General features: G+C 33.6%; 1 protein-coding gene across 8 annotated transcripts; it reads right to left on the bottom strand.

Moving 5' to 3' along the window:
• Positions 1-38,818: 38,818 nt before the first annotated feature.
• On the bottom strand, positions 38,819-67,063 carry LOC135156106 (uncharacterized). 8 transcript variants are annotated; one of them, XR_010295215.1, is made up of 12 exons: positions 66,962-66,985; positions 63,833-63,886; positions 61,862-61,915; positions 60,194-60,228; positions 55,560-55,670; positions 54,925-55,029; positions 50,229-50,313; positions 45,786-45,848; positions 44,080-44,237; positions 42,156-42,220; positions 41,761-41,848; positions 38,819-41,239 (listed from the first exon to the last, which is right to left on the bottom strand). XR_010295215.1 is itself a non-coding variant. In XM_064107319.1 (10 exons), exons 4-10 carry the CDS (start codon positions 55,645-55,647, stop codon positions 41,822-41,824), a joined length of 591 nt encoding a protein of 196 aa, XP_063963389.1. In that variant the 5' UTR covers positions 55,648-55,670; positions 61,862-61,915; positions 63,833-63,886; positions 66,962-67,057; the 3' UTR covers positions 41,173-41,821. The 8 variants fall into 8 exon arrangements, 1 of the variants encoding a protein (XP_063963389.1); XR_010295214.1 differs by lacking the exons at positions 60,194-60,228; positions 66,962-66,985 and adding an exon at positions 67,006-67,063; XR_010295213.1 differs by lacking the exon at positions 60,194-60,228 and having other exon boundaries at positions 66,962-67,057.
• Between the last annotated feature and the right edge of the window lie 5,026 nt (positions 67,064-72,089).

Below are 72,089 nucleotides of genomic sequence, written 5' to 3'. Positions count from 1 at the left end.
ATGTCTCATTTGACCCTCAATTATATTATGACGTCATCAAAATGGCGTCGGAAGTCAAAAAATCCATTTTGCCTATTATGACGTCATTATAATTATGCAAATCTTGCTCTAACTCCGTGAATATCGGTCTATTTTCACCCAATTTTTGATATGTTGTAGCTTAGTTCTTACTCTTTCTGAGTTATTGCCTTTATTTTTCATTTTGATAAACAGATCATCCTCAAAAATTGCAAATAATAATGGCATGTCATTTTTACTCATTTTGCGTGTAATCTCTATGGGACATGACTTTTTCTCAAAACTAGATTCTACATTCTTCTATTTCGTAAGCCATATCTCCAATTTTTGTTGCTAGTTATCCCTGAGCTTTTAGTATGTTGTAGCTGAGATTCTAAGCTTTCGGTTGCGTCTCCTTCATTTTCCGATCAGATGTCGGGATCATGCCCGTAATTCACTTGCAAGATTGGATTTGAGATTCTGGTGTTTTGCTTACGTGTTAAGTCTATGGGAAATATTCTAGCTCAATCGGTTAGGCGTCAGACTTACTTCTCATTCCATCATGCAGGCAGGGGTTCGAGTCCGCGGGTGAACATGATTTTTTTTTTTTTTTTTTTTTTTTTAGCTATCTTGTACGAAAGACCATTAGTGCCACGGAGAAAAAAAAACACTATTTCTACTAATCTGTTATAACATATTACGGTATTTCAACTAATCTGTTTAAACAGATTATAATCTGTTATAACAGATTACAGTATTTCTACTAATCTGTTATAACAGATTACGGTATTTCTACTAATCTGTTATAACAGATTACGGTATTTCTACTAATCTGTTTAAACAGATTATAATCTGTTATAACAGATTACGGTATTTCTACTAATCTGTTATAACAGATTACGGTATTTCTACTAATTTGTTTAAACAGATTATAATCTGTTATAACATATTACGGTATTTCTACTAATCTGTTATAACAGATTACGGTATTTCTACTAATCTGTTTAAACAGATTATAATCTGTTTAAACAGATTAGTAGAAATACCGTAATCTGTTATAACAGATTAGTAGAAATACCGTAATCTGTTATAACAGATTATAATCTGTTTAAACAGATTAGTAGAAATACCGTAATCTGTTATAACAGATTAGTAGAAATACCGTAATCTGTTATAACAGATTAGTAGAAATACCGTAATCTGTTATAACAGATTAGAAGAAATACCATAATCTGTTATAACAGATTATAATCTGTTTAAACAGATTAGTAGAAATACCGTAATCTGTTATAACAGATTAGTAGAAATACCGTAATCTGTTATAACAGATTAGTAGAAATACCGTAATCTGTTATAACAGATTATAATCTGTTTAAACAGATTAGTAGAAATACCGTAATCTGTTATAACAGATTAGTAGAAATACCGTAATCTGTTATAACAGATTAGTAGAAATACCGTAATCTGTTATAACAGATTATAATCTGTTTAAACAGATTAGTAGAAATACCGTAATCTGTTATAACAGATTAGTAGAAATAGTGGTTTTTTTCTCCGTGGCACTAATGGTCTTTCGTAAACTTGCCCACGATCAATTATAAGAATCCTAACAAATAATAGCTAAAATATTGCAAAATAAAACAGATTATAATTACTTTATTATATCATATCTATTTATCTGTCTGTCTATCTACCTACATGACATATCTATCTCTCTGTCTAATATATATCTTTCTGTTTGAATACGTCCCTCTCTCTCTATCTATCCATATGTCTGTCTATCTACCTACATTGTATATCTATCTGTCTGTTTATCTCTCTCTCTCTCTCTCTGTCTAATATATATGTATATATCTGTTTAGATATGTCTATCTATCTATCCATCCATCTGCCTGTCTCTATCTATCTATCTATCTATCTATATATCTATCTATCTATCTGTCTGTCTGTCTCTCTATCTATCTATCTATCTATCTGTCTATCTATCTATCTTTATGTCTGTCTCTCTATTCATCTATATGTCTGTCTCTCTATCTATCTCTGTCTCGATCTCTATCAATCTATATGTCTGTCTCTGTATCTATCTATATGTCTATCTATCTATCTATCTATCTATCTATCTATCTATCTATATATCTATCTATATGTCTGTCTCTCTATCTATCTATATTTCTGTCTCTCTGTCTATCTATATGTTTGTCTATCTATATGTCTGTCTATCTATCCATGAAGCTATCACGAGAAGGAGAACCATCTTCCAATTTCTCTCTTAATCCTTTGTTATCGCTTCCTTCGGGCGAAGGAACGATATCTAACATCAATTGGCGAGCCGCCAGGCGAAAGTTAGAGCCCGCTTACATAACGCGATAGGACCACGCAGCATGAAGCTATTACGAGATAGCTCGTAATAGCTTCATGATATGTCTGTCTCTCTATCTATATATATGTCTGTCTATCTATCTGTCTATCTATCTATCTGTCTGTCTCTCTTTCTATCTATATGTTTATATATGTTTTATTAATATAACCACCAATCATCTCTCTATCTATCTATATATCTATACATCTATCAATCTATCTCTCTATCTATAAGTCTGTCTCTCTATCTATCTATATGTCTGTCTCTCTATCTATATGTCTGTCTCTCTATATCTATCTTTATATGTCTATGTTTTATTAATATAACCACCTATAATTTATCTCTCCATCCATCACTCCATCCATCTAATATAATTATCTTTCTTGTATGTATCTGTTTGATTATGTAAATCTGTTTGTCTATCTATTTTTCAATCTAATATCTGTTTAAATATTTTTTTCCTGTTTATCTATCTATACGACAGACCACCTAATTCGTCCGCATGACGAATTAAAATCTAGTTTTTATTTATTTTTATTTCTTATTTTTATTTCCTCCATTTCTTGTGGACAGCAAATCTCAGAAAGTTCATATTCAATAATCATCAAAATATCACCACATATCAACATCAATAAGACCTCAATTCTGCAAGAATCTTAATGTCATGACGTCATCATGACGTCATCTAGACGCCATTTTGTAAAATCACATTATCAATCATATCTCCATTATCAATTATCAAAAATAAATCAAATTCACATGACATAAACTTCAGATCAAGGGTCATCAGGTCATGTCATCAAAGGTCACCTGAAGGTCACGACGCGCGCGTACGCGCGCGTCAAAATTTTAAAATGCTAAAAATCACTTTTTGACCAAAACAGAGTACGTTTTAGGTCATTTTAAGCATTTCAAAAAATTGCGCGCGCAAACGTATGCGCGCGCGTTTCCGCGCGTAACGCCTTGAATGCAACTCAGAAACACCGTTTTTTTTATTTCATTGCATTGATCATATAATTTTGAGCAATTTGATACCTTGATCAACCTTCTACGACCATTAATAAGGAAATTAACACCCGTTAAAGTTTGCAGCACGTGTGCGCGCGAGCTCTCACTATAGGCCATATATGGGCAAAAACATGCCTATAGAAAATCCGCTGTAGCTCTTCAGAACGCATGGGGACCCCCAATTTTTTTTTCATATTTTGATAGAGTATGAACTAGAGATATAATTTCATGTCTCATTTGACCCTCAATTATATTATGACGTCATCAAAATGGCGTCGGAATTCAAAAAATCCATTTTGCCTATTATGACGTCATTATAATTATGCAAATCTTGCTCTAACTCCGTGAATATTGGTCAATTTTCACCCAATTTTTGATATGTTGTAGCTTAGTTCTTACTCTTTCTGAGTTATTGCCTTTATTTTTCATTTTGATAGACAAATCATCCTCAAAAATTGCAAATAATAATGGCATGTCATTTTTACTCATTTTGCGTGTAATCTCTATGGGACATGACTTTTTCTGAAAACTAGATTCTACATTCTTCTATTTCGTAAGCCATATCTCCAATTTTTGTTGCTAGTTATCCCTGAGCTTTTAGTATGTTGTAGCTGAGATTCTAAGCTTTCGGTTGCGTTTCCTTCATTTTCCGATCAGATGTCGGGATCATGCCCGTAATTCACTTGCAAGATTGGATTTGAGATTCTGGTGTTTTGCTTACGTGTTAAGTCTATGGGAAATATTCTAGCTCAATCGGTTAGGCGTCAGACTTACTTCTCATTCCATCATGCAGGCAGGGGTTCGAGTCCGCGGGTGAACATGATTTTTTTTTTTTTTTTTTTTTTTTTTAGCTATCTTGCCCACGATCAATTATAAGAATTCTAACAAATAATAGCTAAAATATTGCAAAATAAAACAGATTATAATTACTTTTTTATATCATATCTATTTATCTGTCTGTCTATCTACCTACATGACATATCTATCTCTCTGTCTAATATATATCTTTCTGTTTGAATACGTCCCTCTCTCTCTATCTATCCATATGTCTGTCTGTCTATCTACCTACATTGTATATCTATCTGTCTGTTTATCTCTCTCTCTCTCTGTCTGTCTAATATATATGTATCTATCTGTTTAGATATGTCTATCTATCTATCCATCCATCTGCCTGTCTCTATCTATCTATCTATCTATATATCTATCTATCTGTCTGTCTGTCTCTCTATCTATCTATCTATCTGTCTATCTATCTATCTATCTATCTATCTATATGTCTGTCTCTCTATTCATCTATATGTCTGTCTCTCTATCTATCTCTGTCTCGATCTCTATCAATCTATATGTCTGTCTCTGTATCTATCTATATGTCTATCTATCTATCTATCTATCTATCTATATATCTATCTATATGTCTGTCTCTCTATCTATCTATATTTCTGTCTCTCTGTCTATCTATATGTTTGTCTATCTATATGTCTGTCTATCTATCCATGAAGCTATCACGAGAAGGAGAACCATCTTCCAATTTCTCTCTTAATCCTTTGTTATCGCTTCCTTCGGGCGAAGGAACGATATCTAACATCAATTGGCGAGCCGCCAGGCGAAAGTTAGAGCCCGCTTACATAACGCGATAGGACCACGCAGCATGAAGCTATTACGAGATAGCTCGTAATAGCTTCATGATATGTCTGTCTCTCTATCTATATATATGTCTGTCTATCTATCTGTCTATCTATCTATCTGTCTGTCTCTCTTTCTATCTATATGTTTATATATGTTTTATTAATATAACCACCAATCATCTCTCTATCTATCTATATATCTATATATCTATCAACCTATCTCTCTATCTATAAGTCTGTCTCTCTATCTATCTATATGTCTGTCTCTCTATCTATATGTCTGTCTCTCTATATCTATCTTTATATGTCTATGTTTTATTAATATAACCACCTATAATTTATCTCTCCATCCATCACTCCATCCATCTAATATAATTATCTTTCTTGTATGTATCTGTTTGATTATGTAAATCTGTTTGTCTATCTATTTTTCAATCTAATATCTGTTTAAATATTTTTTTCCTGTTTATCTATCTATACGACAGACCACCTAATTCGTCCGCATGACGAATTAAAATCTAGTTTCTTATTTTTATTTCCTCCATTTCTTGTGGACAGCAAATCTCAGAAAGTTCATATTCAATAATCATCAAAATATCACCACATATCAACATCAATAAGACCTCAATTCTGCAAGAATCTTAATGTCATGACGTCATCATGACGTCATCTAGACGCCATTTTGTAAAATCACATTATCAATCATATCTCCATTATCAATTATCAAAAATCAATCAAATTCACATGACATAAACTTCAGATCAAGGGTCATCAGGTCATGTCATCAAAGGTCACCTGAAGGTCACGACGCGCGCGTACGCGCGCGTCAAAATTTTAAAATGCTAAAAATCACTTTTTGACCAAAACAGAGTACGTTTTAGGTCATTTTAAGCATTTCAAAAAATTGCGCGCGCAAACGTATGCGCGCGCGTTTCCGCGCGTAACGCCTTGAATGCAACTCAGAAACACCGTTTTTTTTATTTCATTGCATTGATCATATAATTTTGAGCAATTTGATACCTTGATCAACCTTCTACGACCATTAATAAGGAAATTAACACCCGTTAAAGTTTGCAGCACGTGTGCGCGCGAGCTCTCACTATAGGCCATATATGGGCAAAAACATGCCTATAGAAAATCCGCTGTAGCTCTTCAGAACGCGTGGGGACCCCCAATTTTTTTTTCATATTTTGATAGAGTATGAACTAGAGATATAATTTCATGTCTCATTTGACCCTCAATTATATTATGACGTCATCAAAATGGCGTCGGAAGTAAAAAAATCCATTTTGCCTATTATGACGTCATTATAATTATGCAAATCTTGCTCTAACTCCGTGAATATCGGTCTATTTTCACCCAATTTTTGATATGTTGTAGCTTAGTTCTTACTCTTTCTGAGTTATTGCCTTTATTTTTCATTTTGATAAACAGATCATCCTCAAAAATTGCAAATAATAATGGCATGTCATTTTTACTCATTTTGCGTGTAATCTCTATGGGACATGACTTTTTCTGAAAACTAGATTCTACATTCTTCTATTTCGTAAGCCATATCTCCAATTTTTGTTGCTAGTTATCCCTGAGCTTTTAGTATGTTGTAGCTGAGATTCTAAGCTTTCGGTTGCGTTTCCTTCATTTTCCGATCAGATGTCGGGATCATGCCCGTAATTCACTTGCAAGATTGGATTTGAGATTCTGGTGTTTTGCTTACGTGTTAAGTCTATGGGAAATATTCTAGCTCAATCGGTTAGGCGTCAGACTTACTTCTCATTCCATCATGCAGGCAGGGGTTCGAGTCCGCGGGTGAACATGATTTTTTTTTTTTTTTTTTTTTTTTTAGCTATCTTGCCCACGATCAATTATAAGAATTCTAACAAATAATAGCTAAAATATTGCAAAATAAAACAGATTATAATTACTTTTTTATATCATATCTATTTATCTGTCTGTCTATCTACCTACATGACATATCTATCTCTCTGTCTAATATATATCTTTCTGTTTGAATACGTCCCTCTCTCTCTATCTATCCATATGTCTGTCTGTCTATCTACCTACATTGTATATCTATCTGTCTGTTTATCTCTCTCTCTCTCTCTCTGTCTAATATATATGTATCTATCTGTTTAGATATGTCTATCTATCTATCCATCCATCTGCCTGTCTCTATCTATCTATCTATCTATCTATATATCTATCTATCTATCTGTCTGTCTGTCTCTCTATCTATCTATCTATCTATCTATATATCTATCTGTCTATCTATCTATCTATCTATCTATATGTCTGTCTCTCTATTCATCTATATGTCTGTCTCTCTATCTATCTCTGTCTCGATCTCTATCAATCTATATGTCTGTCTCTGTATCTATCTATATGTCTATCTATCTATCTATCTATCTATCTATATATCTATCTATATGTCTGTCTCTCTATCTATCTATATTTCTGTCTCTCTGTCTATCTATATGTTTGTCTATCTATATGTCTGTCTATCTATCCATGAAGCTATCACGAGAAGGAGAACCATCTTCCAATTTCTCTCTTAATCCTTTGTTATCGCTTCCTTCGGGCGAAGGAACGATATCTAACATCAATTGGCGAGCCGCCAGGCGAAAGTTAGAGCCCGCTTACATAACGCGATAGGACCACGCAGCATGAAGCTATTACGAGATAGCTCGTAATAGCTTCATGATATGTCTGTCTCTCTATCTATATATATGTCTGTCTATCTATCTGTCTATCTATCTATCTGTCTGTCTCTCTTTCTATCTATATGTTTATATATGTTTTATTAATATAACCACCAATCATCTCTCTATCTATCTATATATCTATATATCTATCAATCTATCTCTCTATCTATAAGTCTGTCTCTCTATCTATCTATATGTCTGTCTCTCTATCTATATGTCTGTCTCTCTATATCTATCTATATATGTCTATGTTTTATTAATATAACCACCTATAATTTATCTCTCCATCCATCACTCCATCCATCTAATATAATTATCTTTCTTGTATGTATCTGTTTGATTATGTAAATCTGTTTGTCTATCTATTTTTCAATCTAATATCTGTTTAAATATTTTTTTCCTGTTTATCTATTTATACGACAGACCACCTAATTCGTCCGCATGACGAATTAAAATCTAGTTTATTTTTATTTCTTATTTTTATTTCCTCCATTTCTTGTGGACAGCAAATCTCAGAAAGTTCATATTCAATAATCATCAAAATATCACCACATATCAACATCAATAAGACCTCAATTCTGCAAGAATCTTAATGTCATGACGTCATCATGACGTCATCTAGACGCCATTTTGTAAAATCACATTATCAATCATATCTCCATTATCAATTATCAAAAATAAATCAAATTCACATGACATAAACTTCAGATCAAGGGTCATCAGGTCATGTCATCAAAGGTCACCTGAAGGTCACGACGCGCGCGTACGCGCGCGTCAAAATTTTAAAATGCTAAAAATCACTTTTTGACCAAAACAGAGTACGTTTTAGGTCATTTTAAGCATTTCAAAAAATTGCGCGCGCAAACGTATGCGCGCGCGTTTCCGCGCGTAACGCCTTGAATGCAACTCAGAAACACCGTTTTTTTTATTTTATTGCATTGATCATATAATTTTGAGCAATTTGATACCTTGATCAACCTTCTACGACCATTAATAAGGAAATTAACACCCGTTAAAGTTTGCAGCACGTGTGCGCGCGAGCTCTCACTATAGGCCATATATGGGCAAAAACATGCCTATAGAAAATCCGCTGTAGCTCTTCAGAACGCGTGGGGACCCCCAATTTTTTTTTCATATTTTGATAGAGTATGAACTAGAGATATAATTTCATGTCTCATTTGACCCTCAATTATATTATGACGTCATCAAAATGGCGTCGGAAGTCAAAAAATCCATTTTGCCTATTATGACGTCATTATAATTATGCAAATCTTGCTCTAACTCCGTGAATATCGGTCTATTTTCACCCAATTTTTGATATGTTGTAGCTTAGTTCTTACTCTTTCTAAGTTATTGCCTTTATTTTTCATTTTGATAAACAGATCATCCTCAAAAATTGCAAATAATAATGGCATGTCATTTTTACTCATTTTGCGTGTAATCTCTATGGGACATGACTTTTTCTCAAAACTAGATTCTACATTCTTCTATTTCGTAAGCCATATCTCCAATTTTTGTTGCTAGTTATCCCTGAGCTTTTAGTATGTTGTAGCTGAGATTCTAAGCTTTCGGTTGCGTATCCTTCATTTTCCGATCAGATGTCGGGATCATGCCCGTAATTCACTTGCAAGATTGGATTTGAGATTCTGGTGTTTTGCTTACGTGTTAAGTCTATGGGAAATATTCTAGCTCAATCGGTTAGGCGTCAGACTTACTTCTCATTCCATCATGCAGGCAGGGGTTCGAGTCCGCGGGTGAACATGATTTTTTTTTTTTTTTTTTTTTTTAGCTATCTTGTACGAAAGACCATTAGTGCCACAGAGAAAAAAAAATACTATTTCTACTAATCTGTTATAACAGATTACGGTATTTCTACTAATCTGTTATAACAGATTACGGTATTTCTACTAATCTGTTTAAACAGATTATAATCTGTAATAACAGATTACGGTATTTCTACTAATCTGTTATAACAGATTACGATATTTCTACTAATCTGTTTAAACAGATTATAATCTGTTATAACAGATTACGGTATTTCTACTAATCTGTTATAACAGATTACGGTATTTCTACTAATCTGTTATAACAGATTACGGTATTTCTACTAATCTGTTATAACAGATTACGGTATTTCTACTAATCTGTTATAACAGATTACGATATTTCTACTAATCTGTTTAAACAGATTATAATCTGTTATAACAGATTACGGTATTTCTACTAATCTGTTATAACAGATTACGGTATTTCTACTAATCTGTTATAACAGATTACGGTATTTCTACTAATCTGTTATAACAGATTATAATCTGTTTAAACAGATTAGTAGAAATATCGTAATCTGTTATAACAGATTAGTAGAAATACCGTAATCTGTTATAACAGATTAGTAGAAATACCGTAATCTGTTATAACAGATTAGTAGAAATACCGTAATCTGTTATAACAGATTAGTAGAAATACCGTAATCTGTTATAACAGATTATAATCTGTTTAAACAGATTAGTAGAAATACCGTAATCTGTTATAACAGATTAGTAGAAATAGTGTTTTTTTTTCTCCGTGGCACTAATGGTCTTTCGTAATCTTGCCCACGATCAATTATAAGAATTCTAACAAATAATAGCTAAAATATTGCAAAATAAAACAGATTATAATTACTTTTTTATATCATATCTATTTATCTGTCTGTCTATCTACCTACATGACATATCTATCTCTCTGTCTAATATATATCTTTCTGTTTGAATACGTCCCTCTCTCTCTATCTATCCATATGTCTGTCTGTCTATCTACCTACATTGTATATCTATCTGTCTGTTTATCTCTCTCTCTCTCTCTCTGTCTAATATATATGTATCTATCTGTTTAGATATGTCTATCTATCTATCCATCCATCTGCCTGTCTCTATCTATCTATCTATCTATATATCTATCTATCTATCTGTCTGTCTGTCTCTCTATCTATCTATCTATCTGTCTATCTATCTATCTATCTATATGTCTGTCTCTCTATTCATCTATATGTCTGTCTCTCTATCTATCTCTGTCTCGATCTCTATCAATCTATATGTCTGTCTCTGTATCTATCTATATGTCTATCTATCTATCTATCTATCTATCTATCTATATATCTATCTATATGTCTGTCTCTCTATCTATCTATATTTCTGTCTCTCTGTCTATCTATATGTTTGTCTATCTATATGTCTGTCTATCTATCCATGAAGCTATCACGAGAAGGAGAACCATCTTCCAATTTCTCTCTTAATCCTTTGTTATCGCTTCCTTCGGGCGAAGGAACGATATCTAACATCAATTGGCGAGCCGCCAGGCGAAAGTTAGAGCCCGCTTACATAACGCGATAGGACCACGCAGCATGAAGCTATTACGAGATAGCTCGTAATAGCTTCATGATATGTCTGTCTCTCTATCTATATATATGTCTGTCTATCTATCTGTCTATCTATCTATCTGTCTGTCTCTCTTTCTATCTATATGTTTATATATGTTTTATTAATATAACCACCAATCATCTCTCTATCTATCTATATATCTATATATCTATCAATCTATCTCTCTATCTATAAGTCTGTCTCTCTATCTATCTATATGTCTGTCTCTCTATCTATATGTCTGTCTCTCTATATCTATCTATATATGTCTATGTTTTATTAATATAACCACCTATAATTGATCTCTCCATCCATCACTCCATCCATCTAATATAATTATCTTTCTTGTATGTATCTGTTTGATTATGTAAATCTGTTTGTCTATTTTTCAATCTAATATCTGTTTAAATATTTTTTTCCTGTTTATCTATCTATACGACAGACCACCTAATTCGTCCGCATGACGAATTAAAATCTAGTTTTTATTTATTTCTTATTTTTATTTCCTCCATTTCTTGTGGACAGCAAATCTCAGAAAGTTCATATTCAATAATCATCAAAATATCACCACATATCAATATCATTAAGACCTCAATTCTGCAAGAATCTTAATGTCATGACGTCATCATGACGTCATCTAGACGCCATTTTGTAAAATCACATTATCAATCATATCTCCATTATCAATAATCAAAAATCGATCAAATTCACATGACATAAACTTCAGATCAAGGGTCATCAGGTCATGTCATCAAAGGTCACCTGTAGGTCACGACGCGCGCGTACGCGCGCGTCAAAATTTTAAAATGCTAAAAATCACTTTTTGACCAAAACAGAGTACGTTTTAGGTCATTTTAAGCATTTCAAAAAATTGCGCGCGCAAACGTATGCGCGCGCGTTTCCGCGCGTAACGCCTCAATGCAACTCAGAAACACCGTTTTTTTTTATATCATTGCATTGATCATATAATTTTGAGCAATTTGATACCTTGATCAACCTTCTACGACCATTAATAAGGAAATTAACACCCGTTAAAGTTTGCAGCACGTGTGCGCGCGAGCTCTCACTATAGGCCATATATGGGCAAAAACATGCCTATAGAAAATCCGCTGTAGCTCTTCAGAACGCATGGGGACCCCCAATTTTTTTTTCATATTTTGATAGAGTATGAACTAGAGATATAATTTCATGTCTCATTTGACCCTCAAGTATATTATGACGTCATCAAAATGGCGTCGGAATTCAAAAAATCCATTTTGCCTATTATGACGTCATTATAATTATGCAAATCTTGCTCTAACTCCGTAAATATTGGTCAATTTTCACCCAATTTTTGATATGTTGTAGCTTAGTTCTTACTCTTTCTGAGTTATTGCCTTTATTTTTCATTTTGATAGACAAATCATCCTCAAAAATTGCAAATAATAATGGCATGTCATTTTTACTCATTTTGCGTGTAATCTCTATGGGACATGACTTTTTCTCAAAACTAGATTGTACATTCTTCTATTTCGTAAGCCATATCTCCAATTTTTGTTGCTAGTTATCCCTGAGCTTTTAGTATGTTGTAGCTGAGATTCTAAGCTTTCGGTTGCGTTTCCTTCATTTTCCGATCAGATGTCGGGATCATGCCCGTAATTCACTTGCAAGATTGGATTTGAGATTCTGGTGTTTTGCTTACGTGTTAAGTCTATGGGAAATATTCTAGCTCAATCGGTTAGGCGTCAGACTTACTTCTCATTCCATCATGCAGGCAGGGGTTCGAGTCCGCGGGTGAACATGATTTTTTTTTTTTTTTTTTTTTTTTTAGCTATCTTGCCCACGATCAATTATAAGAATTCTAACAAATAATAGCTAAAATATTGCAAAATAAAACAGATTATAATTACTTTTTTATATCATATCTATTTATCTGTCTGTCTATCTACCTACATGACATATCTATCTCTCTGTCTAATATATATCTTTCTGTTTGAATACGTCCCTCTCTCTCTATCTATCCATATGTCTGTCTGTCTATCTACCTACATTGTATATCTATCTGTCTGTTTATCTCTCTCTCTCTCTCTCTCTGTCTAATATATATGTATCTATCTGTTTAGATATGTCTATCTATCTATCCATCCATCTGCTTGTCTCTGTCTATCTATCTATCTATATATCTATCTATCTATCTGTCTGTCTGTCTCTCTATCTATCTATCTATCTATCTGTCTATCTATCTATCTATCTATCTATATGTCTGTCTCTCTATTCATCTATATGTCTGTCTCTCTATCTATCTCTGTCTCGATCTCTATCAATCTATATGTCTGTCTCTGTATCTATCTATATGTCTATCTATCTATCTATCTATCTATCTATCTATCTATATATCTATCTATATGTCTGTCTCTCTATCTATCTATATTTCTGTCTCTCTGTCTATCTATATGTTTGTCTATCTATATGTCTGTCTATCTATCCATGAAGCTATCACGAGAAGGAGAACCATCTTCCAATTTCTCTCTTAATCCTTTGTTATCGCTTCCTTCGGGCGAAGGAACGATATCTAACATCAATTGGCGAGCCGCCAGGCGAAAGTTAGAGCCCGCTTACATAACGCGATAGGACCACGCAGCATGAAGCTATTACGAGATAGCTCGTAATAGCTTCATGATATGTCTGTCTCTCTATCTATATATATGTCTGTCTATCTATCTGTCTATCTATCTATCTGTCTGTCTCTCTTTCTATCTATATGTTTATATATGTTTTATCAATATAACCACCAATCATCTCTCTATCTATCTATATATCTATATATCTATCAATCTATCTCTCTATCTATAAGTCTGTCTCTCTATCTATCTATATGTCTGTCTCTCTATCTATATGTCTGTCTCTCTATATCTATCTATATATGTCTATGTTTTATTAATATAACCACCTATAATTTATCTCTCCATCCATCACTCCATCCATCTAATATAATTATCTTTCTTGTATGTATCTGTTTGATTATGTAAATCTGTTTGTCTATCTATTTTTCAATCTAATATCTGTTTAAATATTTTTTTCCTGTTTATCTATCTATACGACAGACCACCTAATTCGTCCGCATGACGAATTAAAATCTAGTTTATTTTTATTTCTTATTTTTATTTCCTCCATTTCTTGTGGACAGCAAATCTCAGAAAGTTCATATTCAATAATCATGAAAATATCAGCACATATCAACATCAATAAGACCTCAATTCTGCAAGAATCTTAATGTCATGACGTCATCATGACGTCATCTAGACGCCATTTTGTAAAATCACATTATCAATCATATCTCCATTATCAATTATCAAAAATAAATCAAATTCACATGACATAAACTTCAGATCAAGGGTCATCAGGTCATGTCATCAAAGGTCACCTGAAGGTCACGACGCGCGCGTACGCGCGCGTCAAAATTTTAAAATGCTAAAAATCACTTTTTGACCAAAACAGAGTACGTTTTAGGTCATTTTAAGCATTTCAAAAAATTGCGCGCGCAAACGTATGCGCGCGCGTTTCCGCGCGTAACGCCTCAATGCAACTCAGAAACACCGTTTTTTTTATTTCATTGCATTGATCATATAATTTTGAGCAATTTGATACCTTGATCAACCTTCTACGACCATTAATAAGGAAATTAACACCCGTTAAAGTTTGCAGCACGTGTGCGCGCGAGCTCTCACTATAGGCCATATATGGGCAAAAACATGCCTATAGAAAATCCGCTGTAGCTCTTCAGAACGCATGGGGACCCCCAATTTTTTTTTCATATTTTGATAGAGTATGAACTAGAGATATAATTTCATGTCTCATTTGACCCTCAAGTATATTATGACGTCATCAAAATGGCGTCGGAATTCAAAAAATCCATTTTGCCTATTATGACGTCATTATAATTATGCAAATCTTGCTCTAACTCCGTGAATATTGGTCAATTTTCACCCAATTTTTGATATGTTGTAGCTTAGTTCTTACTCTTTCTGAGTTATTGCCTTTATTTTTCATTTTGATAGACAAATCATCCTCAAAAATTGCAAATAATAATGGCATGTCATTTTTACTCATTTTGCGTGTAATCTCTATGGGACATGACTTTTTCTCAAAACTAGATTCTACATTCTTCTATTTCGTAAGCCATATCTCCAATTTTTGTTGCTAGTTATCCCTGAGCTTTTAGTATGTTGTAGCTGAGATTCTAAGCTTTCGGTTGCGTTTCCTTCATTTTCCGATCAGATGTCGGGATCATGCCCGTAATTCACTTGCAAGATTGGATTTGAGATTCTGGTGTTTTGCTTACGTGTTAAGTCTATGGGAAATATTCTAGCTCAATCGGTTAGGCGTCAGACTTACTTCTCATTCCATCATGCAGGCAGGGGTTCGAGTCCGCGGGTGAACATGATTTTTTTTTTTTATTTTTTTTTTTTAGCTATCTTGCCCACGATCAATTATAAGAATTCTAACAAATAATAGCTAAAATATTGCAAAATAAAACAGATTATAATTACTTTTTTATATCATATCTATTTATCTGTCTGTCTATCTACCTACATGACATATCTATCTCTCTGTCTAATATATATCTTTCTGTTTGAATACGTCCCTCTCTCTCTATCTATCCATATGTCTGTCTGTCTATCTACCTACATTGTATATCTATCTGTCTGTTTATCTCTCTCTCTCTCTCTCTGTCTAATATATATGTATCTATCTGTTTAGATATGTCTATCTATCTATCCATCCATCTGCCTGTCTCTATCTATCTATCTATCTATATATCTATCTATCTATATGTCTGTCTGTCTCTCTATCTATCTATCTATCTGTCTATCTATCTATCTATCTATATGTCTGTCTCTCTATTCATCTATATGTCTGTCTCTCTATCTATCTCTGTCTCGATCTCTATCAATCTATATGTCTGTCTCTGTATCTATCTATATGTCTATCTATCTATCTATCTATCTATCTATCTATCTATATATCTATCTATATGTCTGTCTCTCTATCTATCTATATTTCTGTCTCTCTGTCTATCTATATGTTTGTCTATCTATATGTCTGTCTATCTATCCATGAAGCTATCACGAGAAGGAGAACCATCTTCCAATTTCTCTCTTAATCCTTTGTTATCGCTTCCTTCGGGCGAAGGAACGATATCTAACATCAATTGGCGAGCCGCCAGGCGAAAGTTAGAGCCCGCTTACATAACGCGATAGGACCACGCAGCATGAAGCTATTACGAGATAGCTCGTAATAGCTTCATGATATGTCTGTCTCTCTATCTATATATATGTCTGTCTATCTATCTGTCTATCTATCTATCTGTCTGTCTCTCTTTCTATCTATATGTTTATATATGTTTTATTAATATAACCACCAATCATCTCTCTATCTATCTATATATCTATATATCTATCAATCTATCTCTCTATCTATAAGTCTGTCTCTCTATCTATCTATATGTCTGTCTCTCTATCTATATGTCTGTCTCTCTATATCTATCTTTATATGTCTATGTTTTATTAATATAACCACCTATAATTTATCTCTCCTTCCATCACTCCATCCATCTAATATAATTATCTTTCTTGTATGTATCTGTTTGATTATGTAAATCTGTTTTTCTATCTATTTTTCAATCTAATATCTGTTTAAATATTTTTTTTCCTGTTTATCTATCTATACGACAGACCACCTAATTCGTCCGCATGACGAATTAAAATCTAGTTTTTATTTATTTCTTATTTTTATTTCCTCCATTTCTTGTGGACAGCAAATCTCAGAAAGTTCATATTCAATAATCATCAAAATATCAGCACATATCAACATCAATAAGACCTCAATTCTGCAAGAATCTTAATGTCATGACGTCATCATGACGTCATCTAGACGCCATTTTGTAAAATCACATTATCAATCATATCTCCATTATCAATTATCAAAAATAAATCAAATTCACATGACATAAACTTCAGATCAAGGGTCATCAGGTCATGTCATCAAAGGTCACCTGAAGGTCACGACGCGCGCGTACGCGCGCGTCAAAATTTTAAAATGCTAAAAATCACTTTTTGACCAAAACAGAGTACGTTTTAGGTCATTTTAAGCATTTCAAAAAATTGCGCGCGCAAACGTATGCGCGCGCGTTTCCGCGCGTAACGCCTTGAATGCAACTCAGAAACACCGTTTTTTTTTTTTCATTGCATTGATCATATAATTTTGAGCAATTTGATACCTTGATCAACCTTCTACGACCATTAATAAGGAAATTAACACCCGTTAAAGTTTGCAGCACGTGTGCGCGCGAGCTCTCACTATAGGCCATATATGGGCAAAAACATGCCTATAGAAAATCCGCTGTAGCTCTTCAGAACGCGTGGGGACCCCCAATTTTTTTTTCATATTTTGATAGAGTATGAACTAGAGATATAATTTCATGTCTCATTTGACCCTCAATTATATTATGACGTCATCAAAATGGCGTCGGAAGTCAAAAAATCCATTTTGCCTATTATGACGTCATTATAATTATGCAAATCTTGCTCTAACTCCGTGAATATCGGTCAATTTTCACCAAATTTTCGATATGTTGTAGCTTAGTTCTTACTCTTTCTGAGTTATTGCCTTTATTTTTCATTTTGATAAACAGATCATCCTCAAAAATTGCAAATAATAATGGCATGTCATTTTTACTCATTTTGCGTGTAATCTCTATGGGACATGACTTTTTCTCAAAACTAGATTCTACATTTTTCTATTTCGTAAGCCATATCTCCAATTTTTGTTGCTAGTTATCCCTGAGCTTTTAGTATGTTGTAGCTGAGATTCTAAGCTTTCGGTTGCGTTTCCTTCATTTTCCGATCAGATGTCGGGATCATGCCCGTAATTCACTTGCAAGATTGGATTTGAGATTCTGGTGTTTTGCTTACGTGTTAAGTCTATGGGAAATATTCTAGCTCAATCGGTTAGGCGTCAGACTTACTTCTCATTCCATCATGCAGGCAGGGGTTCGAGTCCGCGGGTGAACATGATTTTTTTTTTTTTTTTTTTTTTTTAGCTATCTTGCCCACGATCAATTATAAGAATTCTAACAAATAATAGCTAAAATATTGCAAAATAAAACAGATTATAATTACTTTTTTATATCATATCTATTTATCTGTCTGTCTATCTACCTACATGACATATCTATCTCTCTGTCTAATATATATCTTTCTGTTTGAATACGTCCCTCTCTCTCTATCTATCCATATGTCTGTCTGTCTATCTACCTACATTGTATATCTATCTGTCTGTTTATCTCTCTCTCTCTCTCTCTCTGTCTAATATATATGTATCTATCTGTTTAGATATGTCTATCTATCTATCCATCCATCTGCCTGTCTCTATCTATCTATCTATCTATCTATATATCTATCTATCTATCTGTCTGTCTGTCTCTCTATCTATCTATCTATCTATCTGTCTATCTATCTATCTATCTATCTATATGTCTGTCTCTCTATTCATCTATATGTCTGTCTCTCTATCTATCTCTGTCTCGATCTCTATCAATCTATATGTCTGTCTCTGTATCTATCTATATGTCTATCTATCTATCTATCTATCTATCTATCTATCTATATATCTATCTATATGTCTGTCTCTCTATCTATCTATATTTCTGTCTCTCTGTCTATCTATATGTTTGTCTATCTATATGTCTGTCTATCTATCCATGAAGCTATCACGAGAAGGAGAACCATCTTCCAATTTCTCTCTTAATCCTTTGTTATCGCTTCCTTCGGGCGAAGGAACGATATCTAACATCAATTGGCGAGCCGCCAGGCGAAAGTTAGAGCCCGCTTACATAACGCGATAGGACCACGCAGCATGAAGCTATTACGAGATAGCTCGTAATAGCTTCATGATATGTCTGTCTCTCTATCTATATATATGTCTGTCTATCTATCTGTCTATCTATCTATCTGTCTGTCTCTCTTTCTATCTATATGTTTATATATGTTTTATTAATATAACCACCAATCATCTCTCTATCTATCTATATATCTATATATCTATCAATCTATCTCTCTATCTATAAGTCTGTCTCTCTATCTATCTATATGTCTGTCTCTCTATCTATATGTCTGTCTCTCTATATCTATCTTTATATGTCTATGTTTTATTAATATAACCACCTATAATTTATCTCTCCATCCATCACTCCATCCATCTAATATAATTATCTTTCTTGTATGTATCTGTTTGATTATGTAAATCTGTTTGTCTATCTATTTTTCAATCTAATATCTGTTTAAATATTTTTTTCCTGTTTATCTATCTATACGACAGACCACCTAATTCGTCCGCATGACGAATTAAAATCTAGTTATCTTTCTTGTATGTATCTGTTTGATTATGTAAATCTGTTTGTCTATCTATTTTTCAATCTAATATCTGTTTAAATATTTTTTTCCTGTTTATCTATCTATACGACAGACCACCTAATTCGTCCGCATGACGAATTAAAATCTAGTTAGGTGGTCTGTCTATGACAGATCACCTATTATGTTTGTCCGAATTTTCTTTCTTTATTATTTATTATTTATTATTTCTTATTTCTTATTTTTATTTCCTCCATTTCTTGTGGACAGCAAATCTCAGAAAGTTCATATTCAATAATCATCAAAATATCAGCACATATCAACATCAATAAGACCTCAATTCTGCAAGAATCTTAATGTCATGACGTCATCATGACGTCATCTAGACGCCATTTTGTAAAATCACATTATCAATCATATCTCCATTATCAAATATCAAAAATAAATCAAATTCACATGACATAAACTTCAGATCAAGGGTCATCAGGTCATGTCATCAAAGGTCACCTGAAGGTCACGACGCGCGCGTACGCGCGCGTCAAAATTTTAAAATGCTAAAAATCACTTTTTGACCAAAACAGAGTACGTTTTAGGTCATTTTAAGCATTTCAAAAAATTGCGCGCGCAAACGTATGCGCGCGCGTTTCCGCGCGTAACGCCTTGAATGCAACTCAGAAACACCGTTTTTTTTATTTCATTGCATTGATCATATAATTTTGAGCAATTTGATACCTTGATCAACCTTCTACGACCATTAATAAGGAAATTAACACCCGTTAAAGTTTGCAGCACGTGTGCGCGCGAGCTCTCACTATAGGCCATATATGGGCAAAAACATGCCTATAGAAAATCCGCTCTAGCTCTTCAGAACGCATGGGGACCCCCAATTTTTTTTTCATATTTTGATAGAGTATGAACTAGAAATATAATTTCATGTCTCATTTGACCCTCATTTTTTTTATATCATATCTATTTATCTGTCTGTCTATCTACCTACATGACATATCTATCTCTCTGTCTAATATATATCTTTCTGTTTGAATACGTCCCTCTCTCTCTATCTATCCATATGTCTGTCTGTCTATCTACCTACATTGTATATCTATCTGTCTGTTTATCTCTCTCTCTCTCTCTCTGTCTAATATATATGTATCTATCTGTTTAGATATGTCTATCTATCTATCCATCCATCTGCCTGTCTCTATCTATCTATCTATCTATATATCTATCTATCTATCTGTCTGTCTGTCTCTCTATCTATCTATCTATCTGTCTATCTATCTATCTATCTATCTATATGTCTGTCTCTCTATTCATCTATATGTCTGTCTCTCTATCTATCTCTGTCTCGATCTCTATCAATCTATATGTCTGTCTCTGTATCTATCTATATGTCTATCTATCTATCTATCTATCTATCTATATATCTATCTATATGTCTGTCTCTCTATCTATCTATATTTCTGTCTCTCTGTCTATCTATATGTTTGTCTATCTATATGTCTGTCTATCTATCCATGAAGCTATCACGAGAAGGAGAACCATCTTCCAATTTCTCTCTTAATCCTTTGTTATCGCTTCCTTCGGGCGAAGGAACGATATCTAACATCAATTGGCGAGCCGCCAGGCGAAAGTTAGAGCCCGCTTACATAACGCGATAGGACCACGCAGCATGAAGCTATTACGAGATAGCTCGTAATAGCTTCATGATATGTCTGTCTCTCTATCTATATATATGTCTGTCTATCTATCTGTCTATCTATCTATCTGTCTGTCTCTCTTTCTATCTATATGTTTATATATGTTTTATTAATATAACCACCAATCATCTCTCTATCTATCTATATATCTATATATCTATCAATCTATCTCTCTATCTATAAGTCTGTCTCTCTATCTATCTATATGTCTGTCTCTCTATCTATATGTCTGTCTCTCTATATCTATCTATATATGTCTATGTTTTATTAATATAACCACCTATAATTTATCTCTCCATCCATCACTCCATCCATCTAATATAATTATCTTTCTTGTATGTATCTGTTTGATTATGTAAATCTGTTTGTCTATCTATTTTTCAATCTAATATCTGTTTAAATATTTTTTTCCTGTTTATCTATCTATACGACAGACCACCTAATTCGTCCGCATGACGAATTAAAATCTAGTTTATTTCTTATTTTTATTTCCTCCATTTCTTGTGGACAGCAAATCTCAGAAAGTTCATATTCAATAATCATCAAAATATCACCACATATCAAGATCAATAAGACCTCAATTCTGCAAGAATCTTAATGTCATGACGTCATCATGACGTCATCTAGACGCCATTTTGTAAAATCACATTATCAATCATATCTCCATTATCAATTATCAAAAATCAATCAAATTCACATGACATAAACTTCAGATCAAGGGTCATCAGGTCATGTCATCAAAGGTCACCTGAAGGTCACGACGCGCGCGTACGCGCGCGTCAAAATTTTAAAATGCTAAAAATCACTTTTTGACCAAAACAGAGTACGTTTTAGGTCATTTTAAGCATTTCAAAAAATTGCGCGCGCAAACGTATGCGCGCGCGTTTCCGCGCGTAACGCCTCAATGCAACTCAGAAACACCGTTTTTTTATTTCATTGCATTGATCATATAATTTTGAGCAATTTGATACCTTGATCAACCTTCTACGACCATTAATAAGGAAATTAACACCCGTTAAAGTTTGCAGCACGTGTGCGCGCGAGCTCTCACTATAGGCCATATATGGGCAAAAACATGCCTATAGAAAATCCGCTGTAGCTCTTCAGAACGCATGGGGACCCCCAATTTTTTTTTCATATTTTGATAGAGTATGAACTAGAGATATAATTTCATGTCTCATTTGACCCTCAATTATATTATGACGTCATCAAAATGGCGTCGGAATTCAAAAAATCCATTTTGCCTATTATGACGTCATTATAATTATCCAAATCTTGCTCTAACTCCGTGAATATTGGTCAATTTTCACCCATTTTTTGATATGTTGTAGCTTAGTTCTTACTCTTTCTGAGTTATTAGGTGGTCTGTCTATGACAGATCACCTCTTATGTTTGTCCGAATTTTCTTTCTTTATTTATTAGGTGGTCTGTCTATGACAGATCACCTTTTATGTTTGTCCGAATTTTCTTTCTTTCTTTATTTATTTATTTATTAGGTGGTCTGTCTATGACAGATCACCTATTATGTTTGTCCGAATTTTCTTTCTTTATTATTTATTATTTATTAGGTGGTCTGTCTATGACAGATCACCTCTTATGTTTGTCCGAATTTTCTTTCTTTATTTTTATTAGGTGGTCTGTCTATGACAGATCACCTATTATGTTTGTCCGAATTTTCTTTCTTTATTTATTTTTATTTCTTATTTTTATTTCCTCCATTTCTTGTGGACAGCAAATCTCAGAAAGTTCATATTCAATAATCATCAAAATATCAGCACATATCAACATCAATAAGACCTCAATTCTGCAAGAATCTTAATGTCATGACGTCATCATGACGTCATCTAGACGCCATTTTGTAAAATCACATTATCAATCATATCTCCATTATCAATTATAAAAAAAAAATCAAATTCACATGACATAAACTTCAGATCAAGGGTCATCAGGTCATGTCATCAAAGGTCACCTGAAGGTCACGACGCGCGCGTACGCGCGCGTCAAAATTTTAAAATGCTAAAAATCACTTTTTGACCAAAACAGAGTACGTTTTAGGTCATTTTAAGCATTTCAAAAAATTGCGCGCGCAAACGTATGCGCGCGCGTTTCCGCGCGTAACGCCTTGAATGCAACTCAGAAACACCGTTTTTTTTATTTCATTGCATTGATCATATAATTTTGAGCAATTTGATACCTTGATCAACCTTCTACGACCATTAATAAGGAAATTAACACCCGTTAAAGTTTGTAGCACGTGTGCGCGCGAGCTCTCACTATAGGCCATATATGGGCAAAAACATGCCTATAGAAAATCCGCTGTAGCTCTTCAGAACGCGTGGGGACCCCCAATTTTTTTTCCATATTTTGATAGAGTATGAACTAGAGATATAATTTCATGTCTCATTTGACCCTCAATTATATTATGACGTCATCAAAATGGCGTCGGAAGTCAAAAAATCCATTTTGCCTATTATGACGTCATTATAATTATGCAAATCTTGCTCTAACTCCGTGAATATCGGTCTATTTTCACCCAATTTTTGATATGTTGTAGCTTAGTTCTTACTCTTTCTGAGTTATTGCCTTTATTTTTCATTTCGATAAACAGATCATCCTCAAAAATTGCCAATAATAATGGCATGTCATTTTTACTCATTTTGCGTGTAATCTCTATGGGACATGACTTTTTCTCAAAACTAGATTCTACATTCTTCTATTTCGTAAGCCATATCTCCAATTTTTGTTGCTAGTTATCCCTGAGCTTTTAGTATGTTGTAGCTGAGATTCTAAGCTTTCGGTTGCGTTTCCTTCATTTTCCGATCAGATGTCGGGATCATGCCCGTAATTCACTTGCAAGATTGGATTTGAGATTCTGGTGTTTTGCTTACGTGTTAAGTCTATGGGAAATATTCTAGCTCAATCGGTTAGGCGTCAGACTTACTTCTCATTCCATCATGCAGGCAGGGGTTCGAGTCCGCGGGTGAACATGATTTTTTTTTTTTTTTTTTTTTTTTTAGCTATCTTGTACGAAAGACCATTAGTGCCACGGAGAAAAAAAAACACTATTTCTACTAATCTGTTATAACAGATTACGGTATTTCTACTAATCTGTTTAAACAGATTATAATCTGTTATAACAGATTACAGTATTTCTACTAATCTGTTATAACAGATTACGGTATTTCTACTAATCTGTTATAACAGATTACGGTATTTCTACTAATCTGTTTAAACAGATTATAATCTGTTATAACAGATTACGGTATTTCTACTAATCTGTTATAACAGATTACGGTATTTCTACTAATTTGTTTAAACAGATTATAATCTGTTATAACATATTACGGTATTTCTACTAATCTGTTATAACAGATTACGGTATTTCTACTAATCTGTTATAACAGATTACGGTATTTCTACTAATCTGTTTAAACAGATTATAATCTGTTTAAACAGATTAGTAGAAATACCGTAATCTGTTATAACAGATTAGTAGAAATACCGTAATCTGTTATAACAGATTATAATCTGTTTAAACAGATTAGTAGAAATACCGTAATCTGTTATAACAGATTAGTAGAAATACCGTAATCTGTTATAACAGATTAGAAGAAATACCGTAATCTGTTATAACAGATTATAATCTGTTTAAACAGATTAGTAGAAATACCGTAATCTGTTATAACAGATTAGTAGAAATACCGTAATCTGTTATAACAGATTAGTAGAAATACCGTAATCTGTTATAACAGATTATAATCTGTTTAAACAGATTAGTAGAAATACCGTAATCTCTTATAACAGATTAGTAGAAATAGTGGTTTTTTTTCTCCGTGGCACTAATGGTCTTTCGTAATCTTGCCCACGATCAATTATAAGAATTCTAACAAATAATAGCTAAAATATTGCAAAATAAAACAGATTATAATTACTTTTTTATATCATATCTATTTATCTGTCTGTCTATCTACCTACATGACATATCTATCTCTCTGTCTAATATATATCTTTCTGTTTCAATACGTCCCTCTCTCTCTATCTATCCATATGTCTGTCTGTCTATCTACCTACATTGTATATCTATCTGTCTGTTTATCTCTCTCTCTCTCTCTCTGTCTAATATATATGTATCTATCTGTTTAGATATGTCTATCTATCTATCCATCCATCTGCCTGTCTCTATCTATCTATCTATCTATATATCTATCTATCTATCTGTCTGTCTGTCTCTCTATCTATCTATCTATCTGTCTATCTATCTATCTATCTATCTATATGTCTGTCTCTCTATTCATCTATATGTCTGTCTCTCTATCTATCTCTGTCTCGATCTCTATCAATCTATATGTCTGTCTCTGTATCTATCTATATGTCTATCTATCTATCTATCTATCTATCTATCTATATATCTATCTATATGTCTGTCTCTCTATCTATCTATATTTCTGTCTCTCTGTCTATCTATATGTTTGTCTATCTATATGTCTGTCTATCTATCCATGAAGCTATCACGAGAAGGAGAACCATCTTCCAATTTTTCTCTTAATCCTTTGTTATCGCTTCCTTCGGGCGAAGGAACGATATCTAACATCAATTGGCGAGCCGCCAGGCGAAAGTTAGAGCCCGCTTACATAACGCGATAGGACCACGCAGCATGAAGCTATTACGAGATAGCTCGTAATAGCTTCATGATATGTCTGTCTCTCTATCTATATATATGTCTGTCTATCTATCTGTCTATCTATCTATCTGTCTGTCTCTCTTTCTATCTATATGTTTATATATGTTTTATTAATATAACCACCAATCATCTCTCTATCTATCTATATATCTATATATCTATCAATCTATCTCTCTATCTATAAGTCTGTCTCTCTATCTATCTATATGTCTGTCTCTCTATCTATATGTCTGTCTCTCTATATCTATCTATATATGTCTATGTTTTATTAATATAACCACCTATAATTTATCTCTCCATCCATCACTCCATCCATCTAATATAATTATCTTTCTTGTATGTATCTGTTTGATTATGTAAATCTGTTTGTCTATCTATTTTTCAATCTAATATCTGTTTAAATATTTTTTTCCTGTTTATCTATCTATACGACAGACCACCTAATTCGTCCGCATGACGAATTAAAATCTAGTTTATTTCTTATTTTTATTTCCTCCATTTCTTGTGGACAGCAAATCTCAGAAAGTTCATATTCAATAATCATCAAAATATCACCACATATCAACATCAATAAGACCTCAATTCTGCAAGAATCTTAATGTCATGACGTCATCATGACGTCATCTAGACGCCATTTTGTAAAATCACATTATCAATCATATCTCCATTATCAATTATCAAAAATAAATCAAATTCACATGACATAAACTTCAGATCAAGGGTCATCAGGTCATGTCATCAAAGGTCACCTGAAGGTCACGACGCGCGCGTACGCGCGCGTCAAAATTTTAAAATGCTAAAAATCACTTTTTGACCAAAACAGAGTACGTTTTAGGTCATTTTAAGCATTTCAAAAAATTGCGCGCGCAAACGTATGCGCGCGCGTTTCCGCGCGTAACGCCTCAATGCAACTCAGAAACACCGTTTTTTTTAATTTCATTGCATTGATCATATAATTTTGAGCAATTTGATACCTTGATCAACCTTCTACGACCATTAATAAGGAAATTAACACCCGTTAAAGTTTGCAGCACGTGTGCGCGCGAGCTCTCACTATAGGCCATATATGGGCAAAAACATGCCTATAGAAAATCCGCTGTAGCTCTTCAGAACGCGTGGGGACCCGCAATTTTTTTTTCATATTTTGATAGAGTATGAACTAGAGATATAATTTCATGTCTCATTTGACCCTCAATTATATTATGACGTCATCAAAATGGCGTCGGAAGTCAAAAAATCCATTTTGCCTATTATGACGTCATTATAATTATGCAAATCTTGCTCTAACTCCGTGAATATTGGTCAATTTTCACCTAATTTTTGATATGTTGTAGCTTAGTTCTTACTCTTTCTGAGTTATTGCCTTTATTTTTTATTTTGATAAACAGATCATCCTCAAAAATTGCAAATAATAATGGCATGTCATTTTTACTCATTTTGCGTGTAATCTCTATGGGACATGACTTTTTCTCAAAACTAGATTGTACATTCTTCTATTTCGTAAGCCATATCTCAAATTTTTGTTGCTAGTTATCCCTGAGCTTTTAGTATGTTGTAGCTGAGATTCTAAGCTTTCGGTTGCGTTTCCTTCATTTTCCGATCAGATGTCGGGATCATGCCCGGAATTCACTTGCAAGATTGGATTTGAGATTCTGGTGTTTTGCTTACGTGTTAAGTCTATGGGAAATATTCTAGCTCAATCGGTTAGGCGTCAGACTTACTTCTCATTCCATCATGCAGGCAGGGGTTCGAGTCCGCGGGTGAACATGATTTTTTTTTTTTTTTTTTTTTTTTTTTAGCTATCTTGCCCACGATCAATTATAAGAATTCTAACAAATAATAGCTAAAATATTGCAAAATAAAACAGATTATAATTACTTTTTTATATCATATCTATTTATCTGTCTGTCTATCTACCTACATGACATATCTATCTCTCTGTCTAATATATATCTTTCTGTTTGAATACGTCCCTCTCTCTCTATCTATCCATATGTCTGTCTGTCTATCTACCTACATTGTATATCTATCTGTCTGTTTATCTCTCTCTCTCTCTCTCTGTCTAATATATATGTATCTATCTGTTTAGATATGTCTATCTATCTATCCATCCATCTGCCTGTCTCTATCTATCTATCTATCTATCTATCTATATATCTATCTATCTATCTGTCTGTCTGTCTCTCTATCTATCTATCTATATGTCTATCTATCTATCTATCTATCTATATGTCTGTCTCTCTATTCATCTATATGTCTGTCTCTCTATCTATCTCTGTCTCGATCTCTATCAATCTATATGTCTGTCTCTGTATCTATCTATATGTCTATCTATCTATCTATCTATCTATCTATCTATCTATCTATATATCTATCTATATGTCTGTCTATCTATCTATCTATCTATCTATCTATATATCTATCTATATGTCTGTCTCTCTATCTATCTATATTTCTGTCTCCCTGTCTATCTATATGTTTGTCTATCTATATGTCTGTCTATCTATCCATGAAGCTATCACGAGAAGGAGAACCATCTTCCAATTTCTCTCTTAATCCTTTGTTATCGCTTCCTTCGGGCGAAGGAACGATATCTAACATCAATTGGCGAGCCGCCAGGCGAAAGTTAGAGCCCGCTTACATAACGCGATAGGACCACGCAGCATGAAGCTATTACGAGATAGCTCGAAATAGCTTCATGATATGTCTGTCTCTCTATCTATATATATGTCTGTCTATCTATCTGTCTATCTATCTATCTGTGTGTCTCTCTTTCTATCTATATGTTTATATATGTTTTATTAATATAACCACCAATCATCTCTCTATCTATCTATATATCTATATATCTATCAATCTATCTCTCTATCTATAAGTCTGTCTCTCTATCTATCTATATGTCTGTCTCTCTATCTATATGTCTGTCTCTCTATATCTATCTTTATATGTCTATGTTTTATTAATATAACCACCTATAATTTATCTCTCCATCCATCACTCCATCCATCTAATATAATTATCTTTCTTGTATGTATCTGTTTGATTATGTAAATCTGTTTGTCTATCTATTTTTCAATCTAATATCTGTTTAAATATTTTTTTCCTGTTTATCTATCTATACGACAGACCACCTAATTCGTCCGCATGACGAATTAAAATCTAGTTTTTATTTCTTATTTTTATTTCCTCCATTTCTTGTGGACAGCAAATCTCAGAAAGTTCATATTCAATAATCATCAAAATATCACCACATATCAACATCATTAAGACCTCAATTCTGCAAGAATCTAAATGTCATGACGTCATCATGACGTCATCTAGACGCCATTTTGTAAAATCACATTATCAATCATATCTCCATTATCAATTATCAAAAATCAATCAAATTCACATGACATAAACTTCAGATCAAGGGTCATCAGGTCATGTCATCAAAGGTCACCTGAAGGTCACGACGCGCGCGTACGCGCGCGTCAAAATTTTAAAATGCTAAAAATCACTTTTTGACCAAAACAGAGTACGTTTTAGGTCATTTTAAGCATTTCAAAAAATTGCGCGCGCAAACGTATGCGCGCGCGTTTCCGCGCGTAACGCCTCAATGCAACTCAGAAACATCGTTTTTTTTTATTTCATTGCATTGATCATATAATTTTGAGCAATTTGATACCTTGATCAACCTTCTACGACCATTAATAAGGAAATTAACACCCGTTAAAGTTTGCAGCACGTGTGCGCGCGAGCTCTCACTATAGGCCATATATGGGCAAAAACATGCCTATAGAAAATCCGCTGTAGCTCTTCAGAACGCATGGGGACCCCCAATTTTTTTTTCATATTTTGATAGAGTATGAACTAGAGATATAATTTCATGTCTCATTTGACCCTCAAGTATATTATGACGTCATCAAAATGGCGTCGGAATTCAAAAAATCCATTTTGCCTATTATGACGTCATTATAATTATGCAAATCTTGCTCTAACTCCGTGAATATCGGTCTATTTTCACCCAATTTTTGATATGTTGTAGCTTAGTTCTTATTCTTTCTGAGTTATGGCCTTTATTTTTCATTTTGATAAACAGATCATCCTAAAAAATTGCAAATAATAATGGCATGTCATTTTTACTCATTTTGCGTGTAATCTCTATGGGACATGACTTTTTCTCAAAACTAGATTCTACATTCTTCTATTTCGTAAGCCATATCTCCAATTTTTGTTGCTAGTTATCCCTGAGCTTTTAGTATGTTGTAGCTGAGATTCTAAGCTTTCGGTTGCGTTTCCTTCATTTTCCGATCAGATGTCGGGATCATGCCCGTAATTCACTTGCAAGATTGGATTTGAGATTCTGGTGTTTTGCTTACGTGTTAAGTCTATGGGAAATATTCTAGCTCAATCGGTTAGGCGTCAGACTTACTTCTCATTCCATCATGCAGGCAGGGGTTCGAGTCCGCGGGTGAACATGATTTTTTTTTTTTTTTTATTTTTTTTTAGCTATCTTGCCCACGATCAATTATAAGAATTCTAACAAATAATAGCTAAAATATTGCAAAATAAAACAGATTATAATTACTTTTTTATATCATATCTATTTATCTGTCTGTCTATCTACCTACATGACATATCTATCTCTCTGTCTAATATATATCTTTCTGTTTGAATACGTCCCTCTCTCTCTATCTATCCATATGTCTGTCTGTCTATCTACCTACATTGTATATCTATCTGTCTGTTTATCTCTCACTCTCTCTCTCTGTCTAATATATATGTATCTATCTGTTTAGATATGTCTATCTATCTATCCATCCATCTGCCTGTCTTTATCTATCTATCTATCTATATATCTATCTATCTATCTGTCTGTCTGTCTCTCTATCTATCTATCTATCTGTCTATCTATCTATCTATCTATCTATCTATATGTCTGTCTCTCTATTCATCTATATGTCTGTCTCTCTATCTATCTCTGTCTCGATCTCTATCAATCTATATGTCTGTCTCTGTATCTATCTATATGTCTATCTATCTATCTATCTATCTATCTATATATCTATCTATATGTCTGTCTCTCTATCTATCTATATTTCTGTCTCTCTGTCTATCTATATGTTTGTCTATCTATATGTCTGTCTATCTATCAATGAAGCTATCACGAGAAGGAGAACCATCTTCCAATTTCTCTCTTAATCCTTTGTTATCGCTTCCTTCGGGCGAAGGAACGATATCTAACATCAATTGGCGAGCCGCCAGGCGAAAGTTAGAGCCCGCTTGCATAACGCGATAGGACCACGCAGCATGAAGCTATTACGAGATAGCTCGTAATAGCTTCATGATATGTCTGTCTCTCTATCTATATATATGTCTGTCTATCTATCTGTCTATCTATCTATCTGTCTGTCTCTCTTTCTATCTATATGTTTATATATGTTTTATTAATATAACCACCAATCATCTCTCTATCTATCTATATATCTATATATCTATCAATCTATCTCTCTATCTATAAGTCTGTCTCTCTATCTATCTATATGTCTGTCTCTCTATCTATATGTCTGTCTCTCTATATCTATCTTTATATGTCTATGTTTTATTAATATAACCACCTATAATTTATCTCTCCATCCATCACTCCATCCATCTAATATAATTATCTTTCTTGTATGTATCTGTTTGATTATGTAAATCTGTTTGTCTATCTATTTTTCAATCTAATATCTGTTTAAATATTTTTTTCCTGTTTATCTATCTATACGACAGACCACCTAATTCGTCCGCATGACGAATTAAAATCTAGTTATTTCTTATTTCTTATTTTTATTTCCTCCATTTCTTGTGGACAGCAAATCTCAGAAAGTTCATATTCAATAATCATCAAAATATCAGCACATATCAACATCAATAAGACCTCAATTCTGCAAGAATCTTAATGTCATGACGTCATCATGACGTCATCTAGACGCCATTTTGTAAAATCACATTATCAATCATATCTCCATTATCAAATATCAAAAATAAATCAAATTCACATGACATAAACTTCAGATCAAGGGTCATCAGGTCATGTCATCAAAGGTCACCTGAAGGTCACGACGCGCGCGTACGCGCGCGTCAAAATTTTAAAATGCTAAAAATCACTTTTTGACCAAAACAGAGTACGTTTTAGGTCATTTTAAGCATTTCAAAAAATTGCGCGCGCAAACGTATGCGCGCGCGTTTCCGCGCGTAACGCCTTGAATGCAACTCAGAAACACCGTTTTTTTTATTTCATTGCATTGATCATATAATTTTGAGCAATTTGATACCTTGATCAACCTTCTACGACCATTAATAAGGAAATTAACACCCGTTAAAGTTTGCAGCACGTGTGCGCGCGAGCTCTCACTATAGGCCATATATGGGCAAAAACATGCCTATAGAAAATCCGCTGTAGCTCTTCAGAACGCATGGGGACCCCCAATTTTTTTTTCATATTTTGATAGAGTATGAACTAGAAATATAATTTCATGTCTCATTTGACCCTCAATTATATTATGACGTCATCAAAATGGCGTCGGAATTCAAAAAATCCATTTTGCCTATTATGACGTCATTATAATTATGCAAATCTTGCTCTAACTCCGTGAATATTTGTCAATTTTCACCCAATTTTTGATATGTTGTAGCTTAGTTCTTACTCTTTCTGTGTTATTGCCTTTATTTTTCATTTTGATAGACAAATCATCCTCAAAAATTGCAAATAATAATGGCATGTCATTTTTACTCATTTTGCGTGTAATCTCTATGGGACATGACTTTTTCTCAAAACTAGATTCTACATTCTTCTATTTCGTAAGCCATATCTCCAATTTTTGTTGCTAGTTATCCCTGAGCTTTTAGTATGTTGTAGCTGAGATTCTAAGCTTTCGGTTGCGTTTCCTTCATTTTCCGATCAGATGTCGGGATCATGCCCGTAATTCACTTGCAAGATTGGATTTGAGATTCTGGTGTTTTGCTTACGTGTTAAGTCTATGGGAAATATTCTAGCTCAATCGGTTAGGCGTCAGACTTACTTCTCATTCCATCATGCAGGCAGGGGTTCGAGTCCGCGGGTGAACATGATTTTTTTTTTTTTTTTTTTTTTTTAGCTATCTTGCCCACGATCAATTATAAGAATTCTAACAAATAATAGCTAAAATATTGCAAAATAAAACAGATTATAATTACTTTTTTATATCATATCTATTTATCTGTCTGTCTATCTACCTACATGACATATCTATCTCTCTGTCTAATATATATCTTTCTGTTTGAATACGTCCCTCTCTCTCTATCTATCCATATGTCTGTCTGTCTATCTACCTACATTGTATATCTATCTGTCTGTTTATCTCTCTCTCTCTCTCTCTGTCTAATATATATGTATCTATCTGTTTAGATATGTCTATCTATCTATCCATCCATCTGCCTGTCTCTATCTATCTATCTATCTATCTATCTATCTATATATCTATCTATCTATCTGTCTGTCTGTCTCTCTATCTATCTATCTATCTGTCTATCTATCTATCTATCTATCTATATGTCTGTCTCTCTATTCATCTATATGTCTGTCTCTCTATCTATCTCTGTCTCTCTATCAATCTATATGTCTGTCTCTTACGAGATAGCTCGTAATAGCTTCATGATATGTCTGTCTCTCTATCTATATGTCTGTCTAGATCTATCTGTCTATCTATCTATCTGTCTGTCTCTCTTTCTATCTATATGTTTATCTATGTTTTATTAATATAACCACCAATCATCTCTCTCTCTCTCTATCTATCTATATATCTATCAATCAATCTATCGATCTATAAGTCTGTCTCTCTATCTATCTATATGTCTGTGTCTCTATCTATCTATATGTCTATGTTTTATTAATATAACCACCTATAATTGATCTCTCCATCCATCACTCCATCCATCTACTATAATTAGGTGGTCTGTCTATGACAGATCACCTATTATGTTTGTCCGAATTTTCTTTCTTTATTATTAGGTGGTCTGTCTATGACAGATCACCTCTTATATTTGTCCGAATTTTCTTTCTTTATTTATTATTTATTTTTATTTCTTATTTTTATTTCCTCCATTTCTTGTGGACAGCAAATCTCAGAAAGTTCATATTCAATAATCATCAAAATATCACCACATATCAACATCAATAAGACCTCAATTCTGCAAGAATCGTAATGTCATGACGTCATCATGACGTCATCTAGACGCCATTTTGTAAAATCACATTATCAATCATATCTCCATTATCAATTATCAAAAATAAATCAAATTCACATGACATAAACTTCAGATCAAGGGTCATCAGGTCATGTCATCAAAGGTCACCTGAAGGTCACGACGCGCGCGTACGCGCGCGTCAAAATTTTAAAATGCTGAAAATCACTTTTTGACCAAAACAGAGTACGTTTTAGGTCATTTTAAGCATTTCAAAAAATTGCGCGCGCAAACGTATGCGCGCGCGTTTCCGCGCGTAACGCCTCAATGCAACTCAGAAACACCGTTTTTTTTAATTTCATTGCATTGATCATATAATTTTGAGCAATTTGATACCTTGATCAACCTTCTACGACCATTAATAAGGAAATTAACACCCGTTAAAGTTTGCAGCACGTGTGCGCGCGAGCTCTCACTATAGGCCATATATGGGCAAAAACATGCCTATAGAAAATCCGCTGTAGCTCTTCAGAACGCATGGGGACCCCCAATTTTTTTTTCATATTTTGATAGAGTATGAACTAGAAATATAATTTCATGTCTCATTTGACCCTCAAGTATATTATGACGTCATCAAAATGGCGTCGGAATTCAAAAAATCCATTTTGCCTATTATGACGTCATTATAATTATGCAAATCTTGCTCTAACTCCGTGAATATTGGTCAATTTTCACCCAATTTTTGATATGTTGTAGCTTAGTTCTTACTCTTTCTGAGTTATTGCCTTTATTTTTCATTTTGATAGACAAATCATCCTCAAAAATTGCAAATAATAATGGCATGTCATTTTTACTCATTTTGCGTGTAATCTCTATGGGACATGACTTTTTCTCAAAACTAGATTCTACATTCTTCTATTTCGTAAGCCATATCTCCAATTTTTGTTGCTAGTTATCCCTGAGCTTTTAGTATGTTGTAGCTGAGATTCTAAGCTTTCGGTTGCGTTTCCTTCATTTTCCGATCAGATGTCGGGATCATGCCCGTAATTCACTTGCAAGATTGGATTTGAGATTCTGGTGTTTTGCTTACGTGTTAAGTCTATGGGAAATATTCTAGCTCAATCGGTTAGGCGTCAGACTTACTTCTCATTCCATCATGCAGGCAGGGGTTCGAGTCCGACTCCTGCAACTTTTTTTTTCTTTGTTATTCTTTTTTTCACCTTATTTCTTATGTCCATTGGAATGTATATAGGTACACATATTGCAATAAATAACCATTTTAAAGGTAATTTTCCATGTTTTTCATATAATTTCTCAGTATCAAGCCTTTTTTACGTATCTAATGCCTATACCACCATCTTTCTTGATTATGTTCATTTCCTATGTTCATTTTAATCACATGGATTATGATAGTGATCCTGATGATGCTGTTGATGACCATGCTGATAATAATGATGTTATGTATGATCATAATGATGATCGTTATGTTGCTTATCTCTGGTAATATCAAATGGTCATGAGCATATTAATGATCATGATCATCATAATAAACATATTACAGAGAGAGAGAGAGAGAGAGAGACAGAGAGACAGAGAGAGAGAAAGAGAGACAGACAGACAGAGAGAGAGGGGGAGAGAGGTTAAAAGAGGAAAGATTTTTCTTTCTCTGTTTCTCTTTGTTTTTAACATTACCATCATCACCATCATTACCAATTTTATCATGGTCATAAGCTGCGTTGTATTTATCATTAATCTTAGTTTATTCTGATCTGTCACTATCAATTTTTCCCGAAAATTATCATCGCCGTATCATTTTATGATATTTTTGCCATCATCAAAGGTTTGGGGCAAAAGCCTCCTACCAACCACCAATGAAGTCCGTTGAAAAAGAGAGAAAAGAAACAAATAAAAGAGGAAAATAGAAATGATAGATCATGGTCGACTTTCCTCTTTCAGCATATCTTCTGTATTTTTATCATCATCACAATCCCTTTTTTCATTATTGCCATGATTATCAACATATTCATCATCATAATTGTCTTTAATATGGTTCTCATTTTCCAAGTATGTTTATCAAGGTAGCACAAATATCTCAACATTCCAGCTTATCATTATGTGTGTGCGTGTGTAATTAAGTTTATACAGACGTGTATCAATCAGATATGATTATTTACGCCCGAGACCGACCTTTAACGTCAACGTCCGATAGACGTGACTAGGGCCCGAACCTCGAACATCTGCAGCAATTTATAACTTCCTCAATGTAGCTTAGATTACAGGCGCACGTCACAACGCCCATGCAATTAACTTCTGATATAAGTGGTGATGACGTCTCAAGATGGCGGTATACCACTAATCACAATGGAATTGTTCGTTGCTTTTTAAAGAAAAATTCATACTTTATGTTGTTCCATCAGTTGTAAAACAACAGTAGATTTTTTTTGGAAAAGAAAGGAAAAAAAGGGGGAAAGGGGAACAGAGGATCAGGTACATGGTCTAAAATAATTGTCATCGCTGTCATTATCATGATCATCATTATAAGTGATTAAAGGCAAGGGAGCACCGCCTTTACACTTTAGTGATAAAAAAAGAAAGTACTCCTCCGCCCCCCCCCCCAATAAAAGCGGGGAAAAAGGAAACGTAAAAGAGGTGCGTTAAAGGACAAGTACTTCATTTTTCCCATTTTTGACATCATTTTGTCCCTCATTGTATTAAGTCTCGACCTTCCCCACTTTTTTTTTTTTTTAATTATCCTTGGATTTTTTCCATATTTTTTCTATTATTAAAATGATTTGCCATGATAACAATAAAATTGTTCGGATGATAATAAACAACTTTATTCAAAGTGACCCAGGACAGACTTTAATTACATTATTTACGGGTGCTAATGTCCTCCAGGTGGTCTCTTCTCTGACAAAGGTACTGATTCACAGTCAACAAATTAAAGGGTCTGAAGCATTCATGGGCAGGGATTTGCGTGGTAGACAATGAGACTGACAGGCAATGGTTCATAAACCTTTCTCTTTCAAATAAGTGCACGAGTGGTGAGGAGTCACTCAATTCTTGGAAGTCTTTTGTTTAGAGTGATGATAAACTTGACATCAAAGACTAAATTGGGGAGGGAGCTTTACATAGCTTTGACACATGTTCAATTATTTAAATTTCAAGAGTGCTTATTTAGTTCTCATGATCAAAGTTGTCAATAAAATAAAATTTCTAAATTATCATTATCATCATCATAATCATTATCATCATAATCATTATCATCATCATAATCATTATCATCATCATCACTATCACCATCATCATCATCATCATCACCATCATTATCATCACCATTATCTTCTTAATTATCAATTCAAACATCAACTGAATTTTATTACTTCATTTAATACTTCACTATTATAATCATGATTATCATTATCACAGATTATTTCCATTTCCTATGCACTTTTTTTTAGCAAAAGGATCATGATAATGATCATGATCATCATCACTATCACCATCATCATCATCATCATCAACATTATCATTATCATCACCATTATCATCTTAATTATTATCAATTCAAACATCAACCAAATTTTATTACTTCATTTAATACTTCACTATTATAATCATGATTATCATTATCACAGATTATTTCCATTTCCTATGCTCTTTTCTTTTAGGAAAAGGATAATGATAATGATCATGATAATGCTGTTGATGACCATGATGATAATGATGATATTCATGATCATTATTGTTATATTGCTCATCTCTGGTACATATTTAATGGTCACGAACATATTGATGATCATGATGATGATGACATCAATTATGATGACGTTTTTAATGACTATTCATGTATGCTTAAAAAAAAAAAAGAAGATAAAAAAGAAAAAGAAAAGAAAGAAAACCAATACGAGAGAGACAGAGAGAGAGAGGTTAAAAAAAGAGGAAAGATTTTCTTTCTCTCTTTCTCATCGTTTTTTAACATTACCATCATCACCATCATTCTCTATTTTATCATGGTCACAAGCTGCATTGATCTTAGTTTATTCCGATTTGTTGATTACTTTCATTCGTAACATAATCACTATCAATTTCTTCTCGAAAATTTTCATCGCCGTATCATTTTATGATATATTTGCCATTATCAAATGTTTGGGGCAAAAACCTCCTACCAACCACCAATGAAGTCCGTTGAAAAAGAGAGAAAAGAAACAAATAAAAGAGGAAAATAGAAATGATAGATCATGGTTGACTTTCCTGTTTCAGCATATCTAATGTATTGTTATCATCATCACAATCCCTTTTTTTTTCATTATTGCCATGATTATCAACATATTCATCATCATATTGTCTTTAATCAAATAAAATTTCTAAATTGTTTTTCCTGTTTGTAGACAAGTGTTTTGATGATATTAAACATTATTATTCATTACAATACCCAGCATTTATCACCAAGGGCTGGTATCCTCCAGCTGCTCCGTTCACTAACAATTTCAGGGATAAACATGGTCAGCACATTACTCACAGGGGCTATAGCATTTACAGACACCAGACTTGTAAATTATGATCATCAACATCGCCATTATCATTACCACTACCATAATCATCATTCACCATTAAACCACCATGACCTTCTTTGCTATTATTACCTAATCTCTTTCACTGTTTTTTTTTTTTCAGGCTTATGGTGTGGTTATTACTTTAAGTACAATGATAAGAGGAAATAATTTCAAAATTTAAGGAAAAATTGAATTTACTGCATCACACTAAAAGAAAATACTCTTTAGTATTTTTATTTTCTATCTTTATTTGTACAATCAAAAGCCATAAAAGATAATGACAGATTTCTGAACATAAAAAAGAAAATATAAATACAATAACAATGATCAACAAATAATTCATAATAATCAAATTAAAAGGTTCACAGCATTTTAACTGTTACCCAAAGCCCTGAAGGCTTGGGCTTACATTGTTATTCCAATATCATAGGGATCCTAAATACATACACAGACTACATACATAAAGTTTCATTCATATAATGTATTATTGCAAAATACTGCATCTAAACAGAAAAGTGATGCTTAGTTTAACAATTCACTGGGAAGAGGGGGGGGGGGGGCCTGGTGGAGTAGACCATTTTTGTTGTTTGATATTTTTTGCAAAAAGTCCATTAAGCGAAAAGCAAAAATTCATTACAGATGCATACACAATCAAAGTTACAAGATGATCTACAAAATTGTAAAAGTAAAAATGAGTATTTTTATCTATTTTTTTTTAATTTTGTGAACTTGACCTCTGACCTCATGACCTTTAAACTGATGAGATCTTCTTCACCGCCATTCCATACAGGATTCAAGTTTCAAGTGAATCCATGAAACTGTTTTTGAGTTGTAGCAAGAACAGAGTATTTATTATGTACTTGCTTGAACTTTCTGACCTTGACCTTGATCTGTTAACCCTAAATAATGAGATCATGTACCAACAGAATATGAATATTAATTTTTTTCTAACGATACATACATGCATACGCATGTGTGAAATCATTTTGAGCACCTAATGCATATATGGTCCAAGTTGAAGTTGATCTGTGAAATGGTTTTTGAGTTACTGCGAGAACAAAAATGGAATGAACAGACAGATGAACGGATGGACGAACAGACGGATAATCCAAAACATAATGCCACCGGCAACCACTTTTGATGAGCAGAGGAATAAAAATTCTTTAGCTTGCTTTAGACAATGTCAGTTACTGATGTATAAAGAGAAACTAAAATAATAACTTTCCTTTATGAATAGTGGGATGTTTTACCATTCACGCAGGTCAATTGGTAATGAAGATCTCTTTAAATATAACTGGCTTAATTTTTTGTGGTGTTAAATCAACTGTGAAAACTGACAATGTTGAGAACTCATCAACACAGTGGTTCAACACAATTTACATACAAGCTTTGCACATTGTTCCATATCAAATTCATATATGTGGTTCTCAAGTTATGCAATATTATGTAAATGACTGTCAGGCTTTAAAATGCTGTAATGATCAAAACAAATCAAATAAACTTTTCTCCCAAAATTCATAAATGTGTCATTATTTCTACTTTTACTCAGTCAAAACAATCTATGTTTTTTGGTGATTAAAATGATGTTGCCACAATTCTCATTGAAAAGTAGATAAATCTCGACTGTGCACGGTCAAAATGTATGCCTCCGCCACTGCCCGACCAGAAAAATATTTCTTACTTTCTATTTCCATGAACAAAAAAACACTATAGACCTTCAATCTTCACACTTTGAAATCTAGTCAGGTAACTGTTTCTCCAAAAGGCAGACATATGAACTGAAATCTAAAATGGATGCAAATTTTCTTTTTTACATTCAATCACCATTTCACAAAAGAATCACAACAGCAAAACTGAATTTCCAATTATCTGAATACATTGGTAATCACGAAACACTCAAGTGCAGTGACAAATAAAACAGTAGTAAATGGATAATATAAAACAATACAAAAATGTAACATAAGTAACCAATTTAAGACACTTTCCTTAAAGGAGTAGTCCACCCCCAACAAAAATTGATTTGAACCAAAAGAGGACAATCTAGGAAACATTATGTCACACACTTAATACAAATTGCATGGAAAATAAGAAAGTAATGTAATTTTAAAATATTGGTTATCTTATACAAAACAGTTATAACCAAATCGTGGTCATGTCCAAATCAATGAGTTGATGATGTCACATACTCACTACTTCTTTTGCATTTTATTACATAAATCATACCAAATTTCATGTTTTTGAAAATATGATAACACAGATACACTTAATTTCTTCACAACAGGTTTTATCAATGGTTTATGAAGAATGTGAGAATAGAATCAAACTTGGTTTGTTTTCTAAGGAGGAAAAAAATGAAATATTTCATATTTTATTTAATAAAAATACAAAAGAAATAGTGACTTGATGTCATCACTTTCTAAATTGCATACAAAGCATGATGTGTATATAACTGTTTTGCTGAATACAGAAAAACTTTGAACTGACATAATGTAGTATTCTGGATTTTTGGGGGAAGTTGTCAGGACACTCCAGAACACAAGACACGATACGACGAGAGTTGTAGGTTGTGAGCGGAATTTAATTTCCCACTTGAGCACAACAGTTGTTCAGTATATAACAAATTGGAAAAGAAAAAACCTCTGCAAGCAGAAAAGAGAGAAACAATAAAGAACATGAGTATAATGTTCAAAATATCATTACAGCATGAATAAAGCATTTACATGTCAAGACAGAATATAAACTCTTAATATTACAAATACACCTGTCGATCACTGAGCAGGCCACTACAATGTGTATTTTTTTTTTTTTTTAATGATTTGCAATCATATAAGTAGATATTAGTCTGCGCTCGATAATATGCGAAAAGTAATAATATTTATAACAAGTTATTAATACAACTATCGATAATTAAATAGTCACAATTATCATAGATATTATATGTTTCTAAGCTTAAATCGACCTCTTTTGCAATAGTTTCTTTCATTGTAAAATATATGAATTCACAATTTATATAGCAAACTTTGGAAACATTCTTCCAAATATATAAATCTTTTATATATGTCAACAAATTCAAACTTTCGTAATCGATCACAAAACACCGTTAATTTTGGTAAAAAATGCTGCACGTATCAATCTTTTAAGTACGGCCATCTTGACTCACCCGACTAGGGCAGATACAGGTTAAAAACCATACCAAGGACCAAAACAATCACTTTCTAGGGTCAGATTCCGGTACCCAACACTGCAATCTAAAATAAATAATAACATACATTTGCATGAGTAACTATTCAACTATATCATAATACCTTTTAGGTTCCTATACATCTTACAGGGAAATTACAATCGATTAACTGTAAATGTTCTTAACATCATATTGACAAAAAATTAGAATTATTAATTCAAACACCGTGATCTAATGAAAAAGTTATCATTTAAGCCTTCAATGCTCGAAGGAAAAAAATCAAATTCACCAATCATTCTTATCCTAATATTATAAGATATCACTTCGAACAACACAGTCATTAAATTACAAGGAAAATTCATAACTTTTCGTACCTTCGTAGAAAACCCAGAAATCATCACAATCCAGCTAGTTCCATCAACAATGAACATTCGAACTCCTAAATAAATAAACGATACACCAATCCTTAATATATATGATTGTATAATATCAATTGATCACGTATCATTTTAAAATCTAAAATATATAACTGAACTGGCGAAAATATTAATCGATTAAAGTTAAATCGATAATTAATCGAAACCATCAGTACGAAATGATTTGACATTGCCTGACCTTGAGGCTACCATTTACCAAATCTCCCGGTTTACGAATTATTCAGATTTATAAATTCTACTCATCGTCTATTTAAATACACCAGGTAAATAATTTATCGAGCGTTAAAGAAATACAACTACATAAATATAGTCCTCCAATTCGGCAATTCCAAGACAAAAAGGAAAGAGTGATACCATCTTGAATCGATAGGTACCCGATACATATATACACACATTCATTGTTACGTAACATGCCACGTAGTAGGTATCCTTGACCTAACAGAAAAATTACGATTCAATGCTCTAATTCTAGTTCATGATTTAGAGATAATATATTCCAAAACATAGATATCCTTCTCTTATAAAATAGCACATATCAATCAACATACCTCGACAGGATTGAGATCTAAATTATCTGGATCCTACAGGACTCTCTGACTGATTGCTCTCCTCACTGAGTAGCTTGACCAATGACCTCAAAACAATCGATCTCTACTGACCAAGCGGGTTTTCTTCCCGCGTAACATAATCACTTTCACAAGATCCTTCCTCTTTACTAAGTTATAACACCATTCCGTAATACAATTTCATAAAAAAGGAAGTATACTTTATCCCAAGCAATTTACATAATTATATATAATTTTCATTTCTAATAACAGTCCATATTCAATATAATAACTTTACAAAAATGGAACTATTTGTTCTGAGATGTACATTTCAATGTTGTGATAAGACAAACACTTTACACCCTCTTCGTCCAACTCTTGTAAGTAAATCTTAAAGGAAAAATCCGACCTCTTTCCAAATACTATAATAACATTCAATTTTGATGAAATTTTCAGCATAAAGCATGTTCGTTTGATTTTTCCCTTTTCGTCCAAATCCATTTGTTCTTGGGGTGGACATGGCTTTTATAAGTCTTGAATCATTGATTTACTTTTGATTTCTTTTTGTATTGCACATCTCAGTTGGGGTTTACATATGAAGCAGATTGTGAACTATAATTTAAAAAAACTGTTGAAAATCAAAATAAACAAAAATTCTGCAATGATAAGAAAGCTGAAATTGTTCAGATGATAATAAACAAATTTATAGAAAGTGACCCATCACAGAGTCCAGTTACATTTTAGACGAGCCAATGTCCTCTAAGTGGTCTTTTCTTTGACAATTTCAAGGACCTGTAGCATTTGTGGGCAGGCGATTTGTCTGGTAGCCAATGAGACTGACAGATTATGGTTGATAAACGTTTTTCTTTGAAATAAGTGCGCAAGTAGTGAGGAGTTAGTCAATCCTTGTCTTGAAGGTGTGTTCTTCATTAAAGTCTTTTGTTTAGAGTAATGATAAACTGGACGACAAATGATTAACTGGACGACAAACACTAAATATGGGTGAGAGGGGATTACATATCTGTGACACATTTTCAATTATCTAAATTTCATAAGTTATCATCATCAAATCTTGTCAATAAAACAAATTTCTAAATTGTTTTTCCTGTTTGTAGACAAGTGTTTTGATGATATTAAACATTATTATTCACCACAATACCCAGCATTTATCACCAAGGGCTGGGATCCTCCAGCTGCTCCGTTCACTAACAATTTCAGGGATAAACCTGGTCAGCACATTACTCACAGGAGCATTTACAGACACCAGGCTTGTATGGCACCGATTGGGATTGGATATAAATTTCATGAATACAAACCAATGGAGTGAAACTGCATAAATGAATGGCTTTGTACACTATGCACACTCCTACATGGTCCCAAATCATTAGATGAAAAGCGGTCTAATAACCGCAAGTCAGGCAGTAATCCCCAAGAGGAGTTATCACATTGTTGGTGTTTGGGTTCTTGTTGGTACCTGTACTTAATAGTAACATTGAGAGAACAACATTATTACACAGTGTATTACAGAAACTGCAAATGGTATGTAAAGAAAATTAAGAACTATTACACAATACACTTATATATCTTTGTCCCATAACCCCCTCCCCCTTGGACTACCTTTTTTCTGAGTCGATGTATACCATGTAGTCATTATAAATTACAAGATTTTTGTATTCATTGAAAATAAAAGCACATTCTTAGTAGAAAGTTTTCATTTCTTTCACTTCCAAACTAGATTCAAATTCTGTTTCATTTCTTTTTGATAATTGCTGTTGCAATAATAAACTGATGCTTCTTATGACACCATGTATTGTAAAATAAAATATCTTTGCAGTAGTAATTGCATTTTGAAACCAGACGAATCTTTGACTGCGCACGGTCGAAATGTACGCCTCCGCCACTGCCAGACGAGAAATATATATCCTAGTTTCTCTTTCCATAAAGTATAAAATAGTAGACCTTTGATCTTGCGACTGCAGAATCTAGTCAGATAACATATAAACTTCACTGAATCCTGTGACCTTGAGACCAAAAATCTGAACAGATCACTGTCACTTGTATATGCACACATGAAAAAAGTTGGAAGTTGATCCTTCAAAGGGTTTAAAAGTTATCATTAGAACAATCTATTTCTTATGCATTTTATTGAATTTTATGACCTTCACCTTTGACCTTGAGACCCAAAATCTACTCAGATCATTGTCAGCTGTATATGCACACATGAGCCAGTTTTGAAGTTGATCTGTTAAAGGGTTTTGGAGTTATCATGAGATCGGTCTATTTTTGATGTATTTTATTGAATTTTATGACCTTGACCTTTGACCTTGACATTCAAAAAATTTAATCAGCTCATCGTCTATTGTATATGTACACATGAGCCAAGTTTAAAGTTGATCTGTCAAAAGGTTTTAGAGTTATTACAAGAATAGTCTATTTTTTATGTATTTTATTGAATTTTATGACCTTGACCTTTGACCTTGAGACCCCAAAACTTATCAGCTCATTGTCACTTGTATATGCACACATGAGCCAAGTTTGAAATTGATCTGTCAAAGGGTTTTGATTTTTTGTGAGAAAGGTCTATTTCTTATGTATTTTATTGAATTCTATGACCTTTGACCTTTGACCTTTGGACCCAAAAACTACTCAGCTCATCGTCACCCAAATAGGTGTCCTCGAGCCGAGTATGAAGTTGATTAGTTGACTGGTTTTTAAGTTATCGCGAGAACGAAAGTGGGACGGACGGACGGACAACCCGAAAACATAATGTCTCTGGCAGCACCTTTGGTGGGTGGAGGCATTGTCATAATGTCCTTTACATGAAATGTAATGTTTTGAACTTGATTTAAATATACTTGGTTGAATATCCTTTTTTTTTAATTAATGTATTCATAAATGCAGAGCTCTTTTGAAAATTGCCTTTATTCATAATCTATGCAGACTTTCATTTATCAAAATATGTTAAATTTTTCATTTTGCAATCATAACTATTTGATCAATACAAAATTAAATCTACACTTACCCTTTATTCTTTCCTTCTTGCTTTTCTAAGATATCAGATAAACATTCTCCTCCCTTTTGACATCTGTATCGTACGATAAATAACAGTCAAGATATTTTAATACATTAACAAACTGCATTCACAATCATATTACACTCAATATGATTTTTTTTTACATGCCTCAAAATTAATGCTTCTTGATTTAGGATGTTACTATAATGTATCTTAAGTAAACACTTCCAAAATTCAATAGAAAACGGGTACATGAGTATTTTTATTTCATTTCACGTCAACTAAAATATTACTTGAATTGCTTCATGATAACTATAATACACAGGAATGACTTCAGCTTCTAATGAGTCTAATCCCTTACTGTAAACATGATCTATTAATGTTCCACTCTCTGTTGTAGGATTCATAACATGCTGTTTGTAACCATTCATAGACATTAACTGATGTATCTTTGATGATCCTTTCATCAAATTTTCATTAAAATCACCTGTTATAATACATCTTGTGCATCTTTTATTCAGTTCATTTATCAAATCAGTCAAATTTTGACAAAAATGATTAATATCATAAGAAGGAGGTCGATATACGACTGAAACAACAAGAGAAGGAGATCTACTAATAAGAACTGCAATAAACTCCAAATTATCCACATTTATGTTTAATCTGCTCGTGTCAATTTTCTTCACATACATTCCAACGCCGCCGTGTGCTAGGTCTTTAAATTTGCCTGAATTTCCAGATTCATTGTATGAAAGACTACGTGGCTGATGGTAGAATTTATGTCCATCCATAAAAATATTTAAAATGTTGTCATCATTAATCCATGTCTCAGTCAAACAAATTATGTTTGCATTCATAAATTGTTGTTGGGAACGAAGATCTAAAAAATGTTGTCTTAATCCTTGTATATTGTGCAAAATTAAAGTGAACTTATCACTATCACTCTTTTCAGCTTCCAAATTTTCAATAAATGGTTTCATGTTATCCAATCTTTCTTTGATTTCAGGATTACAATGTATGCTTTTAGATTCAAAATTTTCTATAGTAAGGCCAGATAATGAAGAAACACGACTAAGCCCAACATATGCTTGACCAGACTCAAATGTCCTTTTCAATGATACCACAGCTTTGTCTAAGGTCAAACCTTGTACTTTATGTATTGTACATGCATAAGCAAGTTTCAATGGAAACTGTCTCCTTGAATACTTCTTACCCAGAAATTCGTTACATTTTTCAATGGAATGTATACCAACATTTTCCTTGTCAAATTTTACTCTGATGCAAACATATTTAGAATTTGTTTGGTCCATAATTATTTCACAAACATTTCCAAAGCATCCATTTGTAAGGCCTTTGCTAACATCAATGTTCTTGACCAACATGACTCTTGCATCGATGGCAATCCATAAATAACTGGGTAATTGGCTTCTACAACGTGTGACAGGTTTTTCGCGAACTGTACTTCCCTTCTTCGAGTCTCTTTCTGTGTCTTCGGCTTTCAAGCATATCACATTGGAACATTTCTTATGCAACAATTTCCTGTTCCATTCATCTACTTCCTTATTACATGAATAAATATGAAGAGCGTCTTCATTTTCTTCACCAGTTTCACAGGATTTTAGCACTGCCAGGTCTTCATCAGAAAGAATATCATCTCGTTTTTTTACTCTTAATCTGTTCAGTAAAAGAGCAAATTTTGCATCGTCTTTTTGTCTCATAATTTCTTGAAGTTCTACTTTTTTAAAATTGTCATTCCATAACACTCCTTCAAGTGTATCTTTATATAAAGGGCTTCCAAAGACAGGAGGTAATTGATACATATCTCCAACAGCAATAACGGAAACACCAGCAAAAGCAGTCTGATCTCGTGATTGTTTTATTTGCCGTAGACGACTGTGGACATAAAACATCAATTTTTGATTTACCATGGACACTTCATCAATGATTAGAATTTGCAACTGAATTAGCTTGTTGCGAAGAATGCTTATTTTTTCTTCACTTAATGGCTGGTAAGGCATCTGTGCATTAGCTGGAATAGACAAAATACTGTGAATAGTATGACCATCTATATTATAAGCTGCTACTCCAGTGGGAGCCATTTTCAACACTGAGACATCATCAGGATTATGCATCATTCTGGCTAATATACGTGTTGATTCATAGTATATGCATTTGACTAAATGGCTTTTTCCAGTGCCAGCTCCACCTGTGATAAATACATGAAAGGGTTCAACTTGTTTTCCATTTATTTTATCGAGACACCACTGCCGTATCTTATAAAACACAATTTTCTGCTTCTCATTCATTGACCTAATGATACAATGCCTATCTTCTTTTGAAATTTTATGAGTCCTAATTTCCACTGCAAAGTTTTCTTTATTTTTGGATTCTTTAAGATCAGGCATAGCAAGTTCTTCATCCTGGTCTTCGGCATCAACATACACGTTTGGATGTTCAAGTCTCTGTACTTCACTTTCAGGACATAATAGGCCCCATGCATCTTCTGGTACACCAAAACGATCTAAATGCTCTTGTGCCAGTTCGATAGAATCTGCATTGATTTCAAATTTTTTCATGTTATTACTGATAACTGAGCTAACCCTTTGCAAGTCATTTCCAGATAATTTTACACAACCTGTCTCATAGAACTCTTCATAACTTTTGAACCCAGGAGGCTTCAACTGCTCATCGATATAATGTGGCAAAAAAAGTTGCAATATACTCATGAAATACGTTTCAGGTGATCTGGTGGACGAGAATCGTGGATATCTTACGACTGCATCTTTGGAACGAGTTCGTCTTTGAATGTATCCCAAATTATTTCTGAGTTTAAAGATGTTTTTGTGCACTTTGCTTTTCATATGGCAAGCGGTCAATATCCTATATTGAGAACAAAAAGTTGCAAGACACATCTTTTTGAACATTGCATCTTTAGGTCGAGCTTTGTATCTCTCAATTTTGCTAGGAAACCAAATATTTTCTTCATCATCATCACAATCAGGTCTGTTTCTTATGACATTTAACGGTAAACTCATTCTTATGGGATCAGGACCAACAGATATAAATTCAACTTTCCTAGAACATTCTTTCAGTCTTAGACTGCAAACACGGAATACACTTTCTTGAGCCGATACTTCGCGGTTGTGCATGTACACTTGCCCGACTGATTTCATACTTTCTTTAGCATCTTTATTTCCATCTTTCATCTCAGAAACTGTTTGCTCTAAAAGCATTCCTATTTCTCTTTCTGCCTTTGACATGTAGGACACAATGTAAATAACACAGGCATAAGCATTTGTCACATATTGTAAGTCCATGTTAGCATTCCAACACCTCAATAAGTTAGGGTTATACTGATTTATCCATACATCGCCAGGCTTTCTTGTGATTACCACACTTTCCTGTGATGCAATCTCGTGATGTGCCTCTTGAAACTGGCTTTGTGTAATTTCAAGTTTATCAAAAAGTTCTTTAGTACTATTATATTCAGTTCCATCCGACAAGGCATTTTTAACAGAATTCAACAGTTCTTTTGCATTTTCTGTAGCCTTTTTCTCAGCATCTTCATTATTTTCATCCTTTTTCTTTTTGTTTGTTTTTCTATCATCTTCTCCATTTTCACCCTTTTTCTTTTTGTTTGTTTTTCTATCTTTAACTTTAATGATAAACGTCTCTTCTGAAGGTGGTCTCGGGAAATTAAATCTACAAGTCGTTCCTTTTTTTCTGCACGATTTAGAATGCGTTTTACTGTGTTGCTGTACAGAACGAACAATTTCATGCAATTCTGGATCGTCTTCCTTATCAGGCGTCACACAAGAAATATACTTATCTATAAATTGTACAACATCTTCATCTTTGTCTTTTCCTAATTGTGGGGCGTCAACCCAGAACAAAATATGGCAATGTGGACTTCCTCTTTGTTGAAACTCATATCTGTATGCAAAGTCTTGGATGTTCCCAATAGGAGCAGATGGTGATAAAATGACTTTATGAAGAAAAGTATGAAATCTTTTCTCAAACATCCTTGCTAATGTTACTGGATTTGAGTTCATCAGCTTGCATTTTTGTGCCCAATCTAAGGTACTTGACTTTCTGCTATCTCCTTGCTGTTTTAGTAATGTATTCATAATCTCTGGCCATCTCATATCAGCACAAGAAAATGAAGCAAACCAGGTTGGTTTTCCAAGCTGTCGAACCATTGCTAGAATATCTTTTTGTGTTTTCTGCCAGTAAGGAGGTGTCCCTCGAATCTGCTTAAGAAATTTATATCCTTTGTCTGATTTTAAAACATTTTTAATTTTTTCAGGACATCTCAAATCTGAGGCAGTAATTGGTGAGGAATCATCTTTTTTGTTGCAACTTTGTCTCAATGCAATAGACACTTGTGACAAAACTTGTTGAATTTCATAGATATACTGAGCATAAAAAATAAAATCTGTATTTTGAGCAAACCTGTTGTCAACATGCATCAATCGGTTCAGCAGATAACGTCCTAATGTTATCCTCTCTTCCCTTCTATCATGGTACGTCGGCTGACCTTTGGGAAACAATATAGGAAAACATTTAGCTTCATTAGTTTCATCTTGCAGAACGGATACAGGATTTTTTCCTTCACAAGGGGCACAGCATATTATTTCATCAAAATATTGATCAAGAATTTCCTGTCCAATATCAACTGGTTGAAGACATGAATCTAGATGCAAACCATGGAAACGGTCTTCCTCGTCAGTGATGTCTTTTTTTTCATCATTGATGTCATTTTTGTTTGATTTTGTATTTGGCACGTTGGCACTCTGTCTGAAGTTTTCATCATTTTTCTTGTCCTTAGACAAAATACTGTCAATATCTTCATTCCATTTTTTCCAATAATTTTTCCAATAATTTCTTAATTGAGTCTGAGCACTCATTTCGCTTTCCTGTTCTTCTTCAGTTTCATCATCATTTTCATTTCGTTCCATTGAATTTTTCCATCCCTCATTCACAGTGATATTTGAATAATATTTGTTATTTAGTTTTAGATAATGCAAAGCACAAAGCAGTTTTTCTTTATTTACAAATTTATACTCGTAATGACCTTTGTAAGACAATTTTCTTTTCAGTTTAACACGAATCAATTGATCTTCTGATTGTGCTCTTGGTAAAATATCTGCAGTTTCATAAGAATTTGAAGGGACACACACGACTGGACCATGAACTCCGTTTTGACCACCTTTAGGCAATGCCATCAATTTCATGAAGGGAATATTTAGTGCTATTAAATGCTGTTCCAATGTGTTTAAGTTCGCAAGTTCTTTTGGAATTTCATGTAATTGCAAGTTATTTAGGTTTGCTTCTGCAGGTACTCTGTCAGATTTCAACTTTCTATGGCAAGTAAAGCATATCCATAAAGATGATCTAGCTGAGGTTTTTACTGGACAATCTCCTCTACATTCTGAATTACAAACATGCAAATACTTTGTACTAATACAGATCTGAAACTTATAATCATCAATTACACATTTCTTGACTTGATTTTCAAAAAGAAGTTTAAAGCATACAGCACATACATATTCTGGACCATGAGATACAATTTCTCTAAATTCTTTGATTACATTGTTAAATTTACACAATTTTTCCTTTTTAGCAATAGTTCTTTTAGTATTTCGTTTTATTACACTTTCTCTAAACTTTTTGATTTTTCTATATTTCTCTTTTGACATTGCCAATTTCCTTTGTCTATATTGTCTATTTTTATATCTCCTTAAAGACATGAATTTCATGGTATTCCTTTTATTTTGTCTGAACTGCGCATCTTTTGCATACTTTTCTTTAAGCATGTGTTTCATGGTATTCTTTTGTTTTTGTCTGAACTGCTCATCTTTTGCATACTTTTCTTTAAGCATGTGTCTCATGATATTCTTTTGTTTTTTTTTGTATATTTCTTCATTCTGGTATTTATTTCTCATAATATTCCTTTGTTTTTGTCTGAACTGCTCATCTTTTGCATACTTTTCTTTAAGCATGTGTCTCATGATATTCTTTTGTTTTTGTTTGTAGATTTCCTCATTCTGGTATCTATTTCTAATGATATTCTTTTGTTTTTGTTTGTACATTTCTTCATTCTGGTATCTATTTCTCATGATATTCTTTTGTTTATATCTGAACTTCAAATCTTTTGCATACTTTTCTTTAATCATGTGTCTCATGGTATTTTTCTTTTTCTGCTTGTAATTTTCTTCATTCTGATATCTGGTTTTCATAGTCTCTTTCACTTTTTGTTGGAAGTCTTTATCTGTCATATATCTTGTTTTATTTGCATTAAGTCGACGTGTTTTATATTTCAAATTAGATTGATACAGATTTTTCATGGTAGCACATTGTTTTACCTTAAAATCAGAATCAGATGTGTATTTGTAGTTTCCTTTGACCTTGTTAATTTTTTCCATTCTCCAGATAATATCTTCATATCTTGATTTTTTGCTCTCTTTTTTTCCTTTCTTAGGTGTATTTGCATCTTTGACACAAGCCTCTACTTTGTTTTCATATACCCTACCACGAATTTTTCTCATAAACTCCTTTTTGTATTTCATTCTTTGTGTACAACTTCTTTTACGTCTTTTCTGCATTTTCGTACTGCTTCTATCACTTTTCATGTCAGTAATATTTCTTTCATTGATATTTTCCGTTCTCTTAGAATTTCCATCTTTAAGGACAGAACTGTCTCTGTTTATGTCCTGCGATCTAAATTTCTTTGTTACTTGGCAAACATCTATGTTAGCTTCTATTTCTTGCTCCAAAGTATCCAGTTTTCGTTTTCTTGTCAGATTACAACTTCCATTTTTTTCTAAATTCTGTGGCTCATTGGCACACCGATTAAAATCATTAGCATCAGTACTTTCCATACTAATGTCTTTGTCTGCAGGGGAGCTTTTCATAGTCCATGTTGTCGATTCTGAAGCTTCTTTTATCATATTGCGTTCATCACAAAAGATTATGTTATCCACTTCATCAACTGGACTTAATAACTCGTCTTCATCAATTAATTTGTCAGAAAAAACACTTTGTTCTATTGTTCCAACATTATCACAGATATCATTCTCTACGTGTATTGCATTGTCACTCGGTAATGGATCTTGGGGCAATGAAATGCCAGGTAACTGAAAGCGACCATTCAATGTCTCATTCTTGCCGGAAATTGTTCTTGCAATAACACCTGTGATTTCATATTGCGTATATTCAGAGCAACCCAAAGTCCTTGCCAACCTCATACAATGCTTGTGAACACCTTGCCAGCTTGGACTTTCTAGTACTACACTAAAGCCATCCTCTATGAGTAAGCCTCTTGAGTTTCTTGAATGAGAATCAAATACAAAAAAAGATTCAAATGCAGATATGACAACAAAAGTGTTCCCAGAAAATGTTACAAAGCTAGCATTGACATCACTGCATAACTCTTGCTCTAGTGCTTGTTTCAGTGGCAATGAAATTGAGTCCACCAAAGTTGATTCATCTCCTTCTAGCAAACCAGGAATCGATTCACGATATTCAATCTCGAACAATTCATCATAGGCTTCCAAGAGTTTTGGTAGATCAGAAATCAATAAATATTCGTCTTGGCGTGAAACAAACTGCCTTATGTTACGATACAATTCATCCCCGTTGATCAAAATCCTATCCAAATCATCATTATTCCAATCAGCCGCATTTTTCACTTTGCTGTACAACAGAGCTGATAATGAATTAGCAACACATTGCTTTCCAGATGAACAACCAAATCTTTCATGACCTTGATTGAATCTTCCCTGTGCAACTGGTTTGACTCGTGTATCTACTGCTGTACTCACATCTTGTTTTGTTTTTGTGGTCTTTGATGAATCACTACCAAGACTCTTAACAGATTCAACTACATTGAAATGATTATTATCTGTGTATTGTAGAAAAATGCCTCTCTCAGTTGTAATAACATTTATGCTGCCAGGTTTCTTAGCAGAGTACAACTGCCAACACGGTACTTGGTCATTATAAGAATAGATATCAGTATCAATTAAGTTGGCCAATGCACTCATCTCCGTGTCCGTAGCCCAAGTTCCATCTTCCGATATTCTCTTTTCAACAACATATTCTCTGACACTTCTGAACTCACTTCTCAATGTATTCCTGAACATATCGTTAGTTTCTAATAAATGATTAACGGTAAGTCTCCGCAGAATCGCATGATGACGTTCAGTACCGGAAATTCCATACGAAATTGCACGAAAGAAACAGTTGCCATCTCTAATTATAATTTTTATGCACGAAGGAATCCCAATATTCTCGTCTTTATTAAAACTTTCAAGCCAGCTCTTCTGTGCACAATTAATATTCATTTTTTTACAAATCGCTTGTTTCTCATTCATCTCGAGGGGTACAAATTTGAAAGACTTGTCTGGTCTATCGCACATTCCAAGATCTGATACAAACTCTACTTCGTCTCCTGATTCATTCGAACAGATTTCAACTTCATTTTCTTCTTCAACAATGTCTGCTTTGATATCAGATTCCAAGGAAATTTGCACATGAGAGTAATCAATACACTCATCTCCCGTATTCAAAATTGCATTGCTTGTATTTTCGTTCAGTCTTGCATCTGGAACAATTTCAATGTGACACGTTTCATCAAGTACATGCTGTGTACCAATACCCTGACATGACTCTTCACTTTTAATTGAAGTACAAGGTATAACTGCAACAGTTTCAATGCTGGTGTCTGAATCTGAATCGATGTAATTCCTACGATTACGTTTGATAGGTGTATCAATGTCAATGTCGCTACCGCTTTCCTCATTCTCTTCAATATCATCCTGCAAATCGACTTGCCTTACTCCATTGGTGACATTCATGTTTTCTGCACTACCGATACTTTGTTTTCTAATTTCACCTGTTCCATTCTCATTTAATGGCATGTTTGGAGGATGACCGTCATTACTGCCTCTTGATTCTCCTTTATCTTTGCCTACTGTGATCGATTTATCAGAATTGTTTGATTGATTAGAAACTTTTTCTTTCTCTGAAGAATTTGTCACTTCATTGTGGATCATATCTGTGTTCAACTCTTTTACTTCCTTCTTTGACGATTTTGAAAAAGTGCAATCGACATCATCTACCCTTTTTTTCACTTTGATAAACTGACCTTTCTTGTTCCTTTGTTTGCCTCCTGCATGAACTCTGTACCGTCTCAAATCCTTCATCTTTCCCAGAATATTACACGTTCTTCGGTTGGAGTGCTTAGCAGAATCTGGTTTCGACAATGGAGACAACTTAGTAGTTACATTAGCATAGGATCGATTTTGCATTTTCTCAAATTCCTTACTGGCATCATTACAAAATTTCATGGAAAGCGGAGATTTCACACTGCAAGCATAAATGCTCAATAGAGTTTCTGCATAGGATTGGACACCAACATGTTTTTCTTCATTTTTCATTTTGTGGTTCTCATCATTCTCTTTTTTCTGTACTGTGTTTTTCCTCTTACGACTTCCATAAAATGTCTTGAATGCTGTGCCAATGTACGTTACACCTGGTTCCAACAATACACCATTGACTGATCTTTCCTGCCTTTTGCCCTGATCATTTCTTTGTTCTGAATTTGATTGCAACCTTTCTTCCCTTTTTCTTGCCATTAGTTTTGCTCTCTTGCATTTTACTTTCACCCAGCTATTGTCAAATTCTTCACTGAGCAAGTTTTGAGACAGATTGTCTGTTACACCATTTTCATATCTGCTACATTGATCTGTAAGCACTGTGCTCTTTTTTTCTTTGACATACCTCTTCCTTGCTCCCTTAACTTGCCTTGTCTGCTTGAAGGTTTTGATGTTCTTATTGCTATTGTCATCATCATCATCATCATCATCATCTGCTTCCATTAGAGGCTCATATCTGTTATAATGAGATGGAATACACTCTCTGTCAAATATGCGATCACCAATGTTGCTATAACCACAACATGAACAAATCCATATCAATCTCTGGTCAGCAAATTTGTTATTGTTCACGTATTCCTTACATGTCACATGGAAATCATTGTTGCAAGATTCACACGTTACGTAGGTTTCATATTCATTGATCTTATCCATGCACAGATAACATTCATCAACATCTGTATTGATCATCGATGTATAATTAGAGAGTATGCTCAAAATTTCATGAACAACTGAGCTGAAATGATCGACAGCCATTTTCAATTTCTCTTCTGCAATAGACATAAAATGCTCAATATTATAATTTTACAGTTCAACTAGTTAATTCCAAATTAATGCCTTGATGTGTTTTCAACACGTAAAATACTCGTATCCAATAACTTTTTTTTTTTCAACAAACGTTGGTTTACAACTGGAATATTGGATGAATATACGGGTTTTGGCTATGAAATTATATAAGCCTCCTTGTATTTCACAAAATACTCTTATCCAATATTTTTTTTTTTCTCAACAAACGTTGGTTTCCTATTGGATGAATTTATGGGTTTTGGCTATTAAATTATATAAGCCTTGTTGTATTTCTTGTACCTTGTTCTCTTACTTCAATTTTTCTACTTTTGTTATATATCAAGCTCGCTTTAACAAAAATGGAAAATCTGTGATTTAATTTTTTCCAGCCACTTAAACCAATTTGTTTTACTTAAGCCTTCTTCTTTTACTTCAATTTTTCTTACTCTTTTCGATACTTGATTTATCAAGCTTAGCTCTTTCTCCAAAAATTTGTAAATGATAAAATATCCTCTTTATAACAGTGTATCTTGATCTTATTCTCTTCAATATTTCCTTTTTTTAATGTACAGGTGATTTATCAAGGTCAATTTCCCTTTTCCAAGCTCTGTTAACTTCTGAATTTTATTTTCTTCCTTCAACTTTGCTCACTTTTTATCAATAAACCAAGCTCAATTCTTTTTTAGATAAAAACAAATTCTCTTATCAAATATTCTCTTTCTAATTTGAAAGCCACTAGTACTTCCCAGTCTTGTTATCTCGATTTGAATTTTCTTTTTCTAATTTATCAAGTTCAAGCCTTTTTTGCAATCTAGAAACTTTTTTATGAAATATTTCTTCGAACTACTCAAGCTCACTTGGATATTTAACTTTATCTTATTAATCAATTTTTTAAAACCCTTTTTTGTTTGTTTTTTCTTCAAACCTCTGTATATAACCAAAAACTCTTTTACTTTAATTACTCAAACTATGTTTTTACCCTTTTTTGTTTGTTTTTTCTTCAAACTTCTGTATATAACCAAAAACCCTTTTATTTTAATTACCCAAACAATATTTTCTACCCTTTTTGTTTTTTTCTTCAAACGTCTGTATATAACCAAAAACTCTTTTATTTAATTATTCAAACTATGTTTTTTACCCTTTTTTTTTTTGGTTCAAACCTCTGTATATAACCAAAAACCCTTTTATTTTAATTACTCAAACAATATTTTCTACCTTTTTTGTGTGTTTTTTCTTCAAACGTTTGTATATAACCAAAAACTCTTTTACTTTAATTATTCAAACTATGTTTTTTTACCCTTTTTTGTTTTTGTTATTTCTTCAAACCTCTGTACATAACCAAAAACTCTTTTACTTTAATTACTCAAATAATATTTACCCTTTTTTGTTTCTTTTTTTTCCTTCAAATGTCTGTAAACTCTTTTACTTTAATTATTAAAACTATGTTTTTTACCCTTTGTTTCTTTTTTTTTCAAACCTCTGTATATAACCAAAAACTCTTTTACTTTGATTACTCAAACTGTTTTTTAACCCTTTTTTGTTTGTTTTTTCTTCAATCCTCTGTATACAACCAAAAACTCTTACTTTAATTACTCAAACTATGTTTTATCTCTCGATTTTATTCTATTCAATTTTCCTTACCTTTTTTCAGTATAGTTCATCAGTCACTTCTTTCTTATGAATCTATGAACTTCTGAGCCTTATTCTTTTATATCAGGTGTGCTTCTTTTCATCAAACTCTGCAAATGATAAAATACCCTCTCTGGAACTACTCGAGCCTACTTGTTTATCTGGATCTCATAAGCTTCAATTATTCTCAATTTACAAACTGTGTTTATAATATATCAAGGCCACTTTTTTTCTTGTTTGCAAAAGTTGTAAACCTCTAGCCTTTTGTCTCTTAGCACAATTTTGATCACTTATTTTCTGATTAACCAGCCTTATTTCTTCCTTAAATAAGAAATATATTTGATCAAATATCCTCTGAAATTATTAAGTCCACTAGTACTTCTCAACCTTGTTTCCTAGACTTCAATTTTATTCACAATACTCTACCTAATCAAGCTCACATCTTTACTTTCAATCTAAACACTTTTTAATCAATATTTTCTTCACAACCACTCAAGCTAACTTGTAATTACAACTTACTCCTATTACTTCAATTCTCCTCACCTTTTTTTCCCTCTAAAAACTCTGTAAATAATCAAATACTCTTTCCTCAACGATTCAAGCCCAGCTGTATCTCTAGACTTAATTGGATATAAATTCTCGTCTCCTTTTTCAGTATATATAATTTATTACTCACTTCTTTCTCTTGAGAGTCTCTAAACTTCTAAATGTTATTCTCTTAATTATATATTCCTCACTCTGCTATCCTAAAAGAAAAATAACCTTAGTAAAATAAACTCTTTCAGATTACTCAACACCACTTGTCCTCTTGACTCCAATTTTATTCACTCTCTTTGTAATTTTTCAAACTCATAAGAAAGAAACACTTTACAGTCAAATAATGAAGTACACGTCTTTATTTTCTCTTTTTTCTTCTGTTTTGTTTTTGTTTTTGCTTTGTTTGGGGGGTTTCACCTCATCTCCTTTTCAGGGGTTTCACCTGTTCTCCGCTTTCTTTTTTAATTTTTTTTGTTTTTGTTTTTCTTGTTATTTTATTTGTTTTTATCGTTATTCTTGTTAATCTCGTTATCTCGTTATCTCGTTTATCTCGTTAACTAGTTTTTTGCTACCAGTCCTCACAATTCTCTTTGACTCAACCAAGCTTTCGTGCAAGGTGCAAGGTCTACTGTCGTGAATTGTGGGGTAGACTTTCTTGGTTTCAGGGGTTTCACCTGTTCTCCTTTTTTTACTAACTTAACAGGAGTTTCACCTGTGTGCTTGTTGAGGGGTTTCACCTCTTCGCCGGTTTTACAGTGGGTTTCACCTGTGCGCCTGTTCAGGGGTCTCACCTGTTCTCCTTTTTTTTATTTTTTTCGTTTGCTACCCACAATTCTTTTTGACTCAACCAAGCTTTCGTGCAAGGTGCAAGGTCTACTGTCTTGAATTGTGTGATAGACTGATTTGTTTCAGGGGTTTCACCTGATCTCCTGTTCAGGGGTCTCACCTGTTCTCCTTTTTTTATTTTTTTCGTTTGCTACCCACAATTCTTTTTGACTCAACCAAGCTTTCGTGCAAGGTGCAAGGTCTAATGTCTTGAATTGTGTGATAGACTGATTTGTTTCAGGGGTTTCACCTGATCTCCTGTTCAGGGGTTTCACCTGTTCTCCTTTTTTAAATTTTTTAGTTTGCTACCCACAATTCTTTTTTACTCAACCAAGCTTTCGTGCAAGGTGCAAGGTGCAAGGTCTACTGTCTTGAATTGTGTGATAGACTGATTTGTTTCAGGGGTTTCACCTGATCTCCTGTTCAGGGGTCTCACCTGTTCTCCTTTTTTTTATTTTTTCCGTTTGCTACCCACAATTCTTTTTGACTCAACCAAGCTTTCGTGCAAGGTGCAAGGTCTACTGTCTTGAATTGTGTGATAGACTGATTTGTTTCAGGGGTTTCACCTGATCTCCTGTTCAGGGGTTTCACCTGTTCTCCTTTTTAAAATTTTTTAGTTTGCTACCCACAATTCTTTTTTACTCAACCAAGCTTTCGTGCAAGGTGCAAGGTCTACTGTCTTGAATTGTGTGATGGACTGATTTGTTTCAGGGGTTTCACCTGATCTCCTGTTCAGGGGTTTCACCTGTTCTCCTTTTAAAAATTTTTTAGTTTGCTACCCACAATTCTTTTTTACTCAACCAAGCTTTCGTGCAAGGTGCAAGGTCTACTGTCTTGAATTGTGTGATAGACGGATTTGTTTCAGGGGTTTCACCTGATCTCCTGTTCAGGGGTTTCACCTGTTCTCCTTTTTTTTGAACAATTTTTTTTTTTAGGGGTTTCACCTAATCTCCTGTTCAAGGGTTTCACCTGTTCTCCTTTTCCAGGGGTTTCACCTGCTCTCCTTTTTTTAAATTTTTTATCTTTTTTTTTTTCCAGGGGTTTCACCTGCTCTCCTTTTTTTTGAACAATTTTTTTTTTTAGGGGTTTCACCTAATCTCCTGTTCAAGGGTTTCACCTGTTCTCCTTTTCCAGGGGTTTCACCTGCTCTCCTTTTCTTAATTTTTTTTTTTTAATTTTTTTTAAATTTTTTTTTTTTAATACCGGGCTTGCACCTGTTCTTCTTTGTTTACGGGAAGCTGTAGAGAGAAGAGAAAGAAACATGAATTTCCCCACCTTCCTGTTTCAAGTGTTGCAACAATGTTTCGCCAGTGCGAGACCAGAAATATATCTCAGCTTCTGTTTCAATTAAAGTAAACAAATACTAAACCTTTGATCTTTTGACTATGAAATCGATAAATAAATAATTATTACTCCAAAAATCAAACATGTATATTGTAAACCTGATCGAATCATGTGACCTTGAGACCAAAAATCTTAATAGATCATTGTCATTTGTATATGCTAAAATGAGCCAAGTTTGAAGTTGATCCATCAAAGGATATTTTAGTTATAACAAGACCGGTCTATTTCTTAGGTATTTTATTGAATTCCATGAGCTTGACTTTTGACCTTGAGACCCCAAATCTAATCAGATCATCGTCACTTGTATATGCATACGTGAGTCAAGTTTAAAGTTAATCTGTCAAAGGGTTTGATACTTATTGCAAGAACAATCTATTTTTTATGTCTTTTATTGAATTGTATGACCTTGATCTTTGACCTTGAAAAAAAAAAAAATCAGTTCATCATTACTTCCATATGCACACATGAGCAAAGTTTGAAGTTGATCGTCAGATTTTTTCGAGTTATAGCGAGAACAGTCTCTTTCTTATGTATTCTATGACCTTGACCCTTTAACCTTGAGATCCCCATAACTAATCAGCTCATCGTCACTTGTATGTGCACACGAGCCAAGTTTGCATATGATCCGGCACAAGAATTCAGACTTATCACAAAAATGGTCTAGTACTTATGTATTTTAATGAATTTTATGACATTTGACCTTTTACCTTGCAAACCAAAAACTAATCAGTTCAGAGAAGTATCGAGCCAAGTATGAAGTTGATTGGTTGACTGGTTTTTAAGTTAGCGTGAGAACGAAAATGGGAGAGATGGACGGACGGACAACCCGAATACGTAATACTTCCAGCATCCACTTTTAATGGATAGAGGCATTAAAGAGTCCATTCTTATGCATGTCATAGATTTTTTGCTTTGAACCTTTGATCCATCACCCCCATAAGTACAATAGAAACTCGTTAGAAAGAGATCTGATAAAATAATACTCCTGATATAACAAGGTAATATTTTGGACTAAGCTCTTAAATTCTCTTGTTTTTTTAACCCTCATATTATGACATTCCTGCTATAACAAAGAAATTTTGATGTACCCAAGGACCTCGTTATTCTGAATTTCCACTGTAATTACATAATTGTCACTCCCTTATCACATATGATCAAACTTTCAAAAATTGATCAGTAGAATGTTTTTCAAGTAGTGACTTGCCACTCACAATATGAAATGCAAATTCATACCATTTTCAGAAGAGTGTATTGCTTGTTCATTATGAATTAATCTTTTTTATTTAAACTATTATTTCAAAGCTGGTTCGATAGGCTATCTACGTGTATACATTTTAGCCAAGAAAGAAACGAGATACAGAGATAAAGACAAACGGGGAGAAAGAAAAAACATAGCACAAATCTTGTTATATCAGGGTTAAAAAACAAAAGAATATAAAGAGCCGAGACCGAAATATTACCTTGTTTTATCAGGAATATTGTTATATCAGATCTTTTTATGAGTTTCAACTGTACATGCATACTTACTCTAACTTCAAGCAAAATACAGGAACGAACAAGCTATGCTGTAACTTTGGTAATCTACATTGGGAAAAAAAATGAGAGAAAAATAAATTCTTTTATAACACATACATACTCAAACCCACTGCTCTCCTTTTTTTAAAACAATTATTATTTTTCTTTACACAGAGCTAGCACCCGTTCTTGTTTGTTTACGGGTAGCTGTATCGAAAATAAAAAGAAACATAAATTTTTTGTAGTGTTCCAATAATGTTTTATTATTGATGAAGTATTTTTCACAACATGTAACCTTCAGGTCATTGTCACCCTCTAATTAATTTTCAATTAACTTTCAATTAGATGCATGAAAAAGTAAATGTTATTATAAAACCAGTCTATATATAATGTATTATATTGAATTCATGATCATGATCTTTGACCCAATGGCCCTGAAAACTAATTTCATCAATGTCACATCCCAGTGCATATGTAATAAAATTTCCAAATTGATCCTTAAAATTATTTTCAAGTTTTTGCAAAAACAATCTATTTCTTATGTTATCTATTGAATTTGTAAACATAACTTTTTACCCCAAATCAATCAGATCATTGTCATTTTGCAATGAGTATGTGGGCTATTTCAAGAGAAACGAAGACAACGAGTCCAAAATAGGGTCAAAATTCTAACTCATTTTTATTGTATGAAATTATTCTCAATTTAAAGCTTAGATAGTACCTCATTAATTTAAAAAATTTAAAAGTGTGACATTGTCAACAACCTTCATGATCTGTCAAAGGGTTTGAGAGTTACATGTATTTCAAGAACGGTCTATTTTTTAATGTATTTTATTGAATTGTATGACCTCAACCCTTGACCTTGAAAACAAATTATAATCAGTTCATCATCACTTCCATATGCAGACATGAGCCAAATTTGAAGTTGATCGTCAGATTTTTTTGAGTTATCGTGAGAACAGTCTTATGTATTCTATGATCTTGACCATTTAACCTTGAGATCCCTATAACCAATCAGCTCATCATCACTTGTATGTGCACACACAAGCCAAGCTTGCAATTGATCTCTGAAAGGAATTCAGATTTATCGTGAAAATTGTCCATATCTTATGTATTTTAATGAATTCTATGACCTTTGACCTTTTACCTTGCGAACCAAAAACGAATCAGCTCTTTGTCACCAAGATAAATATCGAGCCAAGTATGAAGTTGATCAGTTGACCAATTTTTAAGTTATCGTGAGAGTGAAAATGGGAGAGATGGACGGACGGACAACCCAAATACATAATGCTTCCAGCATCCACTTTTAATGGGTGAAAGCATAAAAAGTCCATTCTTATGCATTTTATAGATTTTTTTACTTTGAACCTTTGACCCATCACTCCCAAAAGTTCAGTAGAAACTTGTTAGAAAGAGATCTGATAAAATAATATTCCTGATATAACAAGGTAATATTTTGGTCTCAACTCTTATTACTCTGTTGTTTTTTTTAATCCTGATATAATGACATTCCCGCTACAACAAGGAAATTTTGATGTACCCAAGGACCTCATTATACCAAATTTCCACTGTAATTACATAATTGACACTCCCTTATCACATATGATCAAACTTTCGAAAATTGATCAGTAGAATGCTTTTCAAGTCGTGACTTGCCACTCACAATATTAAATACAAATTCATACCATTTTCAGAAGAGTGTATTGCTTGTTCATGTATGAATTAATCTCTTTTATTTAAACTATTATTTCAAAGTTGGTTCGATAGGCTATCTACATGTATACATTTTAACCAAGAGAGAAACGAGATAGAGAGATTAAAGAAAAACAGGGGGAGAAAGAGAAATAATAGCACAAGTCTTGTTATATCAGGGTTAAAAAACAAAAGAATATAAAGAGCCAAGACCAAAATATTATCTTCTTTTATCAGGAATATTATTATATCAGATCTTTTTATGAATTTTGACTGTACATGCATACTTACTCTAATGTCCAGCAAAATACAGGAACGAACAGTCTATGCCGTAACTTAGGTAGTCTATAATGGGGAAAAAAAATGAGAGAAAAATAAATGCTTTTATAACACATACATACTCAAACCCACTGCTCTTCTTTTTTTTTTAATTATTTTTTTTTACATAGAGCTTGCACCTGTTCTTGTCTGTTTACGGGTAGCTGTAGAGAAAATAGAAAGAAACATAAATTTCCCAAGCTTCTTGTTTTCGAGTGTTCCAATAATGTTTTATTATTGATAAAGCAATTTTTTCAAACATGTAACCTTCAAGTCATTGTCACCCTCTTATCAATTTTGAATTAACTTTCAATTAGATGCATGAAAAAGTAAATGTAATATTATAAAAACAATCTATTTATTATGTATTATATTGAATTCATAATCATGATCTTTGACCCAATGAACTGAAAACTAATTTTAAAAATGTCATATCCCTGGGCACATGTAATCAAACTTCCAAATTGATCCTTGGAATGATTTTCAGGTTATTGCAAAACAATCTATTTCTCATATTATGTATTGAATTTGTAACCCTAACTTTTTACCCTCAAAATGAATCAGATCATTGTCATTTGGTAACGAGTCCATGATTCAAGTTTCAAATATGAGTAAAATAGTTTCCAAGTTATGGTAAACAAAAAATTGACGAATCTTCAACCGTGTGCGGTCGAAATGCATGCCTCCGCCAGTGCAAGACCAGAAATATATCCTAGTTTCTGTTCAAATAAAGTTTAAAAAAATACTAAACCTTTGATCTTGTGACTATGAAGTCTTGTCAAATAACTATTTCCCCAAAAATCAAACATGTAAAGTTGATCGAACCATGTTACCATGAGACCAAAAATCTTAAGATCATTGTCATTTGTATATGCTAATATGAACCAAGTTTGAAATTAATCTGTCAAAGGGTTTTAAAGTTATTGCAAGAACGGTCTATTTTTGATGTATTCTTTCTAATTGTATGATCTCGACCTTTAACCTTGAAATAAAAAAAATCATCAGCTAATCATCACTTGCATATGTACACATGAGCCAAGTTTGAAGTTGATCAATCAATTTTTTTTAGTTAACGCAAGAGCGGTCTCTTTCTTATGACCTTGACCTTTAACCTTGAGACCCCCAAAACTAATCAGTTCATCACCACTTGTATGTGCCAAATGAGCCAAGTTTGCAATTGATCCATCAAACAATTATTGATTTATCGCGAAAATGATCTATTTCTTATGTACTTTATTGAATTCTATGACCTTTGACCTTCTACCTTGGGAACAAAAACTAATCAGCTCTTTGTCGCCCAGATAAGTATCATCGAAGGTGTGCAAAATATTTGCTTGGAAAACTCGACATTGGGTTTTTCAGAACAAATATTCTGCACACGCGAAGATCAAGACTAGTACGTGCGATCGTGTGAGATCGGCTTTCTTTGTTGTGCAAAAGGCAGTATTGTGACATCACAAATTAACACATGAAGTCATGGCGATATGTGGGTATCGAAGTGAAAATCACAGCGCTGGGTAAGAATTGTTGCTTTCTTTTCATCTTTTTACCGAATGAATAATGCGATCCACCCTAGCATTTAAAAGCATCGTGATGATGAAATTTTTTATATGATTCTTGAAATGATGATCAAGACCCTTTAACACTTTGGTTAAAATTTCCTGCCCGGGTCATGAATCAAACAACTATTCTTACATTTTGTAAAAAATCTACAAATGTTTTCATGTGTTAATTTGTGCTGTAAAATACTGCAATTTGCACAACAAAGAAAGCCGATCTTACCCGATCACACGCACTAGTCTTGATCTGAAGGTGTGCAAAATATTTGCTTAGAAAACCCCACGTGTAACCATTACGTTTTTCCTAACGAAATATTCTGCACGTGTACGCGAAGATCGAGACTAGTGCATGTGATGGGCGAGATTGGCTTTCTTTGTTGTGCAAATGGCAGTATTGCGACGGCAAGAATTAACACATGAAAACATGGTGACACGTGGATATTGAAGCGAAAACCATAGCACTGAATAAGAATTGTTACTTATTTTTCATCTTTTCACCGAATGAAAAATGTGATCCACCCACGCAAAAAGTGTTCGGAAGTTAAGTAAAATATTTTAACCCCTCTAGTTTTTTGTAAAATGTGTAGATTTTTTATAAAATGTTAGAATAGCCGTTTCTTTACATGAGCCCGCAAGAAATTTTAACCAAGACTTTAAAGTGTCATGAAGACCATATCAAAAATGATATACAAATTTTCTCATCACGACGCTCTTAAAGCTAGATCCACCCACGCAAGAGCTGTTCTGTCATTAGTACAATGTTTTAACCCCTCTATTTTCTTTTGGATAAATGTGTAGAGTACCTCTAGATTTATTACAAAATACTAGTAGAATAGTTGTTTGTTTACATGCCCCAGACAGAAACAGACTAAATAGCATGTAAATAAGACCTGCTGTGAAGTGAAACTTAGCAGTACACAACACAAATTGTAAAAAAAGGTCTTAAAATATTATTATTATAACAAAACTAGTAAAACTAGGCCGATGATGACAGCACACAAGAACAAATAGTAAAAATAATTCTTAAATTAAAATATGATTAGGAGTCTAGACTCTAGTCTAGGCATAGAATCTACTGTACCGTAACAAAAAATATTAAAACAGATGAATGATCCGTCTTCCATTTAGAGACTATCACCAGAGAGAGTAGGGCCCTACTCAAATCTTTAATTTTGAAAATATTTTTTGTGTTTGGCAATGAGTTTTCAATTCTAGGGGGCCTTGCAAATACAGCAAATAACATAGCCTTTTATAGGGCCTAGGCTTGCAAAAATTAGACCGAAAAATCTGTCTATTTTGGTCACGATATGTTCCGCTGAGACTTCGTCTGGCCTCACGGAATCCCTCCCGAGTCCCTACATAGACCGAAGTCTCCAATACGCACCGCTGTAGTGAAGGCCTTAAGCACTGCTAAGTGCTATAGGAAAGCGGGTGAGGCGGGGTGAGGTACCTCACCCGACACTGGCATTCAAAATTTAACTCCGCAGAACATAAAAAGAGGATTTGTATATCTAAAATGATATGTAATAATAACAAGGAGTACCTTTAGAATCCAATGTCATGAATCGATTACAAACGAGCAATTACCTACTAATTGCTGCTGCCGGTGTGGTGCGTTATCAGTTTTGTCGCCCTCTACGTTCGTGAGTGAATTAAGAGTCCCCGGCGCGCAAGCAGGAATCGGATCGGGAGATGGATAAAGGATGGGGGGAGGGGGCAGATGGGGGAGGGGGGATGGTCCCGTAGAGGGAGTACACGACTTGTCCAATGTGGTGGATGTAGTAGGAGAGAGTGAAGTAATGGCAGGTGATATAATAATCAGAGGACTTAAAAAGGGATGATATATATGAAGGGATCAAAGAGGGGGCGCGTGATCGAGGACACGTGCAATGGTATATAATTATGTTGATGATGTTGTTTAACTTAAACAACATCATCAACATAATTATTAAGGAATGATATACGTTGATATCTATATATGGATACAGAATACTTGGATACTATTATATTAAAACATGTATGGATATGAATACATGGATACGTGGATACTTGGATACTATTGGATACTTGGATACGTGGATACGCGGATACGTGGATACTTGGATACTATTGGATACTTGGATACGTGGATACGTGGATACGTGGATACTTGGATACTGTTGGATACTTGGATACTTGGATACGTGGATACGCGGATACGTGGATACGTGGATACTTGGATACTACTGGATACTTGGATACTTGGATACTTGGATACGTGGATACGTGGATACGCGGATACGTGGATACGCGGATACTATTGGATACTTGGATACTTGGATACGTGGATACGCGGATACGTGGATACTTGGATACTATTGGAGACTTGGATACTTGGATACGTGGATACGTGGATACGCGGATACTGTTGGATACGCGGATACTTGGATACGTGGATACGCGGATACGTGGATACGTGGATACTTGGATACTATTGGATACTTGGATACTTGGATACGTGGATACGCGGATACGTGGATACGTGGATACGTTGATACTATTGGATACTTGGATACTTGGATACGTGGATACGTGGATACGCGGATACGTGGATACTTGGATACTATTGGAGACTTGGATACTTGGATACGTGGATACGCGGATACGTGGATACGGGGATCTTAGATACCTTTGGTTACATGGATACTTGGATACGCGGCTACGGGCACATGCCTACATGAAAACTTAGATACATAGATACTTGGATAAGAACATCAAGGAGTTTTTGATACTCTGGAACATGGAAAACACATGAAGAAGTGCATGATACTAAGTGTACTTTTAGAACGAAGCATCACAGACCCTAATTACCTTATTTTCAGATAATTGACATCGTCACTTTTAATCTGTATTTTTCTTGAGAGAAAAGATAGAAAAGGCTACTTTCATCAGTGAATCGTTAAAAATTGGCTGCTCTCTTTATAATTATAACGAGACATATATCAATTCCCTAAGCCCATATGATTACAATTTGACCAATTAATCTTAATCCTTTTTAGGATTGATTTTATTTAATTAAGTTGATTTCAGTAAACAAAATATAAATAAACTATTTGGATTATTATAGATTTTTCAGTCAACATAAAAGAAGGCTAATATAATAACATGTACGAATATGCAGCTTAAAGGTCAAGTCTACCCAAAAAGTTATTGATTTGAATCAATAGAGAAATAAGAAACAAGCCAATTTCATCAAAAAACGTATGTAAAATAAGAAAGTTATGACATTTGGAAGTTTTTCGCTTATATTTCGCAAAACAATTACAATCATGTACAACTCAGTGATAAGTAATAAGACACGAGCAACAGAGAACAACAAAATAGTTAAGTAAGGGGATAATAAGAACGATATACGTTTTGGTTATATTAAAATGACCAATCAATTTCAAAACATTGGTTACAATTCGACAATTAATTTCACTCACTCCTGTTGGTAATTGCAACGAGACACATCATAGGGCCAATATCACAATCCTTTTTTTAAACAAATTAATTTCATTCCTATGTCTTGTTATGTGAATGTCTCGTTCTGATTATAAATTATCTCATATGACTCGTTCTATTTATAATTATTGGCATATAATTTACTTCTTTTCAAAAATTATAGAAAGAGTGAACTTGATGAAGAGAAATAGAAGAGGAATTACAGAAGGGGGAAAATAGGATAAAAGGAGAAGACGGAGGAGGAGAATGAAGAAAAATAGGAATATGAAGTAAGGGAGTGCAATACAAAGTTTTGTGAATGATATATTGCATTATTGGCATATAATTTACTTCTTTTCAAAAATTATCATCCTACTTATACATCCAGAAGACTATCAAGAGAGCATGGAGAACTGCAATTGTAACAGAACATCGGCATGCAATGACGCCTATGATATAATATCTCGTTTTAAGCATAAATTGGATTAAACTTTAATTGGTGGGTTGTAATGTGAATGTCTCGTTCTGATTATAAATACGGATAAGTATTAGTCCTATATGATTCGTTCTATATCTTAATTTTTATCAAAAATGATTTTTTTTTTAAATAAATATTTTATGAATTTAGACCTAGTTAAAAATTGAATAAGTTGACCGGTTTATGAAAAGACATGACTTTCTTAGCGTTTTTTGAAATGGTGAACAGGAATGTTATATCTGACTAAACAATATTACTGATTCGAGTGCGAAGCGCGATTTAAAATATGTTATAGGGCCTATTGCGATCGGAAACTTCATATTTTAAGTACGTTTTGTACATAAATTTAGACCTAAAAACGGACATTCCTTGCTTTTTGGGGGGGGGGTCTTGTTGTATGCATTAAAAATTCTTTAGTAATTTACGTTAAATAATGTGTTTAATTGCCAATATTTATTATCATCTACGATTATGCTGTAACGAAAAATGCATACACGACATACCTACAGTTACAACATCACCTTATTAATAAACTGGTAATTAGATACTGTCTTGCTCGAATGCAGTATACTGAAAATTTATCAAAATCGAATATAAAATAAGAAAGTTATGACATTTAAAGATACGCTTATTTTCAACAATTGGAAATTTTGAAATATGACGTGCTTGCACAACACATGTAATTCGATTTAATTATGTTAAAAAATGTCACTTCAGAATTCCTTCAGTTCATTGATAAAGAACCACCTGTGAATGCCTTTGAGACTATAGGGATACCGTGTAAGATTAATACCCCAAATTCTTGAAAGGAGGGATTAAGATTTAATAGTGATTACGTAATCTATTGAAGTTAATGACCGGCATGAACGTGAGACCGGCATGAGACGAGGAAAGAAAGATGAAATAAAAAAAGAGAAAAAATGTGAAAAAGGAATATAAGAAAAAACAGAAATTCAAGTTTATATTCCTAATGCATTTTAAGCACTTTGTTTGATCGTGAATGATATTTTATTAATAAGAAATAATAATAAATGATAGCTTGTTTATAAATGTCGCTTTTCTCAGAACGGCTCAAAACGATTTACAGCATATCATTGTCCCATGATTCATTTCAATCCCGCATGAAAAGTGCACAATTTCCACATCTTGGGAAGCATTCCTTGCATTCATCGCAGCCTCGAAATGGCGCTTGCAAATTCAAGCATACAATAACTTTCGCATCCAACCGGGTACCCATTTAGCACCTGGGTCGAGAGTGGCAAGGTGTGCCGGCAATACGTCTTACCAAAGGACGGTATATAGACCGCGGTGAGAATCGAACACACGACTCTCCGTTTACAAGGCGGGAGTCAGAACCACTATACGCCACGACTCTTAAAAAAAAGGCCTTCCTGAAAAAGTCGTGCACAGAACATGTTTCTCATAAACATAAAATATGAGCGCGAACTTCTTTCAAACATCAAGGACGAAAAGACCTAAGTATTTTTCGTAAAAATGAATAGCGTGCACAATCTTCTTAATTAAAGTATTAAAAGCATGAAGAGCGAAATGAACCAATAATTTTAACAAATTGACCTAGCTGAAACACTGATATCTTCCCGTCTGTAAATTTCTTCACTCTTTTTCTTCTTTTCCACTCTTCTTTGCATTTATTCCATTTTTCCTTTTTACGCAGCCAATAGGGCGTAGAGATCGCATTCGGCCTCCTGGAATTGCCCATTTACATTTTCTTTTTTAGTCTATATTTTAATTGGTACAAGAGGAGGCAAAGGCGATTAGACACTGGATTCACAAGTTCGTCCAAAAATTAAAACTGATATGTCTAATCTTACACATTCACAATCTTGGCCAATTATTTTCTGTTCATTATCGCGATTTTTTTTCCTACTTGATTCTATTTCACCTCATTTCATTCATCTCCTTTGTTTATCCAGGGGCCGCGGAACGGTTTTCAAAGTGGGGGGGGGGGGCTGAAGCCCCCCAGCCCCCCCCCCCCCGGTTCCGCGGCCCCTGTAATTCCTATTTCTTTTGTGCTGTTTGTATATCTCTTTAATACTGGGAGGGATAAGCCAGCAGCAGGGAGAGGAGGGCCGTATTAGCACGACATTCCCCCTTTGTTTTTCTTTTCCACCATATCATTTTTTAAGTTTCCCTTTCCATTTTACTTATATTTCTTCTGTTTGTACTTTTTTTAAAGGGGTAAGCAAGACCACCTCGCCCCTTGGTCTGCATGTGCCTGTCGAATGCAATTTGCATCCTAACTTCCCGTTTTCTTCCTCTTTTGTAATATATGTATTAATTTGTGGAAAAAACTATTAGAAAGTAATGTTATAAAGGGAGCCTCGACTTTGCTATTAACATATGCAGTCTTTTTAAAGTTACCTTAGATCCGAGATAATTTATTGTCATGTATAAAATGCACAAAATCTGCTTTCAAAAAGTGAATACTATTACACCGACAAACACAATTGTTTTTAGCCTACATATTTCAACAATCAAATAATGTGTGCGCAAAGCGCGAGCTGAATATTTCTTACATTCCCAGCTATATACAGGGCATTCTAAGCACCTTTTAAAATCACGAACAGGATAGGGGTATGACTATACACTTGATGTGATCGCGAAGCGCGAGCCGAAACGAAATTCGACATCTCACGTTTTGTAAATCATGAAAAGGATGGATAAGTGGATAAATGGATAACATTCCTATATTAATAATTTGATAATCTGA

Source organism: Lytechinus pictus, chromosome 12 (assembly GCF_037042905.1).
Source record: "Lytechinus pictus isolate F3 Inbred chromosome 12, Lp3.0, whole genome shotgun sequence".
NCBI lineage: Eukaryota > Metazoa > Echinodermata > Echinoidea > Temnopleuroida > Toxopneustidae > Lytechinus > Lytechinus pictus.
The sequence above is the reverse complement of the archived record's forward strand: the minus strand, read 5'-3'. Positions and strand labels throughout refer to the sequence as shown.

Coding starts and splice junctions, on each gene's coding strand:
- LOC135156106 (XM_064107319.1), bottom strand. CDS start 55,647: ATGATGATGATGATGATGATGATGACAATAGCAATAAGAACATCAAAA. Junction 55,030..55,559: donor GTTAAGGGAGCAAGGAAGAG/GTATGTCAAAGA, acceptor TGTCGAAACCAG/ATTCTGCTAAGCACTCCAAC. Junction 42,221..44,079: donor TATGCAGTTTCACTCCATTG/GTTTGTATTCAT, acceptor TTATTTATTTAG/GAGTTCGAATGTTCATTGTT.